The sequence below is a fragment of the Callithrix jacchus genome, chromosome 20 (assembly GCF_049354715.1).
Source record: "Callithrix jacchus isolate 240 chromosome 20, calJac240_pri, whole genome shotgun sequence".
NCBI lineage: Eukaryota > Metazoa > Chordata > Mammalia > Primates > Cebidae > Callithrix > Callithrix jacchus.
In genome coordinates, this window is record NC_133521.1 from 47,706,017 (window position 1) to 47,778,105 (window position 72,089).

The 72,089-nt window shown below is 41.7% G+C and overlaps 1 protein-coding gene across 1 annotated transcript; it reads right to left on the reverse strand.

Annotated features, from left to right (window-relative positions):
- Positions 1–6,799: 6,799 nt before the first annotated feature.
- PRDM7 (PR/SET domain 7) lies at positions 6,800–21,964 on the reverse strand. Its single transcript, XM_003735361.6, has 11 exons — positions 21,847–21,964; positions 20,439–20,590; positions 19,950–20,073; positions 19,516–19,623; positions 18,022–18,071; positions 14,475–14,631; positions 12,968–13,069; positions 12,488–12,759; positions 12,026–12,093; positions 10,620–10,813; positions 6,800–8,555 (listed from the first exon to the last, which is right to left on the reverse strand). The coding sequence occupies exons 2-11, from the start codon at positions 20,538–20,540 to the stop codon at positions 7,099–7,101; spliced, it is 2,634 nt and encodes an 877-aa protein (XP_003735409.6). The 5' UTR covers positions 20,541–20,590; positions 21,847–21,964; the 3' UTR covers positions 6,800–7,098.
- Positions 21,965–72,089: the final 50,125 nt, after the last annotated feature.

The window sequence follows — 72,089 nt, forward strand, 5'->3', positions numbered from 1 at the left end:
GAGACAGTTAAGCCCTGGGATGTCTGCGGGTCTCCCTGACAGCCGTCAGGCCTTACCACAAGAGCTTGGAGAAGCGGAGTTTTCTCCAAACTTCCCCAGGAAGGAGATGTCTCGGCCACTGTGGATGTCTCCTTCCCTGGCTGGCTAAACAGCGGGCGCCTTCCCAGTGCTGGCACTGCCACACAGCCGAGGCGCCCTCCAGCAGCCCTCATGCGGGCGTGACCGACGGCTTAGAGCATCTTGCCTTAGTGTCATTCATTTCAGTGTCACCCCAGGTTCACATGTCCATCTGACCTAACAGGCATTACTAAATGAATTAAGATCACCTGTGAATAACTAAGATCACCTAAGAATAACTACTACAGTTAATTTCTAGTTACTTTCTTCTGTTATTTATATGGAAATAGGCTGAGGCTTCCGGCTCCTGCCTCAGCACTTACGGAGTCTCCGCCCTACACCTTCCAGGGTCCCCCGGGCCTGAGCCCCATGTACAACCTGCCCATTGAGGCTCCCACTTCCGTGACTCCTCACCAGCCTTCCAGAACCCCCTCCCTCAAATTGGTGTCTGAAGGTTGGCTTTTGCGGGGAGCTGAATGAAGACATCCGTGTGCAGCCTAGTTCCCTGAAAACATCCCATGTTAGTAATTTTCTGGAAGATGCTTTTGATTGGGTGGCACTTCCCTGGGGGGTTCAAAACAACAACATGGCCACATCTGGTCTTCTCTGTGGTCGTTTGGAGACAAGGAGCAGCGCTAGGACCAGCGTCTCAGGAGAAAGCCCTAAGCTGAGAAACTGTCAGGGCAGGGAAGGTGAATGCAGGCGCTCCCTTACTGAGATGGACATCCACTAGCCTCAGCCTTCCCCTTATAGCCTCCAAGGCAGGAAGCGGAGCCCCTCAGCCCCAGCCAGTGGGCTCCCCATCTCCTCAGAGATTCCCAAATGGCTTCACCCTTGTATGAGGACAGGACATACGCAGTGCTTGCTCGTGAGGCAGGAAGAGCACAGTTCCACAGGGAGAAAGGAGGCCGTGACGGGGTAGGGAGCGGTGCTGGCGAAATCCCCTCCTTTCCCAGAATTCCTAAGGATTATTCCAACCGCTGGACTAAGCTCAGGTTTTGTTTTAAACCTTGCCCAAATTCCTCTGTAGGAGGTCCGGGGAGTCATGCCCTGTAAATCATAAATTCTCATCAGATGGGTTCATTTAGCACTGTATATCGCGACTTACTCTCCAATCTGACTCTGGCATGACATTATGTGACAAAGAAGGATGCCAAAGTATTTTACCCCATTACTAGTTTATTTGCCATGTTTTGTTGTTTATTTATTTATTTATTTATTTTTGAGATGGAGTCTCTCTCTGTCACCAGGCCAGAGTGCAGTGGTGCGATCTCAGCTTACTACAACCTACACTCTCCGGGTTTAAGCGTTTCTCCTGCCTCAACCTCCCGAGTAGCTGGGATTACAGGCACCTGCGACCTTGCCCAGCTAATTTATTTATTTATTTATTTTTTACCTCCTGGGAACCTTCAGAATGAAAATTTTTTTATTTGGTAGAGAAGGGGTTTCATCATTTTGGCCAGGCTAGTCTCGAACTCCTGACCTCAGGTGATCCACCCACCTCAGCCTCCCAAAGTGCTGGGATTACAGGTGTGAGCCACCATGCTTGGTGCCAGGATGGAATTATCTGGGGGTGCTTACTCTGGTCAGTACCGGTAAACAAAGGCCAGCAATTCTGGCAGTTACAGATAAGAGAAGATATGCAGCTTTACCTCTCTGCATTTGCAAAGTAAACTAGCAGTTTACAGAGGCCAAGGTTAGCAGTCATTGTGAGGAGGACGGAAATAGTTTTGTCATTTTATAAAATGGCAGTGTACAGGTTCTAACTCTAGGCCAGCTATATCACAGTAGGAAAAAACCACTAATGGCATTTCTATGGATTTTCCTTAGGTTTGTCAACTGAATAATGATGAGGTTTCATAGATTTGGAAAGGAGAGCTCTATTTCTCATGAAGAGTTGCAGCCTGGTCATTTGGACAGGCAGGAAAGCATTGCTTCTGGCCAGAAGCCAGAAATAGGGGCAGAAGACTAAGACAGAGATTTACACTGATGTAAATGGCTTGGCCAGACACACATACCCCTATAAGCTATATGAGGAGTCATGAATATTTATGAGAGGAGAAATGTGTGCATTTGTGACTGAGCTTCCTGCCTCTCTCTGGGTCCAGTGTTCAAAAAATGGCACTGTTAGCACAACTTGAAGGTGGAGTTTTTGGGCCTCTGGCCTCCATGGTGAAGTAGAGAATGCGGTGACCCTCACTATGCATTCTCTGTGGATTGGCTGCAACCGCTGCCTTGTCAGTGGTCTTTTATAGGGAGGAATGCAGTTAATTGTATTGGAACTGCAAAAGGGCCATAGCAGTTGTGGTGGTGGAGTCTCTCAAAAGGGCGGGTTTCAGCTGGGCATGATGGCTCAAGCCTGTAATCTTAGCACTTTGGGAGGCCGAGGCAGTTGGATCACGAGGTCAAGAGATCAAGACCATCCTGGTCAACAAGGTGAAACCCCGTCTCTACTAAAAATACAAAAAATTAGCTGGGCACGGTGGCGCGTGCCTGTAATCCCAGCTACTCGGGAGGCTGAGGCAGGAGAATTGCCTGAACCCAGGAGGCGGAGGTTGCGGTGAGCCGAGATCGCGCCATTGCACTCAAGCCTGGGTAACAAGAGCGAAACTCCGTCTCAGAAAAAAAAAAAAAAAAAAAGGGCGGGTTTCTCCCCATCTCTACTAAAAAAATACAAAATTAGTTGAGTGTGGTGGCACATGCCTGTAATCCCAGCTACCCGGGAGGCTGAGGCAGGACAATTGCTTGAACCTGGGAGTCAGAGGTTGCAGTGAACCAAGATCATGCCATTGCACTCCAGACTGGGCACCAAGAGTGAAACTCTGTCTCAAAAAAAAAAAAAAAAAAAAAGCGGCTGGTTTCAGTGTAGCCCTTGGGGAAGAAAGCCTAATGGTGGGTAGTGAGGAAGAGGGCACAACAAGGTGAGCTCCTGTAACATCATGGCTGGGAACGCAGTTCTCAAGCTTTCTCCGGAGTGTCCTTGCCACAAGGGTTTCTGTTCAGTCGGTTGTGGGGTTGTTTAAAAGTGTGTCACCTCCCACCTCACTCTCTTCTTCCTGCTCTGGCTGTATGATGTGTCTGCTTCCCCTTTGTCTTCCACCATCGTTGTGAGTTTTCTGAGGCCTCTCCAGAAGCCAAGCAGATGCTGCAATGCTTCCTGTGCGGCCTGCAGAACCATGAGCTAGTTAAACTTCTTTTCTTTATAAAGTGCCCAGTCTCAGATATTTCTTTGTAATCGTGTGAGAACAGAGTAATACAGAAAATTGGTACCAGGAGCAGGGCATTGCTATAAAGATACCTGAAAATGTGGAAGTGACTTTGGAACTGGGTAACAGGCAGAGTTTGGAAGACTTTGAAGGGCTTGGAAGAAGACAGGAAGATGAAGGAATGTTTGGAACTTCCTAGATACTGGCTAAAGGGTTGTGTCCAAAAAGCTGATAGTGACAAGTATAGTGGCACAAGGCTGACAGGGTCTCAGATGGAAATGAGGAACTTATTGGGACTGGAGTAGAAGTCATTTTTCTTATGCTTTAGCAAAGAACTTGGGGGAATTGTGCTTCTGCCCCAGGGATCTGTGGAAGTTTGAACTTGAGAATGATGATTTAGGGTAAAGGCGGAAGAGAATTCACGATGCAGCCTAATTGCTTTTAACAACCTATGCTCGTATGTGTGAGCAAACAAATGATTTAAAATTGTAACTTATATTTAAAGGGGATGCAGAGGGTAAAAGTTCAGAATATTTTCAGCCTTGCCACGTGGTAGAAAAGAAAAACCCACTTTTAGGGGAGGGACTCAAGAAATCTGCATAAGTAAAAAGGAGCCACGTGTTAATAGCCAGGACTATGGGGAAAAGGCCTTGAAGGCAGCTCTTCCCAGCACACGCCTGAAGGCCCAGATCCCTGCTGTCTTGTGAGCCCCACAATGCAGGCATGCAAGGGGTGGGCTCCCAAGGCCTTTGGGACACTGGTCCCTGCATCCTGGCCACTCCAGCTTCAGCTGTGTCTCAGAGGGGCCCAAGTACAGCTCTGGTGGCTGCTTCGGAGGGTGCAAGCCATAAGCTTTGGCGGCTTCCATGTGGTGTTGAGCCTGCGGTTGCACAGAGTGCAAGAGTTGAATCTTGGGGACCTCCGGCTGTGTGGAACAGCCGGGATGTCCAGGCAGGAGCCTGCTGCAGGGGTGTAACCTCATGGAGAACCTCTGCCAGGGCAGTGGAGAGAGGAAATGTGGGGTTGGTGCCCCAACACAGAGTCCCCACTGAGAAGCTGCCTATCGGAGCTATGCGAGAAGGGCCACATCCTCCAGACCCACCAGTAGCTTGCATCTGTGCCTGGAAAAGCCTCAGGTACTCAATGCCAGCCCATGAACGTGGCTATGGAGGTGCTGAACACTGCCAAATTGCAGGGTCATATCTGCCACAGGCCTTGGGAGCCCACCCCTTACATGCCTGCATGTGGGATATGGACAAGGAGATTAGTTTGAAACTTTAAGATTGAATGACTGCCCTGTTGGGTTTAGACTTGCATGAGGCCTGGAGCTCCTTTCTTTTGGCTGATTTCTCCATTTTGAAATGGGACTATTTACCCAATGCTTGTAGTCCTATGGCATCTTGGAAGTACATAACTTGTTTTTGATTTTACAGGCTCATAGGTGGAAGGGATTTGCCTGTGTCAGATGAGACTTGGAACTTTGAACTTTTGAATTAATGTTGAAATGAGTTAAGACTTTGAGGAACTGTTGGGAAGGCGTGATTGTGGTTTTGCAATGGGACAAGGGTTGGAATAGTACGGCTTGGATCGGTGGCCCATCAACTCTCATGTCGAATTGTAATCCCAAGTGTTGGAGGTGAGGCATGGTGGGAGCTGATTGGATCATGAGGTGGATTTCTTATGAAGAGTTCGGCACCATCCTCACTTGGTACTGCTTTCATGACAGTGAGTGACTTATCATGAGACCTGGTCATTTAGAAGTGTGAGACCTCTCCCTCCTCACTCTCTCTCCCTCCTTTCCACGTCTCACTCCCCTTTGCCTTCTGCTGGAAGCTAAGCTTGCCAAGGCCCTCCTGCAGGCAGAAGCCACTGTGCTTCCTATATAGCCCTACCTTCGGAACACAGTCATGGCTTCGATCACGGCAGTGGAACAGAGAAGGCTAACTATAATGATACTTATATAGAGATCTAAAGCTTCTTTACTTGAAATGTTCCTGAACTGACTGATACGTAGGAAAATCCATTACATGTTCTAGATTGTAAAAGAAGGTGAGAAAAGAAAAATAGCTCAGAGCAGCCTGAGCTGTGTGAGGTGTGCAAGTTTTATCAGGCCCAGAGTGATGTGAGTGTGGGACTTAAGTCGTGCTCCCTACACCTGTGCCTGGGGGCAACTGTTTAAAGGCATTTGTTCCATCCCTGAGCTTAAAGCTAGAAACCCTCTCCACTGACTGACCTGTGGACTCAGAAACTCGGTTTCCAACTATTCGCCTTTGTTTTTATTTTCATAGAAATTTCCCCTCATTAAATGCCTGATGGTTGGTACCGTCTAGCATCTGTCACTTACCACCAAGTCCCAACTGAGGATTGAGCTGGCTTTGAATGAACAAAAGGCAACTGAATGAGAAAAGGAACTCAGATTGTTGGGAGTGGGGAACTGACTCATTCTGAGCACTCCATTTCCCCTCTGACTCTCCATGCCCTGGGGACATTTTGGTTTGAGAGCCCTTCTCTCACCTCAAGAATCAGATTCAGAATCAAAGGCAGAGCTTTTTCAGGCAGCAAAGCCAGTGGCCCACGCATCTGGGGCACTTACTCCCTCTCCACACCACCCCTGCTTAACTTTCTTCTGGTGGAAACTTCAGCACATTTCAGTCATGTGTCCGCTGCAGGGACAGGAGGCTTGATTCCTAAGCCTCTGCCGGAGGACAGGAAGACCTAGGCCTGCAGGGATGGTCTTTCTGCCCTCCTCGAACTTGGCTGGGTCTTGACAGAGAGTGTGGATCTTAATTAAAAAAAAACTTTTCCTTTATTTATTTTTATAATCTTTTAAAAAAAAAGAGTAAGGTGTTTGTTTTTACATTTTTGTGTGTCTGTAGAAGGAGAGTGAGGATCTAGGATTCCCCTGGAGGAAGCAGGGGCGTTCCTTCCCTGATGGGAGAGTCTTCCCTCAAGTGGAGACACAAACACGCAGGTACATGCACATACACCCTTGAAATCCCTTGCACCCATACAGATATATATACCGAGGGCACACAGCCCCACACCCATGCATGCAGGCTTAACACATATAGCACACGTGAACACATAAATACACACATGCATGTTCCATCTGGCTTTCACCTCTGGGGTTACAAAGATTGGAGGAAATCAGGAGAGGAGACGTGGGGAGCCAGGGAGAGAATGGCAGCAGAGAAAGGGGAAGAGGCCATTAGGTCCATTAGGGGAAGAGGCCACATTCCTCAGGAGACCGGGGAACTCCCTTTCCTGACACGACTCTCAAATCCTGTTTCTCTTCCTGGACCTGGGAATTGATTCTCCAATAATTAAACCAGATAGACTCCAAGCTTATCTCTTTCTGGGGGTTGAATTCCTGTGGAGACTTGGGCTGAACAGATGAGTTCTCTGTGGCCCTTCTGGACTGTTCTGCCTTCAGTGACAAGGGAAGAATGAGGTGTACACACTTGGGCTTCAGATTTGTATGGAGACAAAATTTATTAGAACAGGAAGCAAAAAACAAAAATGGAGGGATCAGTGTGGAAAAGAACCACATGTTGACGTTCCTCTGAACACTTACAAACTCTGTTTTTCTTTCTCATCTCTCGTCATGAAAGTGACGGATTTGTTTAATCATCTATTTCTGATCTCTTTACACTCTCGGGGAATATAAGGGGTCAGCAGACTTCCTCTGAAGCCACCTCAGAGTTGGGGTGTGCAAGTGTGTGGTAACCATGTTTGTCTTCTTGTGCCTATTGAGATGAGTTTCATTACTAATGACTTACTCATCCTCTCTGCGGACATAGGGCTTCTCCCCTGTGTGTATCCTCTGGTGACTGAGGAGGTTTGACTTCCGGCTAAAGCCCCGCCCACACTCCCTGCAGACATAGGGCTTCTCCCCTATGTGTGTCCCCTGGTGACTGAGGAGGTGTGACTTCCGGCTAAAGCCCCGCCCACACTCCCTGCAGACATAGGGCTTCTCCCCCGTGTGTGTCCTCTGGTGTCTGAGGAGGGCTGACTTAAAGCTAAAGCCCCGCCCGCACTCCCTGCAGACATAGGGCTTCTCCCCCGTGTGTGTCCTCTGGTGACTGAGGAGGTTTGACTTCTGGCTAAAGCCCCGCCCACACTTCCTGCAGACATAGGGCTTCTCCCCGGTGTGTGTCCTCTGGTGACTGAGGAGGTGTGACTTCTGGCTAAAGCCCCGCCCACACTCCGTGCAGACATAGGGCTTCTCCCCCGTGTGTGTCCCCTGGTGACTGAGGAGGTTTGACTTCTGGCTAAAGCCCCGCCCACACTTCCTGCAGACATAGGGCTTCTCCCCTGTGTGTGTCCTCTGGTGACTGAGGAGGGCTGACTTCCGGCTAAAGCCCCGCCCACACTCCCTGCAGACATAGGGCTTCTCCCCCGTGTGTGTCCTCTGGTGACTGAGGAGGTTTGACTTCCGGCTAAAGCCCCGCCCACACTCCGTGCAGACATAGGGCTTCTCCCCCGTGTGTGTCCTCTGGTGACTGAGGAGGACTGACTTCTGGCTAAAGCCCCGCCCACACTCCGTGCAGACATAGGGCTTCTCCCCCGTGTGTGTCCTTTGGTGACTGAGGAGGTGTGACTTCTGGCTAAAGCCCCGCCCACACTCCCTACAGACATAGGGCTTCTCCCCCGTGTGTGTCCTCTGGTGACTGAGGAGGGCTGACTTCTGGCTAAAGCCCCGCCCACACTCCCTGCAGACATAGGGCTTCTCCCCCGTGTGTGTCCTCTGGTGTCCAGTAACATCTGACATATCACTGAAACCTTGCCCACACTCTCCATACTTGGCTTTTGCAATTCTTGAGATTCCTACCCCCACAAATAATTTGCCTGTGTCCACCGGATTCACTTTCTGGCCTGTTCTGGACTCTTCTTCCATCATTCTTTCTTCCACTCTAGAGCTCCCCATTTGTCCTTTGGGTGGGTTAGAAAAGGCCCTTGCCATCTCCCTCTGCCATGTCCTTATATTCAAGAGTTTGGACCTTTCTTTGGTCTCTTGACCTTTGGTTTTGTCATTAGAGTTGCATGGATCAAAATATTGCTGCTCCTCTTTCTGTTTCCCTGGGCAGGGATTCTCTGGTTGGAGGAGTTTTCTAGTAGATGTTCCTGGGAAGTTCTGAGAGGAATGATTGCGTTCCACATGATGACTGAGAAATTTCTGACTTGAGAAGGCCAGACAGCATGAGGGACATGGATGAATCTCTGGCTTTGATTCTGAAAGAGAAAGTTTTTGGTCAGGGTAGATGTTTTGGTCAGGCCTTACCACATATGAAGTCATGAAGATGAAATGAAGAACCAATCATTCTTCATGTGTTAACAATGCAAGCGGCTGGGCGTGGTGGCTCACGCCTGTAATCCCAGCACTTTGGGAGGCTGAGGCGGGTGGATCACGATGTCAAGAGATCGAGACCATCCTGGTCAACATAGTGAAACCCGGTCTCTACTAAAAATACAAAAAATTAGCTGGGCATGGTGGCGCGTGCCTATAATCCCAGCTACTCGGGAGGCTGAGGCAGGAGAATTGCCTGAACCCAGGAGGCGGAGGTTGCGGTGAGCCGAGATCGCACCATTGTACTCCAGCCTAGGTAACAAGAGCAAAACTCCGTCTCAAAAACAAACAAACAAAAAACAATGCAAGCTCGCTCCTACCACGTGCTGGATGGACCTTCACAGTCCATTTTTCCATTCCATTTTTATTCACTACATCTTACAAAATCCAGATATCCCACATCTTGGGCCTTTCTATATATTGGCCACACTAGGTAACCTCAAGCAGCATCAGAGGCAGTGACATTCCTCACATAGATGGAACCTCAGTGACCTTTCCCCCACACTACAGGTATCTTCCAAGTCCTATAAAACCCTCCCTGATCACCCTCTGCCACATCCTTCCTCCCTGGTCCCTGGGTACTTTCACTGACACTAGGTCTTCAGCTATTTTATTCTATTAAGAAATAACACTCTTGATGACTTAGGTGAGATTGTCCTTAGTGACTTCCTAAGAGGGGAAAGAATGATTAGGAGCACTCAACCTGGAGATCCACAAATGTGGTTAAAGAGAAGATGTGTGAGCTAATCTGAATTTGAGTCTCCTCATTCAAAATGACATATTTAATTGAGGACTGTTATGAGCTTGTTTCTCCATCAGGAAGTGGGACTCAGGTTGGCCAGCACAGAGCTGTCCAGGTCAGGGCCTGCTGCTCCAACTAGATGCATGGGCTGCTTTTATTTCAGATTCTACAGATCATAAAATGAGAATATGCTCTTTCTTAGGCTGCATATCAAGTATTTATGCTTGATTTATTTCATTCAGTCTGAGCCCATTTCAAATACAATAGGAAATCTTGTTTCAAAAAATATCCCTAATCGGGCTAATCTCCGTGCTCCCTACCTTCACCCTCTCACCCAGAAACTGGAGTAGCTCTGAGGGGATGACCAACTGCAGTCTATTTTCCAAAAATGAGCCAAAGCTGAAGTCTTTCTGGCCTCAGGACCTTTGCACTAGCTGCACCCAGTGCCTGGAACCCTTTGCCCACAGGCACTTGCACTTCTCAAATGCTGTCTCCTGAGAGAAACCTTCCCTAACAGTCCCCTGCCATACTCTACCCTCACCTCACACTGATCCCCAGGTACTCTTCCTGGATTCATTTTCTCCAAAGCACTAATCACTGTCTGATATTACACATAGGTCTGTATGTATTCATATGATTCCCTAATTTACATGTCATCTGTTCAAGAGTAGTTTTTCTGATTGTCTTGATCTACTCGTGTTTACACTTCTTGCAACTTTTATTTACTACATCTTAAGAAATCCAGAAACCCCACATCTTGGGCCTTTTCTACATGTCGGCTGGACTAGGCAACCTCAAGCAGCATCAGAGGCAGTGTCTATGTGCAGCGTCATCTGGCATAGAGTAGGTATTTACATGGCAGCTAATTGAGATAATGAATGAGTGAATAACAACACATGCACATCATAAGAAATAAAAAGGAAATGCCAGAAGGAACTACCTTCTTGGGAGAGCTGGAGGTGTTTGAGAACCTGATTTTTGTCTATTTTGTGCATGAAGTACTTAGAATATAAAATCAAAAATTTAAAAATATAAAAGTAATTCCCAATAGGCAAAGGTGTATAACATGAATCTTTAATTTTGGAAGCCACTGATTTGAAATTTTACTGACTTTAGATGTCATTTTACTCTACTTAAGAGTTAAACCATGAAAATTCTCAAGGATAATTCTTTCTTGTCCTTTTAAAAGAGTAATAGTGATGCCTACCTCTCCCTGCCATGAGCTCTTTCTTCCACTTGCTGCCCCACTTGATGCCCAGTTCCTGGCCATACTCATCCCCATACCAGACTAGCAGTTCACAGCCTGGCCTAATGACTCGGCAGGTTCTATAGAAGATCTGCCTGTGGTACTGGAAGGCCACAAGGTTCTGCTCCTCATCATCCCGGGCACAGTTCACATACCTGGGGTTAAGGCAGCAAAGGGAAAGAAAAGAAGCAGTGAGTTCTCAGTATCTGTCAGATCCAGGTCTGGCCCATCACCTGCTGGTCTAGGCCTCCATGGTCTAGTGCTGACCACTCCCCCACCACTCCTCTGGGAGCCTCCTCTTCTTTCCTAAATCTCTTTCACAAGGTCATATGAACTTACACTTCTGACCACAGTGCTCCTGCTGCCTGGGAAGTGTCCCTGCTGTGCCTAATCAACCATTTTTTCAAAGCCCAACTCTGGACTTACCTCCACCTTGATTGACCATAAAACGCATCAATGCCTAGCTTCTCTAAACTCTAAATTAATTCTGTTTTATACCACAGAACTTGGTGCTTGATCATGTACTCTGCTTCTAGATTAGCGTCCATCAGTCTACATTCAGCCCTAGTCCATCTTTCTTTGAGAGGGTCTTTGCATGACCTCTCTCACGCAAAGGTCAACTGTAGGGTGACCTCTCTCCTCAGTCACCCTACAGTTCACCCAGGGGCTGTTCACCTGCCTTCCCCAGGTTTCCAGAGAAACTTAGAAGCCTCTTTCTCTTGACCCGGTAACAGAACAGTAATAGTTTATTCATTTTTCTATTCTCTGGTGCAACGAGAGCCCATTGTGGAAAGGGGCTGGGTCATCCTGCAGCTCACGCCTCCTTAGGCTTCGGTTTTAATTTTACTCAGGCCAGGAAGATTTGCTGCCCTCACAGATTAAAGGTCCTTTGCGTTGGGTTGTCTTGGTAATGTGTGTTTCTAAAAAAATAAAATTGTGGTTAAATGTTCCTATAAGCAAATGTTTCATGTCCGTCTGCAATACATCCTCCACATAGGATATGGGTTGTATGATCCGTTCAAGTATGAACTTCACTTCCTAACCCGGAACATACTAAGTGCTTAATAAATGAGGATTACATAAATTAAAGCATGAATTCAGTGTCCCCGTGCATCTAGGCTTCTCAAGGTTTATCTTGGTGCCTCAGTTTTGTCTAACATACAGATTTATGTTTTGTTACCAATAAATCATAATATCTATATTTTTTCTTTTATTTCTAAATGTTAATGGTATAAAACAGCACTGTGTGGAGAAAATAGAAACACGGAATGTGAAAATCATTGAGGGAGCCATGATGAGAAGAAAGGAGATCCGGGATTGTGAGAGAGGAAGGTTTGTTCTGAAAGTCAGAGAGCTACTGGCCTTACCTCATCCAGTTGGCCCAGGATTTATCCTTTCCATCCACATACTCATAGCAGTTTCTCCCTTTGGTGATCTGAGTTTCAGAAAAATAAGGTAAAGGCTTTTTAGAGAGTAAAAATCAGAAGAATTATTTTACTCCATTGTCCTCAGTGGCCTTTGGGTCTGCGTGGCTTCAGCTGCCAGTTGAGCCCACATGGTTTGCTCATCATCTACACATCTGAGTTGATTTGTCCAGTCAGAGCAGAAGCCTCACAAGGGAGGATGCACTTTTTGTCTTTGTACCACTCTGCTCCCACATACCCTCTGATCTCTAAATAGAAGTTCCACGTTCATGCAAAGACCCTTGAGTCCACAGAGCTAACCATGTTATCTCTGCCTGTACCCTAACATGAATTTGCTGCTGTCCCCGCAAAGGCACAGAAGGGATGTGGGAAGACAGAACAGGGGAAACGGCAGGTAATTCTTACCAGCCAGGAGTATCCGCTGCTGGCTGCCTCTTCGTCTTCTGTAACTCGGCCCTCATACGGTCCAAAGTGCAGACCCAACGGCAGATCAGAGGCCTCATTCCATACTCCAAGCCCAGCCTGAGGGATGCCTGATGGCCCAATTCTCAGCCCAGGGGGAAGGCTGAGGGCTGCATGGTTGGGATGCCCCTTGTCCACTGCACTGTCCTTCACAAATGTCGGTGGCCCATGAGCAGCACAGCTGTCAATGAAGAAGTTCTGACACATCTCACAATCTGGAAGTGAGGGCAGCAGGGATTAGAAAAGTTTTAATCCAAGTTCCTTGATATAAGAGCTTCAGAAAGAGCTCGGCACTCACATTACTTAGCCCCAATCCTGTAATCCAACTCATTAGAGTAAGGGAATGATTTGGGGGCCACATGATGAAATTATCGTCCCAGGACATCACAGCCAACTGTGTGAGTGGCTGAGAGGGTCACTTACAGAGGTAGTCATCGTCCTGAGGCTCGCTGACCTCTTTGTATGCAAGACCCTTTCTTTCTCGCAGGCTATACATCTTTTCTTCAGTGTCCTTCCTCCTGAGTTCTAGGTCAGAGAAAAGGAAATGGGTAAAATTGGGAGTCTGGGGTGTTCGTCCCTGTTTCATAAGAAAACAAAATCTCCTGACATCAAATTAGCATCTACCTTGCTACATATTCTAGTCTTTACTGCTTCAGAGGGACTTAGACCCCACGTCCGCACTGACTGCAGATGTCTATTCAATTTTAGTTCTGGCTGTTCCCATTATCTCATTAACCTCCCAACCTTTCTACTTGTAAAATGTTTAATTCATGCATTTATTCCTTCAGAAAATATTTCTTGAGAGCACATTACATCTTAGGCATTGAACAAAGCCTGGACATACAACACTAAAAAAATATGGTCTCTAGAGGGGATCTTCTATAAACTAATAGACATTTTATGGAAGAGGAAATGTAGAAATGCACAAAGGAATATCTATTATCAGAGAGGTACTTATTGAACACTTTGCATGTATCAATTCATTTATATTTAATTATTTCAAACAATATATGAACTACATGTATTTGATCTCATTTTACAGATTATCATTCAAGAGCTCAGAGATTTTATAAGATTTGCCCGGGCTGGGTGCGGTGGCTCACGCCTGTAATCCCAGCACTTTGGGAGGCCAAGGTGGGTGGATCACGAGGTCAAGAGATCGAGACCATCCTGGTCAACATGGTGAAACCCCGTCTCTACTAAAAATACAAAAAATTAGCTGGGCATGGTGGCGCATGCCTGTAGTCCCAGCTACTCGGGAGGCTGAGGCAGGAGAATTGCCTGAACCCAGGAGGCGGAGGTTGCGGTGAGCTGAGATCGTGCCATTGCACTCCAGCCTGGGTAACAAGAGCGAAACTCCGTCTCAAAAAAAAAAAAAAAAGATTTGCCTAAGGTCCCAATGCTTCTATGTGGATTATAACCCAAGTGAGTGACTTTAAAGTTAATGTTCTTACACCCTATTCAATACTGTATCCAAGGCCGGAATGGTGGCTCAAACCTGTAATCCCAGCATTTTGGGAGGCCGAGGTGAGCAGGTCACTTGACCAGGAGTTCGAAACCAGCTTGGCCAATATGGTGATACCCTGTCTCTACTAAAAATACAAAAATTAGCTGGGCTTGGTGGTGCATACCTATAATTCCAGCTACTTGGGTGACTGAAGCATGAGAGTTGTTATTACCTGGAGGCAGAGGTTGCACTGAACCAAAATCGCGCCACTGCACTCCAGCCTGGGTGACAGAGTGAGACTTGGTCTCAGTGAACAAATAAATAAATACTTTTAACAAAATGCTGCATCTAACTTCTGGTCTCACAATGGAGTCCAGCTTAAGCCCAGGCTAGCCAAGGTCTACCCCACATATGCAGACCATACTCATCAACCTTTCTAGAAGACATAGAGGGATTGAAGTTCCCCTAAATAGTTTTTCTTACCCAGTTTTAGTCTAGAGTGCTGTCCAGAGGTACTCGCTTCTCCAGGAGGGGACACTGGTTTCTGAGCCTGCTCTGGGCCACTTGTATTCAGTACATTTGCCGTTCCTGACAATTTCTTCAAACTAGATTCATTACCGAATGACGCCTTGGGCATTCCCTTCAATGTGAGTCACATATTAAACAACAACATGCATTTCTTTAGTTCTTTAAGGCTTGCAACATGTTTTCATACGCATGACGCTAGTTAATGCTTCAAACCTTGGAAGTACCTAGCGTATCTAAATACTAGAGGGAAAAGAAGTCTAAGTGGGTAGTGAATCTGGGACTGTAACCCATGTCTTAAGGCTCTTGCCTTCAACTTTCTCTCAAAATTCTCTATAGAAGTTAAAGGGAGGGAGGAAGAATACTTGGAAAGACTATCTGGAGAATCAACAGGTCTGTGAAAGAAGAGGGTAAGGGCTAACAGAGAGAAGGAGGGAATCTTCTATAAACTGGTAGACATTTGATGCAAGGGGAAATGTGGAAAAACACAGAGGGACAAGGCACATCTGGAAAAGGAGGTAAAAGAGCAGTAAGGTTGGGAACAGAACAGAGATGATTGGCAAAAATGTATCGAGACAACTGAGAAAGTGATGTCAGAGTTGCACGTTGCCATATCCTGGAAAGAATATTTGGTTTTGGAATTACTTAGTTCTTATAGCAATTCTGCTTGTCTGCTTGAATAAGGGTTAGGGTTAGCTAATTCTCTTTAGTTTCCCAATCCTAAAATTGGCATACATGCTAATTTTTTTTTTGAGAGGGAGTCTCACTGTGTTGCCTAGGCTGGAGTGCACTGGCACGATCTCAACTCACTGCAGCCTCCGCCTCCCGTGTTCAAGAGATTCTCTGGCCTCAGCCTCCCAAGAAGCTGGGATTATAGGCATGTGCCACTACACCTGGCTAATACTTATTTTATTTTTTGGTGAAATGGAGTTTCATTCTGTCACCCAGTCTGGAGTGTTGTGGTGTATCTCGGCTCACTGCAACCTCCACCTCCCGGGTTCAAGCAATTCTCCTGCCTCTGCCTCCCGGGTAGCTGGGACTACATATGTGCACCGCCACGCCCAGCTAATTTTTGTATTTTTATTAGAGACAGGGTTTTGCTAGGTAGGGCAGGCTGGTCTCGAACTCCTCACCACAATTGATCTACTCCTGGATTCAAGCAATTCTTCTCCTTCAGCCTCCTGAGTAGCTGGGATTGCAGGCATCCACCACCATGCCCAGCTAATTTTTGTAGTTTTAGTAGAGATGGGGTTTCACCATATTGGCCAGGCTGGTCTCAAACTCCTGACCTCAGGTGATCTGCCCACCCTCACCTCGCAAAGTGCTGGAATGACAGGCATGAGCCACCATGCCTGGTACTAATTCTTAATATTATAGTGAATATGGAAGATAATAATATTCACCAAATTGTTTTGTGAGCTACTTAATACAGTATGAATGTGAGAGTAATAATTTTTTTTGGCTGGGCATGGTGGTGCATGCCTGTAATCGCAGTGCTTTGGGAGACTGAGGCAGTGGATCACCTAAGGTCAGGAGTTTAAGACCAGCCTGGCCAACCTCACCTTTACAAAAAATACAAAAAACTAGCTGGGCATGGTGGTGGGCACCTGTAATCCTAGCTACTCGGGAGGCTGAGGCAGGAGAACCACTTGAACCCAGGAGGAGGAGGTTGCAGTGAGCCAAGATCACATCACTGCACTGCAGCCTCGGTGACAAAAGTGAAACTCTGTCTCAATAAAATAAAATAAAATAAAATAAAATAAAATAAAATAAAATAAAAAATGATAATTCTCACAGAGTGGGTGTGGTGGCTCACACCTGTAATCTCAGCACTTTGGGAGGCCGAGGTGGAAGGATTGCTTGAGTCCAGGAGTTCAAGACCGCCTGAGCCATATGGCAAAACCCTGTCTCTACAAAAATATACAAACATTAGCCAGGTGTGGTGGTGCATGTTTGTGGTCCCAGCTACTCAGGAGGCTGAGGCAGTAGGATATCACTAATCTAGGAGATGGAGGTTGCAGTGGACTGAGATTGAGCCATTGCACTCCAGTATGGGTGAAAGAGTGAGACCCTGTCTAAAATCCCTGCCCCCCAAAAACAAACAAACAAACAAACAAACAACAAACAAACATTATCTCATAGTCCTGATACCATCTCTACAGTTGGAATCTAACTCAAAGATATTTTCGGCATTCCTTGACCCTGTTACCTATAGTTTAATTCATAAATTTGGAATCACTCATTCAGAAAACACTCAGGAGGCTCTCAGAGGCCCTGAGCCAGGCTTAGGAGTTCTGAGAAGAAGCAGGTATGGACCAGACTCCCGAGGAGCTCACAGCGCAGAGGCAGCAGGCAGGCTAAACAAATGGTTCCAAACAGCATGAGAGTTTCCTAACTGGAGCCCAGAGGAAGGCGCTCTTACTGCCTTCTACAGGAACGAGCATTTGAAATCAGCTCCAGAATATCTATTTTCTTGATAGGGTGTAACCTATATGAAGTCCTAAACAATTTTCATGTTTGTTGTTTCTCAATCTTCAAACCTGAATCTCCTCAGGGCTGGAAGCTGCTTCCTCTGATCAGAATGGGTCCCTTATAAGGGGAGGGACCCTATCTCCTCTGGGGACCATCACAGTATGAACTGTCTATTTACTTGGAAGCTTCCCTTAATCAGAGTGTTTTAGCGCAAATCTCACTGTACCGTAACAGAGAAAAACTAGGTTGAAAAGTCGGTTGAATGAATGATGCAAAGATATATGGGTAAGGCAGCATAAATTTTATAAAACTGAAACTTTTAATGATCTTGTAAGTGCTTTAGAGAAGGAGTTTTGGATTAGACTGCATGTGATACCAGGCATATAATTGAACTTTTTTTTTTTTTGAGACGGAGTTTCGCTCTTGTTTTCCAGGACGGAGTGCAATGGCGCGATCTCGGCTCACTGCAACCTCCGCCTCCTGGGTTCAGGCAATTCTCCTGCCTCAGCCTCCTAAGTAGCTGGCACTACAAGCATGTACCACCACCATATCTGGCTAATTTTTGTATTTTTAGTAGAGATGGGGTTTCACCATGTTGACCTGGATGGTCTCGATCTCTTGACCTCGTGATCCACCCGCCTCGGCCTCCCAAAGTGCTGGGATTACAGGCGTGAGCCACCGCGCCCGGCCTAATTGAACATTGTTATACCTAAGTTTTCTCACTGAGGAAGTGGCTATAGTTATAGCAGCTACTTAGTAGGTGCTATATGTAAAGTTGAAGAGGTATGATATGTGAAGTTCATTCATGTAAAATGCTTAAAACAAAGTCTTAAATACTGAGAAAATAACACTACAGTCGTGATTATTATTACCGTACTTATTAACTCCTAAAATAATGATGGCCTCAGACATCGTGCAAGAGATATCAGGGAAGGAAGGCAGTAGATCCTAGGGCGCTCTGCACACTCTTCTTTTACCTGTGTTTGGATCTAGGAGGAAGATTTTTTCTCAGTAGGATTTGGGAAATACTTACCTTCTGGTGTTTACTCTGTCCCACTCTGAAGGCCATCCCAGGAGGTTTGACTAAAAGGTGACAAGAAATCAGTGGTTTGGTTGGTAAATGTTTCCAAACTCTGGAAGTTTTCTTTTTCTTTCTTTCTTTTTTGAGGTGGAGTCTTCCTCTGTGGCCCAGGCTGTGGTGCAGTGGCACAATCTCAGCTTTCGGCAACCTCTGCCTCTCAGGTTCAAGTGGTTCTCCTACCTCAGCCTCCCAAGTTGTTGGGAACTACAGGTGTGTGCCACCACACCTGGCTAATTTTTGTACTTTTAGTAGAGACAGGGTTTCTCCATGTTGGCCATGCTGGTCTTGAATTCCTGACCTCAGGCGATCCACCCGCCTTGGCCTCTCAAAGTGCTAGGATTACAAGCATGAGCCACCATGCCTGGCTCAACTCTGGAGATTCTCATTAGAGACAGAGCATTCTGAACCAGAGAGTGATGATTCCAAGTATTATCTGAGGGTGATTTGAAAATGTTTTCTGAGGTATCATTAAGGCCTATGCTTCTATTGAGGCATTGCTAATTTTCTTAAGATTTAAAAAACTAGATAAAACTTCATCTTTGTTTCATCCTATGTTCATAAAGTATCTATTACATTCATTTTTAAAATGTAAATTGACCGGCCTTTCATGACAAACACATTGAACAAACTAGGAAGAGAAGGAAATCACCTCAACATAAAAGGTTACATAAGAAAAGCCCATTTTTTAACATCATAGTCGATGATGAGAAACAAAAGCCTTTCTTCTAAGGTCATAAACAAGGTAAAGATTTCCAGTCTTGCTACTTCTATTCAACATAGTGCTGGAAGTCATAGCCAGAGCAATTAGGCAAGGTAATAAAAGGCATCCAAATTGAAAGAAAGAAGTAAAATTATCTCTATTTGCAGATGACATGATCTTACATATATAGAAAACTATAACTATAAAGATTCATTAGCTGGGTGTGGTGGTGGGCACCTGTAGTCCCAGCTACTTGGGAGGCTGAGGCAGGAGAATTGCTTGAACCCAGGACACAGAGGTTGCAGTGAGCCACTCACTTCTCCAGCCTCAGCCTCCTGAGTATCTGGGATTGCAGGCACCCACCACCATGCTCAGGTAATTTTTTTTGGGGTATGTTTAATAGAGACAGAATTTCACCATGTTGGCTAAGCTGGTCTCGAACTCCAGACCTCAAGTGATACGCCCTCCTTGGCCTCCCAAAGTGCTGGGATTTCAGGTGTGAGCCATTGTGCCTGGCCAGAGGTCACTCTAAATCTTACTGGGGGCTATGCATGGTGGCTCATGTGGTGTGAGCCACCATGTCCCAGCTACCCGAGAGGCTGAGGTGGGAGAACTGCTTGAACCCAGGAGGCAGAGGCTGCAGTCGGCTGAGATTGCACCACTGTACTCCAGCCTGGGTGACAGGGCAAGACTCTGTTTCAAAAATAATAAAAATAAAAAAATAAAAAGTCCTACTTTCCTCTTACCTTGCTGCCTAGGTGTCCATTCTTCATCAGAATCTTCAGTGTCATCCACCTGGAGTTTGATGGCCTGCCTTCGGTGACACATGAAAGCTGGTCGAGTGGCTCTGAGACCTGAAATTAAGCAAAAATTTTGTTCTAAAAGGGAAGAGCTGGGCCGAGGAACAAAGGGCAGTGGCAGTGGAAAGGGCCACAAAGCCAGTGTGGCTCAGTCTGATGAGCTGGCAGAATCTTGAACAAGGTCAAGATGTGACTTCTGCATGGTCAGTATCCACACTCAGCCCCACCCTGACACAAAAGAACAAAATTTCCTTCCAGATTTGTCTTCATACAAAAGGGAGCCGTGGGCACATACCACTACCTGAGAACTAAAATAACATAGGAACCAAAGACCCGTTTTATGTTTCCCAGGCTGGCATGTGCCTAGCACTTCTTGTTACCTATAGTAATCAGTGCATTATAGTTCCTTTTCATATTCCTATAGCGAGTTTTCTCCCAGTCTCCCATCTCTGCCCATTCTTCCTTGGAGAAGTACATGGAAATGTCTTTGAAGGCGTCTTTGACCTAGAGGAAGTAACAGATTCCATCAATGATTCCAGTACACATGGAGTGGGTGCTTTTCCTCTACCCTGTGTGTAGGGCATAGCCTGGCGCCTCTGGGAGTCTCTGTGAAACATAAAGACTTTCCCTTCTTCTCCAGATTGCATCCTCTTTAACTGAGAAGACACTGAGCATTTTCCTGGCTCTCTGCTGACACAGAGCAGTCACCGATGCTAGTGTTCTTTTCTCTCCCATGTCCTGGCCAGGACCAGCTGCCCCTATTCCATGCACATGCAGACAGGGTCACCCAGGGGTACAGGCCAGGAGTCTGCAGCACTCCAGAGACCAGCTCCTAGTCTGAGTCCAGCTTCACCTCCCCCACCTCTCACCATAGGCTTCTGCTCTGTTCTCCCTGTGTCTCCTTCTGGGCTCTCCTCTTGGGACCTTTCAGGGCTCATGGTGCCGGGACTGTCTAGAAGGCCCTGCTTCATTTCCAAGTGTGGGAAGGGCCCAATTCTCCCAACTCCTAAGCCAAAGTCTCCTGTGGAAAGAGAAGGTACTAAGAGGGGGCAACAGCCCTGACCACTACCCAGAACCAGGTTCTGTCTTCTTCATTTGGCTGGGGTGTTCAGAGCAGGAAGATGTGTGTTCCTGGTGAGGTCTTGAGCACCTCAGGGAGGTCTGGGGGTACTTATGGGATGGGAAGGTCTCTACTGGCCATGAACTACCACCTAATGTAAGCTGGATTTTGTTATTTCAGTTCCCCTGCAGCTTGGCTCATTCGGAGAGGGGGAGAAGGGTGGCACAGGGGCCTGGAGGGTTGTAGCTATGGGTGTTTGAGGGGATTCCTAAGGTGTGACAGCCAGCGGAGTCCTAAGGCAAATTTGAGGCCCCCCGACTGCTGGGACTTGGGTCACACTGAGGAGCAGGCTTTTGTTTCAGCGAGGCAAAATGAAGATTTCTCATAGGTAGGATTTGGGGATCTCTACCTGGGGATTCAGGAAAACTCCAGGAGTAAGGCGGTATGCATCCCTAAGAGGCAGCTATCTCTCAGGCTGAGATTTGGGGTCCCTCAGGCTGAAGAAACTGGGGGTTCTGAGATTGAGGGAATTTGGGGTCTCCAGCTGAGGAGCTTTGGCATCCCTCAGGCTGATAGTTTTTGTGTTTTTAAAAATGAGATTTGGGATCTTTTAGGCTGAAATTTGGGGTGCTCGAGTTGACAGGATTTGAGGGGATTTGGGGTTCCTCCGGATGAAAGAATTTGGGATCTCTGAGGCCTAGGAGATTCTGGGTCTCAGGTAAAGGAGATGTGGGTCTCTCATTAAGGGGCTTCAGGGTCTTTGACACCGAAGTTACTTAGTCCTTGAAGGGGCTGAGTTTTCAGGCTGAGTGTTTAGGTTATCTGAGGTTGGAGAAATTCGGTCTGTGAGTGAGATATTTAGGGTTCCTCAGGCCGAGGGGTTTGGGGTGCTTTAGGGTGAGGGGAATTGTGGCTCCTCAGGCTCGGGATATTTGGGGATCTAATCTGGGTAAAGGGATTTGGGGTCTCTGAAGCTGAGGCGCTTTGGGAGGTTTACGCTGAGGGGATTTAAAGTCCCTCAAAGGGTCGCAGTGAGCTGGGGTCGTGCCGCTGCACTCCAGCCCGGGCGACAGCGCGAGACTCCATCTCAAAAAAAAAGTCCCTCGAGGTGACGGGATTCGGTGTCTCTTCAGGCTGAGAGGATTTGGAGCTTCTCGGGGTGAGGGGATTGGGGGTCTTCCAGGCTAAAATATGAAGGTCTCGGGTGGCGGGTTTACAAGGGTTTCACGCTGCACGACAGAGGCTCCCCGTGCTCTTCACAGTCTGTCTCCCGTGCTCTCCTGCCGCGGTGTCCGCTGTGGCCGGGCGTCCTCTCGGAGCCCCTCAGGAGGTGAGACGTGGTGGAGGGCGAAGCGCCAGCTCGCAGCCCTCGGTTGGCACAAGCGGCCAATCAGCGCGGAGACCAAGGCGATCCCGCCAATAGGCAGTCAAGAGGTGCTAAAGGGGCGGGGAGTAGGGCGGAGCCTTGCCTGTCAGTCACGGGCACAACCCGGTTCTGGGCTCAGGAGGTCGGGGAGGGGCCTGGCTTTTGGCGCGCGTCTGACTGGAATCATCCAGCACGCAGGCGCAGTTTCGCGGTTTCGGTCACTCGGTTTTCCCCAGCTCTGGTGTTTGCGACTGAGCCGCGGTCGGGGCTGCGCCTCACATCCCTCCGCAGGCCTGGGTCTTCTGAGGGGACACGGTGTCTTTTTGGATTGCCAGAGTTCTCGCGCTGAGTCTCATCCGGGAGGGCTGGTGTTCGGTTAGCTGTGGTGTAAACCGGGTCTAGTCGGCTGCTTCGGTCCTGGATGCGTCAGGGGGGCCAGGGGCTCCGTCCAGGACCCTTCTGTGTGGGGAACTGCGCTTGGCTTCACAGGTGCTTTATTAGCAGGTCAATGCTGGTGTTTAGTTAGGGCTGTGGTCCAATAAATGGCGCGTAAGAGGAGCAGCTGCCAGGCTGATCCCGGCTGCGAGGCTGATCCCGGCTGCAAGGCTGATCCCGGCTGCTAGGCTGATCCCGGCTGCTAGGCTGATCCCGGCTGCAAGGCTGATCCCCGGCTGCAAGGCTGATCCCGGCTGCAAGGATGATCCCGGCTGCTAGGCTGATCCCCGGCTGCTAGGCTGATCCCGGCTGCAAGGCTGATCCCCGGCTGCAAGGCTGATCCCCGGCTGCTAGGCTGATCCCCGGCTGCCAGGCTGATCCCCGGCTGCTAGGCTGATCCCCGGCTGCAAGGCTGATCCCCGGCTGCTAGGCTGATCCCCGGCTGCAAAGGCTGATCCCCGGCTGCAAGGCTGATCCCGGCTGCAAGGCTGATCCCGGCTGCTAGGCTGATCCCCGGCTGCTAGGCTGATCCCCGGCTGCAAGGCTGATCCCCGGCTGCTAGGCTGATCCCCGGCTGCAAGGCTGATCCCCGGCTGCTAGGCTGATCCCTGGCTGCTAGGCTGATCTCCCGCTGCCAGGCTGATCCCCGGCTGCTAGGCTGATCTCCGGCTGCTAGGCTGATCCCTGGCTGCTAGGCTGATCTCCCGCTGCCAGGCTGATCCCCGGCTGCTAGGCTGATCCCCCGCTGCAAGGCTGATCCCCGGCTGCTAGGCTGATCTCCGGCTGCTAGGCTGATCCCTGGCTGCAAGGCTAATCCCGGCTGCTAGGCTGATCCCCGGCTGCAAGACTGATCCCGGCTGCAAGGCTGATCCTTGGCTTGAAGGCTGATCCTCCGCTGCTAGGCTAATCCCGGCTGCCAGGCTAATCCCCCACTGCAAGGCTAATCCTGGCTGCTGGGCTGATCCCTGGTAGCAAGGCTAACCCCCTACTACACGGCTTTTTTGTACTTGGCGTTTGCAGGCTTGCTTTGTGGTGAGACCAGAGAGCGATGGACCCTCACTAGCTCCTGGACCTTGGGGGAGCCTCCTGTGATCACTGGTGCCTGCCTACATTTATTTCCTTAGGTGTTCTGGGCTGCGGGGCTCCCTCGAGCAGAGGCTGCATAGGTCGCTCCCTTTCTGGACTGGTCCTCTGGAGGTAGGCACCATCCCTCTTTGGTAATGTGTAGAGGGAGCCTCACTCCCCCGCTGCCCAGGAGCCCACGTGTCTCACCCCTCTCAGTGTCTCCTCCCCACTTCAAGTGCTGGCTGCAGATCTCCCCCTCGGTATCCCTAGCTTTGTGCCACAGTCCTGGGAACACCGGGAAGTCCTGTGGCTTGGGATCGGGCTCTTGCTGTGCTGGGGAGTCCAATGTGCTCCTAGGTCATGGGGAAGATACTCAGGTGGAGCAGTGCACTCAGGCTGGCCTGCAGAGGCTGCAGGGCGCACCTGCTCTTGCACAGTGACTTGGCGTGGGTCCTGGGAGGGGCCAGTGGGCAGGAGGACTTACAGAACAGAGGCACCCAAGTCCCACAGGGAAGCTGCCTCTGCTCTCTCCTGGCTCACAGGTCAGCTGCGGCCAGAGCCTCCTGCAAGGAGATAAAGGAGCCTTGGGGAATTGGCGTCTGTGTTAGTTCATTCTCGCACTGCTATAAAGAAACACCCGAGACTGGGCAATTTCTAATGAACAGAGTTGTAATTGGCTCATTGTTCCGCAGGCTGTACAGGAAGCATGATGCTGGCACCTGCTTGGCTTCTTGGGAAACTTACACACATGGTGGGAGCAGGGGGACGAGAGAAAAGTGCTGGTGGCAAGTACTGCACACTTTTAACCATATCCCACTACATATTGCCAAAGAGGGATGGTGCTAAACGACTCATAAAAAGTTTGCTCCATGATCCAGTCACCCCCACCAGACCCCACCTCCAACACTGGGGATTACATTTCAACATAAGATTTGGACAGGGACACAGATCCAGACCATATAATTCCATTATACGGAATACTACCGCAAATGCATTATCTATTATCAACTCAATTAGATTAAAGACTGAAATGTAAGACCTAAAAGTACAGAACTCCAACAAAAAAACAACTCTTTATAGCATTGGAATGAGCAGTGACTTCTTGGATATGACAGCAAAGGTACAAGCAATCAAAGCAAAATGAGATGGGAGCACATCAAACTTAAAAACTTCTGTGTAGCAAAGGAGACCATCCGCAGAGTGACAAGGCAACCTACAGAATGGGAGAAAATATCTGCAATGGGAGAAAAGTCATATAACTGAGTTAATATCCAGAAACATATAAAAAAGTCATATAACTCAACAATAAAAAATAACTTGATTAAAAAATCAGGTGGGGTGCAGTGCTTCACGCCTGTAATCCCAACATTTTGCGAGGCCAAGTGGGGAGGACTGCCTGGGGCCAGGAGTTTGACATTAGTCTGGGCAACATATTGAGGCCCGTCTTTATCATTAAAAAAAAAATTAGCTGGGTGTAGTGGTCCATGCTGTAAGCACAAGCTACATGGGAGGCTGAGCTGGGAGGTTCACTTGAGTGTGGGAGTTCAAGACTAGCCTGGGGAATGTAGGGAGATCCTGTCTCTACAAAAAAAAAAAAAAAAAAATTAGCTGGATATGGCAGCACTTGCCTGGAGTTCTAGCTACTTGGGAAGCTGAGGTGGGAGGATTGCTTGAGCCCAGAGTTTGAGCCTGCAATGAGGCATAGTTGCAGTTTTCCAGAATGTCACAGAAATGGGATCATACCTTATGTGATCTTTTCAGACTGGCTGCTTCTTCTCCTTCTCCTTCTCCTTTTTCTTTCTCCTTCTCCTTCCTTCTCCATATCCTTCTCCTTTCTTCATCTTCTTGTTCTGAGATGGAAAAAGAAAAGAAGCAGCAGCAATCTGTCCCTCAGGCTGGAGTGCAATGGCGTGATCTCGGCTCACTGCAAACTCTGCCTTCAGAGTTCGGCGATTCTCCTGCCTCAGCCTCCTGAGTAGCTGGGATTGCAGGCACCCGCCACCATGCCCAGCTAATTTTTGTATTTTTTAGTAGAGATGGGGTTTCACCATGTTGGTCAGGTTAGTCTCCAACTCCTGACCTCAGGTGATTCACCCACCCCGGCCTCAAAGTACTGGGTTAAACGCGTGAGCCACCGCTCCCCGCCCAGACTGGCTTCTTTTACTCATCCATGTCTTTGCACGGCTTTGTAGGTCACCCCTTTTTCTTGATGAATAGCATTCCATTGCATGGATGTACTTTTTCTTTTTTTATTGGATTTTAGGTTATGGGGTACATATGAAGAACATGCAAGATTGTTGCATAGGTACACACATGGCAGTGTGATTTGCTGCCTTCCTCCCCATCACCTATATCTGGCATTTCTCCCCATGCTATATCTCCCCAACTCCCCACCCCCCGCTGTCCCTCCCCTATTTCCCCCCAACAGACCCCAGTGTGTGATGATCCCCTCCCTGTGTCCATGTGTTCTTATTGTTCAACACCCACCTATGAGTGAGAACATGCGGTGTTTGATTTTCTGTTCTTGTGTCAGTTTGCTGAGAATGATGGTTTCTAGGTTCATCCATGTCCCTACAAAGGACATGAACTCATCGTTTTTGATGGCTGCATAATATTCCATGGTGTATATGTGCCACATATTCCCCATTCAGTCTATCATAGATGGGCATTTGGTTTGGTTCCAGATCTTTGCTATTGTAAACCATGATACAATGAACATTCGTGTGCATGTGTCCTTATAGTAGAATGATTTATAATCCTTTGGATATATACCCAGTAATGGGATTGCTGGGTCAAATGGAATTTCTATTTCTAGGTCCTTGAGGAATCGCCACACTGTCTTCCACAGTGGTTGAACTAATTTACACTCCCACCAGCAGTGTAAAAGTGTTCCTATTTCTCCACATCCTCTCTAGCATCTGTTGTCTCCAGATTTTTTAATGGTCATCATTCTAACTGGCATGAGATGGTATCTCAGTGCAGTTTCAATTTGCATTTCACTAATGACCAGTGATGATGAGCATTTTTTCATATGTTTCTTGGCCTCATGTATGTCTTCTTTTGTAAAGTGTCTGTTCATATCCTTTGCCCACTTTTGAATGGGCTTGTTTTTTTCTTGTAAATCTGTTTTAGTTCTTTGTAAATCCTGGATATCAGCCCTTTGTCAGATGGGTAGACTGCAAAAATTTTTTCCCATTCTGTTGGTTGCCAATTCACTCTAATGACTGTTTCTTTTGCCGTGCAGAAGCTGTGGAGTTTGATTAGGTACCATTTGTGTATTTTGGCTTTTGTTGCCAATGCTTTTGGTGTTTTGGTCATGAAGTCCTTGCCTACGCCTATGTCCTGAATGGTTTTGCCTAGATTTTCTTCCAGGGTTTTTATGGTGCCGGGTCTTATGTTTAAGTCTTTAATCCATCTGGAGTTAATTTTAGTGTAAGGTGTCAGGAAGGGATCCAGTTTCTGCTTTCTGCACATGGCTAGCCAGTTTTCCCAACACCATTTATTAAACAGGGAATCCTTTCCCCATTGCTTGTTTTTGTCAGGTTTGTCAAAGAACAGATGGTTGTAGATATGCTGTGTTGCCTCCGAGGCATCTGTTCTGCTCCATTGGTCTATATCTCTGTTTTGGTACCAGTACCATGCTGTTTTGATTATTGTAGCCTTGTAGTATAGTTTGAAGTCCAGTAGTATGATGCCTCCTGCTTTGTTCTTTTAGCTTAGAATTGACTTGGCTATGCAGGCTCTCTTTTGGTTCCATATGAAGTTTAAGGTGGTTTTTCCCAGTTCTGTGAAGAGGGTCATTGGTAGCTTGATGGGGGATAGCATTGAATCTGTAAATTACTTTGGGCAGTATGGCCATTTTCACAATATTGATTCTTCCTAAGCATAAACATGGAATGTTTCTCCATCTGTTTGTGTCCTCTCTTATTTCGTTGAGCAGTGGCTTATAGTTTTCCTTGATATGTCCTTTATGTTCGTTGATAGTTGTATTCCTAGGTATTTTATTCTCTTTTAGCAATTGTGAATGGCAGTTTGTTGTTGATTTGGCTCTCTTTAAGTCTGTTATTGGTGTATAGGAATGCTTGTGATTTTTGCACATTGATTTTGTATCCTGAGACTTTGCTGAAGTTGCTTATCAGTTTCAGGAGATTTTGTGCTGAGATGATGGGGTCTTCTAGATATACAATTATGTCATCTGCAAATAGAGAAAATTTGACTTCCTCTTTTCCTATTAGAATACCCTTTATTTATTGTTCTTGCCTGATTGCTCTGGCTAGAATTTCCAGTACTATACTGAATAGAAGTGGTGAGAGAGGGCACCCTTGTCTAGTGCCAGATTTCAAAGGGAATGCTTCCAGTTTTTGCCCATTCAGTATGATATTGGCTGTTGGTTTGTCATAAATAGCTTTTATTATTTTGAGATACGTTTCATCAATACCTAGTTTATTGAGTGTTTTTAGCATTAAGTGCTGTTGAATTTTGTTAAAGGCCTTCTCTGCATTAATTGAGATAATCATGCATTTTTTGTCTTTTGTTCTGTTTATGTGGTGAATTACGTTTATAGACTTATGTATGTTGAACCAGCCTTGCATCCCCTGGATGAATCTTACTTGATTATGGTGGATAAGCTTTTTGATGTGCTGTTGCAATTGGCTTGCCAGTATTTTATTGAAGATTTTTTGCATCTGTGTTCATCATGGATATTGGCCTGAAGTTTTCTTTTCTTGCTGAATCTCTGCCAGTTTTCGGTATCAGGATGATGTTGATCTCATAAAATGATTTGGGAAGGATTCCCTCTTTTTGGATTATTTAGAATAGTTTCAGAAGGAATGGTACCAGCTCCTCTTTGTATGTCTGGTAGAATTAGGCTGTGAACCCATCTGGACCTGGGCTTTTTTTGGGTGGTAGGCTCTTCATTGCTGCCTCAACTTCAGATCTTGTTATTGGTCTATTCAGGGTTTCAACTTCCCCCTGGTTTAGGCTTGGGAGGATGCAAGTGTCTAGAAATTTATCCATTTCTTCCAGGCTTACTAGTTTATGTGCACACAGTTGTTTGTAATATTCTCTGATGATGGTTTGAATTTCTGTTGAATCTGTGGTGATTTCCCCTTTATCGTTTTTTATTGCATCTATTTGGTTATTCTCTCCTTTCTTTTTTATTAATCTGGCTACTGGTCTATTTTGTTGATCTTTTTGAAAAACCTGCTCCTGGATTTATTAATTTTTTGAAGGGTTTTTTGTGTCTCTATCTCCTTCAGTTCTGCTCTGATCTTAGTTATTTCTTGTCTTCTGTTAGGTTTTGAGTTTTTGCTGGGAACTCTTGACCAGCAAGAGGGTTCCAACCTGAATGGGGAGTGCGCTGGAAATAATAAAGGAGACAAAAAGCAGGGTCAGGAGGGATGAAGAGACATTGCTCTCTCATCAAGTTTATTATCTGAGGGCTAAGAATATATAGTTTTCAGGGTCTGATTGATGTCATGGTAAGGAGAAAAATTAACTAAATCATCAATTCTATACAATAAATTGACAGCTAAGCGAAAGGTGGCTATGGAAGATAATAATATCTTTGGTGCTCATGAGCAAGTTTCTTGTAGCCAAAAAGTTTGTTCCTCATGAATGCGGGGGGCCATCTGGTTTTGCCCATCTGGTTATCTTTTAGCTAGATTCTCCTTTTTTCCTGTCCTCGACTTACCTATCTCTACTTCCCTCTGCCTAGGGGCTCTGCTTCCGGGGTCAACCTCCCATATAGTTAACACCTGCTTTGCAGTCTCACATGGGAGGGTCCCCAACAGGTCCCCCTTCTTTTACTTTTAGTTACAACTCATACAAGCTAAGTTGCAGCTGATGGAGGGAGGGGAACAGGAGTCGAACAACTAAAGGTAAAAGGAGAACCAAAAGAAGGGCCAAAACCCCTAAGCCATTAAGGATGAAAAGCATGGTAAATTTGACCACTGCATCCATGAGGACAATGTATCCACAATATCTTTGGCTATATTAGTATCTACAGGAAGTTGTTCTCTAGAAGCATCAATTGCATGAATTTGTTTTGCAATTTATAAATATCCAAAGACAAATTATTATGAGACCATATACCTTGCAAATGAGCCTTAACTAAAGGCCATTACCATTCAGAGGCATTATATTCTTTATTACTGACACAAGTGAAACCACATTCAGCGTGGCACCGAAGTGCAAGACGATTTTGCATATTATACACTTTGTCTCCAACAAGAGCAACAGTTTTTTCCAGGACATTTAACTTGGCTTCTGATTTCTTATCTATATCCATTTGAGTTCCTAAAGACATAGAAATATTCTTAGCTAAATGATTCACATATGCAGCAGTTTGTATCTTCTGTGCTAAACTAACAGCAGCGGTGGCAGCAGTCACAATAATTGTGACTATAGCAATGATACTAGCAATGAGCAATCCTCAAAATCTTTTTGGATGCATCATTAAGTCCCTAACCTGTTGCAAAACTTGTAATCCTCTATCATCATACCAAGGTTCAGAAATATTAACAGGAAGCATAATATAAGGAGGTTGATGTACAATCATAATAACTGGAGTTGGAAAAACAGTTGAATCAATACAATTAGTAAGAGTACAATCGGGGCAAGTTATAGAATAATGTCCATTGATTTCACTTACAGCTCTATTTCCATAAAGAATAGCATAAAGGGAAGCTACACAAGCTTGTATATAGATTGTTTGTCTTTTAGGAGAATAATTGCTGCTTATGCCAGCTTTTATTCCACTAGGGTAAAAAGCTAAAAATAGTCTCCAAATAGAGGAGTGAGTCTGACCAGAAGGAGGTGTTAAAAAAGGAGTAATCCATCCTCCAGGAACTTCATAATGCTGATACCCCTGAGAGTCCACAAGTTGGTCTGCTTCAGCACAAAGGCGCTTCAGTTGACCCCAAGTGGGAAGATGATGTGTGTTCTGGGCAGGCCGACATCTCCTTCGACGATGACGTGGTGGTGATGGAGGGGACAAATGCAGTCGTCTCAGTCGAGGGATCAGTATCCTGGGCTTTTCCTCTGAGAGGAGATCACCAGTCGCTCTGGGACCCACAGAGGACTTTCAGCAGATCTAGGAAAAACACAAACATGTCCTCCTCCCTATATGAGGACTGGATCAGGTTTATTCCATTTGTTAGTTAGTACATCCTTCCATAGCACTTCAGCTTGTGCTCTGGGACTAAGGTGCCAAAAACGTTCAGCATCAGAATATCCTTCTGCATCAAAAGTTAAAAAATTTAAAACATAGAGAGCATGTCTGAGCCATGTATGAGGAGTCCTATGTAAATCAGCTTCTGACTCCTCTTTCTTTACTTTTTCTAAAGTTATTTTTAAAACTGCATGAGCATGTTCAACAATTCCTTGTCCCTGTGGATTATAAGGTATACCTGTATGATGCTGAATGTCAAACTGAGAGCAAAAAGGATTAGATCCTTTGCTGGTGTGAGCAGGAGCATTATCTGTTTTAAGGATTTTAGGAGGTCCTAAAATAGAAAAAACTAATAAACAATGAGCTATGACATCTTTAGCAGCTTCTCCAGTCTGAGCAGATGCCACTAGAAAATGAGAAAAGGTATCAATGGTTACATGTATCTATTGAAATTTACCAAAGGGTGAAAAATGAATAATATCCATTCGATATATGTGGCCACTCTGTAGCCCTCGAGGATTAACTCCATAATGAACAGGAACTGGCAAGTGAGGAAGACAGGCAGAGCATTGTTTAACAGTTTGTCGAGCCTGTTCTCGAGTAATTTTAAATTGTAAACGAAGACTGCGGGCATTTTGATGATGCAAGGCATGAGATGCTTGTGCCTGTTGTAAAGGAGTTAAAAGAGGGAACAGAGAGTGAGTGAATCAGCTTGTTGATTACCATCACTGGGAGGTCTAACGTTAGGTTAGAGTGAGCTCTAATATGTCCTATGAAAAAGGAATGATGGCGTTGTTGAATGGAGTCCTGCAATCGAATTAAAAGATGAATAATAGTAGAAGAGTCTGAAGAATACAAAGGAGCAGTCTCCAGAGTTTGCACAAGCTGTACAATATACTGACTGTCAGAACAGATGTTAAGAGGAATATCCCATTGGAGCAGAACAAATTGTACTGCAAGGAGCTCAACTCTTTGAGCTGAAATTTCCTGCATCTGAAAAGAAAAGGGTTGCTTGTCAACAGTCCCAGCAGAAATGCCAGATGAGGATCCATCTGTGAATGCCAGTTGTGCCTGTGACAAAGGTGTTTTAACACATTTTTGAGGAAAAATAAGAGAATTTAGAGCATGAAACTGTAAAATTTTATCAGCTGGAAGATGACAGCTAATGTTTCCTGGAAATCCAGCAAAAGCAATTTGCCAAGTTTCTGAGAATTGCCAAAGCCAAGTTTATTGAGGACTAGAATAGGGAATGATGATTTCTGGAGGGTCATATCCAAACAGTGCAAGAGCAGGAGTTCTGCCTTTAGCAACCAGGGCAACAACCAAATCATAATAAGGAGTGATTACTTTTCCACGACTAGCAGGAAGATGTAACCATTCCAATATTCCTTGTTGCCAGAAAACACCTTTAGGTGTATACTGTGTACGCAACACACAAAAGCTCCAGGGTGCCTTGTCTTGTAATCTATTTAATTTTTGCTTTGTTAAGGCCTTTTGAACAACTTGCAGTGTCTGCATAACTTCAGGAGTAAGCTGGCATGGGGAAGTAGTGTTAGAAGGTCCTTTTAAAATGTCGAATAAGGGTTTTAAGTCTCCAGTGGTAAGTTTGAGACAAGGTCTGATCCAATTTAAGTCACCCAAAAAATTTTGAAAATCATTGAGTTTTTAACTGAGAAGTATTTAATTTTGGAATTTCATAAGATATTTTTTTGTGATTCAATTATTTTCCCTAAATAATGATAAGGAGCAGTGGATTGAATTTTTTCTGGAGCAGTTACCAATCCAGCATTAGCCAAACAATTCTGCAATTGCACAAAGGCAGACTGTAAGAGATTATTGGATGAAGCAGCAATTAGTATATTGTCCATGTAATGAATAAGCATAATATTAGGATGTTGTTGTCTTACAGGAAGAATAGCCTCTGCAATGAAAGTTTGGCATAGAGTAGGACTATTGGCCATGCCCTGAGGCAGCACTACCCATTCATATCTGTCCCAAGGTTATTCATAATTAGTAGATGGGATGCTAAAAGCAAATCTTTTACAGTCTTGTGGTGCAAGAGGTATGGTAAAGAAACAGTCTTTTAAATCAATAACAATTAGTTTCCAACTCAGGTATTGCCACAGGAGATGGCAGGCCTGGTTGAAGAGGCCCCATTATTTCCATAATTTCATTAACTTTTCTTAAATCCTGTAAGAGTCTCCATTTGCCAGATTTTTTCTTAATAACAAAAATTGGAGAATTCCAAGGGCTTTGAGTAGGTTGGATATGTCCTGCCTCAAGTTGTTCCCAAACCAACTTTCAAGTGGCAGAAATTTTTTCCTTAGACAAGGGCCACTGTTCTACCCACAGTGGAGAGTCAGATTTCCAGCAAATGGCATCAGCATGGGCATCGGGAGGGTAAGTGGCCCCTACGAAAAATATCGTAAACCTCGTTTGTCATATTTTGGGGAAGGACAAACAGGTTCTGTTATTCCTTGTAAGTTTTTACCCAGACCTTTCCCTTCTTGATAGCCTTGGTCTCTCATAAGTTGCCAAGCAATATTTTCTGTAACAAGTTTAACTCCCCTTGTCTCTAAAACATCTCGACCCCATAAATTAAATGGAAGTCCTGGGAGGACATAAGGATAAAAATGTCCCTCATGTCCTTCATCATCAGTCCATTTTAGTAAAATAGTAGATTGTTCAGGATTATTACTCATCCCAATTCCTTGTAAGGAAGTCATAGAAGGAGAACAAGGCCATTGTAAAGGCCAATGATTAGCAGAGATAATAGAAATATCAGCTCCAGTGTCTAGCAGTCCTTTAAAGGGCTTGCCATTAATCCATAATGTCAGTTCAGGGCGAGAAGTAGTAATAGATTGCACCCAATAGGTCTGATCTGAGGACCCAAAACCTGAATGTCCTTGAGTCTCAGTGGAAAGAGATTTGCCTATGGTAGTGTTTTAGGTATCAAAAGAAGCTGAGCAATAAGCTTCACAGGAGTCAAAGTAAATATTCCTCAAGGTGCCGATGCCATAACCTTAATTTCTCCTGTATAATCTGCATCTGTGACCCCAGGAAGGACTTGTAGTCCTTTCATAGTCCATCCATTCCTGCCTAACAGGAGACCAAAATGACCTTGAGGCAAAGGGCCAAAAATTTCTGTAGGAATAGCTTGTGGACCCATTTCTGGAGTTAATACTTCTCAGGAGGAGAAACAGAGGTCAAGTTCTGTACTACCTTGTGTTGCCCTATAGAGTTGAGAAATGAATTGGCCATTCCTTGAGACAGTGTCTCCTGGAGAACAGGTGCCCCAAATTTTTGTGGGGGTTGGCACAGCCCCCTCTGGCCATTTCCCGACTTAGGCTGCAAATAATTTCCTTGTGCATCTCGCTTAGAGTGACATTCACTAGCCCAATGAGTCCCTCGATGACAACGAGGACATTCTCCAGGTTGTCTTTCATTATTATAAGAATTTGAAGGCATTTTTCTTTCCTCAGTCCCATCAGACTGACATTGCTGGGCAATATGTCCAGAATTACCACATTTAAAACACTTAAGTCCTTGTCCTCCCTTGTTATTAAATTTCTGTTTCACATAAGTGGCAACAGACATTCCTGCTTGGGCAGCAGCCATGGTTAATCCCTGCTGATAAGCAGGTCCAATATTGGCACAAAGGCAGATATAATCAGTTAGTGTGCCTCTTTTTTTCCATGGCCATATAGCTGCTTGACATGCTGTGTTAGCATTTTCATATGCCAATTGTTTAACTAATAGAGCACCGGCTTCTCCATCCTGTACTAGTCTGCCTACAGCTTGTAGTAGATGAGACACAAAATCTTGATATGGCTCATCAGGGCCTTGCTTAATGTTTGCCAATTCCTCAGTTTTAACTGCTGTCATTGGCAGTTGTTTCCAAGCTTGCAAGGCTAAAACATTAATTTGTCCATAAGCTATTTCAGAGAGTTGTATTTGAGCATTAAGACCTTCATACTGTCCCTTTCCCACAAGCATATCTAAAGTAACTGGAATTTGATGAGCATGATTTCTTTGTGCCTGATCATAAGCATGATCAGCATAATCAGCTTTCCAGAGGAGATAATCACCACCAGAAAGTCATGCTTTAGCAAGCCAACCCCAATCATGAGGAGGAAGTGCTTCTCCAGCTAAGTTTTCTAAAAGAGAAACAGTGTATGGGGCTGTAGGGCCATATTGAGCAACAGCCTCTTTTAACCCTTTTAACGTTTTAGGAGGAATGGGCTGATATCCACGAACTACTTGTCCTTGAGCATCATGAACTTCCATAACAGGAAAAAGAGAAGGGAACATGCTCTCTACATCAGAAAACCCTCTTTTATTTGACAAAAAAGCATGCGTTAAAGGAGTCACGGGAGCAGCATCTGTAAATCGCAAAGTTAAAGGCATACCTCCAGGAGAGTAAATTCCCATATTTGTTTCATTTCACTCTGCCACAGGAAAGCACTGTTGATTAGTAATAGCACGGGAACAAAGTGAAAGTAAGTCCTGGAATTGTTTTAAAAAATCAGGGGGTAGGGTAAGCATAATGGGACCAAGTTGCCAGTTAGGTGCATTTTCTGGAGGTTCAGGGGTCTGCACCATGACCTCCTCAAGAGGAACATCATAAGGATCAGAATCATACTCACTATGATGACTACAAGAGCCTCTTTCAGCCATTTCCTCTTGCTCCAGCAGTATTGGAGGAAATGCTGGGTCTTCTGGTGCAGGGCCTTCTTGTGCCTGGCAAGCCATGGGCGCAGAGACAGGCAAAGGCGGCATAGAATTAGGAGGGGCAGGGGGCAGTGGAGAAAGACAAACACAGTCACGAAGCTTACTCCAAACAGTAGTTAATATAGCAGTTTGAGGTAGATTATTACTTTGAGAACAAAATTGATTAATTTTTTCTTCAATACATCCCCAAGCCTTTTTATCCAAACTTGCTTTTTCAGGAACCCAGGGACACAATTCACGAACAATGTGCAAAATCTGCTGTACTTGACTAAACCTTATATCATGACCTTGAGATTTAATCATAGAATACAATAAATGTACAAACAACTTATGTTCCTTAGATTCTAGTTGCCCCATTTTTACTCCTGATTAATTTTACTCGTTAACCTTTGTATTTACAAGAACTCTTTAGGCCTTTGTATTTACAAGAACTCTTTAGGCCTTTGTATTTACAAAAACTTATTTAGACCTTTGTTACTCACCGCTGCAGCCACTCACCTTAAGCCTCACTAAGATCCCCAATTTCAGGTCCCTGTTTTCGGGAGCCTTGTCTGCCGGGAACTCTTGACCAGCAAGAGGGTTCCAACCTGAATGTGGGGTGTGCTGGAAATAATAAAGGATACAAAAAGCGGGGTCAGGAGGGATGAAGAGACATTGCTCTCTCATCAAGTTTATTATCTGAGGGCTAAGAATATATAGTTTTCAGGGTCTGATTGATGTCATGGTAAGGAGAAAAATAAGTAGCTAAATCATCAATTCTATACAATAAATTGACAGCTAAGCGAAAGGTGGCTATGGAAGATAATAATATCTTTGGTGCTCATGAGCAAGTTTCTTGTAGCCAAAAAGTTTGTTCCTCATGAATGCGGGGGGGCCATCTGGTTTTGCCCATCTGGTTATCTTTTAGCTAGATTCTCCTTTTTTCCTGTCCTCGACTTACCTATCTCTACTTCCCTCTGCCTAGGGGCTCTGCTTCTGGGGACAACCTCCCATATAGTGAACACCTGCTTTGCAGTCTCACACGGGAGGGTCCCCAACAAGTTTTTTTGATCCTGCTCCTCTAGCTCTTTCAATTTTGATGATAGGGTTTCGATTTTAGATCTCTCCTTTCTTCTCATGTGGGCATTTATTGCTATATATTTCCCTCTAGAGACTGCTTTAAATGTATGTTTAAATGTTTAAATGATTCTGGTATGTTTTGTCTTTGTTCTTGCTAGTTTCGAAGAGCATCTTTATTTCTGCTTTCATTTCATTGTTTATCTAGTCAACATACAAGAGCCAGTAGTTCATTTTCCATGCAGCGGTGCAGTTCTGAGTTCTAACTTGATTGCACTGTGGTCTGAGAGACTGTTTGTTATGATTTCAGTTCTTTTGCATTAGCTGAGGAATGATTTGCTTCCAATTATGTGGTCAGTTTTAGAGTAGGTGTGATGTGGTGCTGAGAAGAATGTATATTCTGTGGATTTGGGGTGGAGAGTTCTGTAAATGTCTATTAGGTTTGCTTGTTCCAGGTCTGAGTTCAAGTCCTGGATATCCTTGTTAATTTTCTGTCTCATTGATCTGTCTAATATTGACAATGGGGTGTTAAAGTCTCCCACTATTATTGTGTGGGAGTCTAAGTCTCTTTGTAAGTCATTAAGAACTTGCCTTATGTATCTGGGTGCTCCTGTATTGGGTGTGTATATATTTAGAATCATTAGCTCTTCTTGTTGCATCGATCCTTTTACCATTATGTAATGTCTTCCTTTGTCTCTTTTGATCTTTGTTGCTTTAATGTCTATTTTATCAGAGATGAGAATTGCAACTCCTGCTTTTTTTTGCTCTCCATTTGCTTGGTAAATCTTCCTCCATCCCTTTATTTTGAGCCTTTGTGTATCCTTGCATGTGAGATGGGTTTCCTGGATACAGCACCCTGATGGGTTTTGGCTTTTTATCCAATTTGCCAGTCTGTGTCTTTTGATTGGGGCATTTAGTCCATTTATATTCAGGATTAATATTGTTATGTGTGAATTCGATACTGCCATTTTGATGCTAGCTGGCTGTTTTGTCCGTTAGTTGATGCAGATTCTTCATTTCATTAATGCTCCATATCATTTGATATGTTTTTGGAGTGGCTGGTACTGGTTGTTCCTTTTTATGTGTAGTGCCTCTATCAGGAGCTCTTGCAAAGCAGGCCTGGTAGTGATGAAATGTCTGAGTACTTGCTTTTTCACAAAGGATTTTATTTTTCCTTCACTTATGAGGCTTAGTTTGGCTGGATATGAAATTCTGGGTTGAAATTTCTTTTCTTTAAGGATGTTGAATATTGGCCCCACTCTCTTCTGGCTTGCAGGATTTCTGCTGAAAGATCTGCTGTGAGTCTGATGGGCTTCCCTTTGTGGGTAACTCGACCTTTCTGTCTGGCTGCCCTTAGCGTTTTCTCCTTCATTTCAACCCTGGTGAATCTGACGATCATGTGCCTTGGGGTTGCTCTTCTTGCAGAATATCTTCGTGGTGTTCTCTGTATTTCGTGGTCTTGATTATTGGCCTGCCATGTTAAGTTGGGGAAGTTTTCCTGGATAATATCCTGAAGAATATTTTCCAGCTTGGACTGATTCTCTTCGTCACATTCAGGTACACCTATCAAACGTAGATAAGGTCTCTTCACATAGTCCCATATTTCTTGGAGACTTTGTTCATTCCTTTTTACCCTTTTTCCTCTACTCTTGCCTTCTCATTTTATTTCATTGAGTTGATCTTTGACCTCTGATATTCTTTCTTCTGTTTGGTCAATTTGGCTGTTGAAACTTGTGCATGCTTCACAAAGTTCTCGTGTTGTGTTTTTCAGCTTCATCAATTCACTTATATTCCTCTCTAAGTTGTCCATTCTCATTAGCATTTTGTCAAATCTTATTTCAATGTTCTTAGTTTCTTTGCATTGGGTTAGAACATGTTCTTTTAGCTCACAGAAGTTTATTATTACCCACCTTCTGAAGCCTGATTCTGTCATTTTATCACACTCATTCTCCATCCAGCCTTGTTCCTTTGCTGGTGAGGAGTTGTGATCCCTTGTAGGATGAAAGGTGTTCTGGCTTCAGGTGTTTTCCATCTTTTTGCACTGGTTTCTTCCCAGCTTTGTGGGTTTATCCACCTGTCATCTTTGTAGTTGCTGATTTTCAGATTGGGTCTCTGAGTGGACATCCAGTTTATTGATGATGAAGTTATTTCTGTTTTTTAGTTTTCCTTCTACCAGTCAGGTCCCTCTGCTGTAGGACCACTGAGGTCCGCTCCAGGCCCTGCTTGCCTGGGGATCACCTGCAGCAGCTGCAGAACAGTAAGAGTTGCTACCAGTTTCTTATTCTGCTATCTTTGTCCCAGAAGGATGCCCGCCAAATGTCAGTCTGATCTCTCCTTTGTGAGGTGAGTCTTTGGATATACGGGGGTCAGGGAGCTGCTTGAGGAGACAGTGTTGTGGATCTGGAGCTGTGGGGAGGAGCTGGTGCCTCCTCTCAAGTCTGAGAGTTGTTGAGCTGGAGATTTAGGAAGGAGCTGGTGCAGGTGTTGTAGTTTGAGGGTCGTGGAGCTGGAGCCTGGTGAGGAGCAGGTGCTGCAGTTTAAATTTGATGGTTGTGGAGCTGAAGACTGGGGAGGAGCTGGTGATACCACCGCATAAGTCTGAGGGTCAGGGAGCTGCTGGCCCTGGGAAGGAGCCAGTTCTACATTTGAAGTTTGAGGATCATGGAGCTGGAGACCCAGTGAGTAGCTGGTGCTGCTGTTCTAATTTGAGGGTTAGAGAGACCTGGGGAGGGGCTTGTGATGCCTGCCAAATTTGAGAGTCATTGAGCTGGGGATCCAGGGAGTAGCTGGTGCTGCTGTTGCAGTTTGAGGATTGTGAATCTGGAAACCGGGAAGGAGCTGATGCTGCTGTTCTAGTCTGAGGGTTGGGGAGCTGGAGACCCAGGAAGGAGATGGTGCGGCAGTTGAAGTTTGACGGTTGGGGAGCTGGAGATCCCAGGAGAAGGTGGTGCTGCTGATTATGTCTGAGGGTCGTGGAACTAAACGTGTGGATACCTGGGAAGGAGCTGGTGCACCTACTGTAGTTGAGGATTGTGGAGCTAGAGACCAGGAAGGAAGTGGTGCTGCTGTTCTAGTTTTAGGGTTGTGGAACTGAGAGTTTGTATATTTCTTATAACAGAGTACAAATAGAGTTTGTATATTTCTTATGACAGTGTATTTTGAGAGTGTGGCCCCAGTCTTCATGAGCCATGTCTGAAAGAATTAATCACATTTCATATGCAAGCATGCTCTCTGTTTATGCTGTTATTTTTAAGGAGAGCATCATTGACAATGCTTTAACCTGATAGCCCTACCTAATTGTGTACTATGTAATAATGCGTGGGCTTGAGAGGAGAAGGCAGGGTTGGGGGAGAAGGTGGGTGAATGGACGTGTGAATTAGGGAAAGGTGTCTCTTTCTTTGGAGCATGGATGGGTTCAGAGCCCTCCTCACAGTACTAAGTATTCGGCTGGACACTACCAGTTGTGTGTCTAGACTGTGTGTGTGTGTGTGTGTGTCTGTCTGTCTGTCTCTAGGTCTGAGCAGGACCTCCTTTTTCCTGTGGTAGCATGTTACTCAGAACCTTGGATAACCCCCAGCCCTCCTAAAAAGACAATACATGTATGTTCTAAGAAATGTAACTTGATGATTAATGAGAGGGTGGTGATTTACACCAGCTCATTTCCAATTTACCACTGAGGCCAGCTCACCTTTGCTGAAGAGGGTTCTTGACTCTTACTTTGTAGCAGGAACTCCTAAGTTAATCAAGCCTTTTCAAGAGCTTCAGGCTGAAAGTCAAGATCTTTCAGGTTAGACCCAATGTGAAAATTTTAACTGGGCAAATTCTCATTAGAGACAAGGGGCCAAAAGGCTGTGCCGTCTAGTAAAGCCCTTGTTAAGCCATTTAACTGTAAAATTGGGCCTTGGGCAGGCAGTGCACCCTCTCAAATTAGAGGTCAGGAGATTTGGATTTGATTTCCAGCCCTCAGCCAGTCAGTCAGCCACTCACTTTCAAGTGACAAGTCATAGGTGAGTCACTTTCTGTCTCTGTTTCTCGATTTTTGCACAGGGATTTATGTGGGCCTTAAGGCTTCATATATCTGGGTTTTCCATTGTTGGATGCATATATATTTTCAATTGTTATGTCCTCTTGCCAAATTGAACCCTTTATCATTACATGATGACTTTTTTTGTCTCTTCGTACATTAAACGTAATGGCAAAAACCACAATTACTTTTGCACCAACCTAATAAGTTTTTGTCTTAAAATATTTTGTCTGATACAAGTATAGCTACATTTCATTTACATGAAATGTTTATTTTAAACCCTTTAGTTTCAGTCTTTGTGTATCTTTATAAAGTACGTTTTTTGTAGGCAACAGATCATTGGGTCTTGTTTTTTAATACATTTAACCACTCTATGCCCTCTGGTTAGAGAGTTTAGTCCATTTCCATTCATTGTTATTACTGATAAGTAAGAACTTACTCGTGTCATTTTGTTATTTGTTTTCTGCTTATTTTATGGTCTTCCTTCTTTCTTTTCTTCCTGTTTTCCTTTTAGTGAAGATCATTTTCTCTGGTGGTATGTTTTAATTTTTTGCTTTTTATTTTTTGTGTATCTTGTATATTTTTTGATTGGAGGTTACCATGGAACTTGCAAATAACATTTAATAACACCTACTTTCACTTTATTTTTACATTTTTTTTTTAAAGATAAAGAGTCTTACTTTGTCATTCAGGTTGGAGTGCAGTGATATGAACCCATGGCTCACTGCAACCTTGATCTCCAGGGTTCAAGTGATACTCCTGCCTCAGCCTCTCATGTAACTGGGGCCACATGCATGCACCACTATGCCTGGCTAATTTATACAATTTTTGTAGAGGCAGGGTCTCCTTATGTTTCCCAGGCTAGTGTCAAACTTCTGGGCTGAAGTGATGCTCTTGCATTCGTCTCCCAAACTGCTGGTATTACAAGAGGGGGCCACCACACACAGCCCATTATTTTAAACAAATGCCTTCTTAACATTGATTGCAAAAACAAACAAGAAAATAGAAAACTAATAAAAACTCCAAACTGTAAGTTTATACCCTTGCTTTTTAGCTTTCTGTTGTTTCTATTTTTATCTTATTATACTGTTTCTTGAAAAATCATCGTTATTATTTTAGATAGGTTCACCTTTGAGTCTTTCTACTCAAAATATTAGTAGTTTATACACCACAATTACAGTGTTACAATATTTTGTTTTTCTGTGTACCTATTATTACTAGTGAGTTTTGTATCTTCAGATAACTTACTGTTGCTCGTTAACATCCTTTCTTTCAGATTGAAGAATTCTCTTTAGCATTTCTTGTAGGACAGATCTGGTATTGACAAAATCTCTCAGCTTTTGTTTGTCTGGGAAAGTCTTTATTTCTCCTTCATGTTTAAAAATATTTTTGTTGGATACGCTATTCTAGGATAAAAGCTTTTTCCTTCACTACTTTAAATATGTCATGCCACTCTCTCCTGGCCTGTACGGTTTCCACTGAGAGGTCTGCTTCCAGACGTATTGAAGCTCCTTTGTATGTTATTTGCTCCTTTTCTTTTTTCTGCTTTAGGCTCCTCCTTTATCCTTGCCCTTTGGGAGTTTGATTATTAAGTGTCTTCAGGTAGTCCTATGTGGGTTAAATTTGCTGGGTGGTTTGTAACCTCCTCCTGTTTGCATACTGATATCTTTCCCTAGTTTTGGGAAGCTCTCTGTTGTTATCTCTTGGAATAAACTTTTTACCCCATCTCTTTCTCTGTCTCCTCTTTAAAGACAATAAGTCTTAGATTTCCACTTTTGAGGCTATTTTCTAGATCTTATAGATGTGGTTTATTCTTTGAAATTTTTTTCTTTTGTCTCTTCTGACTGTGTATTTTCAAATAGCCTGTTTAAAGCTCACTAATTATTTATTCTGCTAGATTAGTTCTCCTATTAAAATACTCTGATGCAGTCTTCAATAAGTCAATTGCATTTTTTCAGTTCCAGAATTTTGGCTTTATTCTTTTACATGATTTCAACTTTTTTGTTAAATTTATCTGATAGAATTCTGAATTTCTTCTCTAGTTATCTTGGATTTCATTGAGCTTTTCAAAACAGCTATTTTAAATTCTCTCCCTGAAAGCTCACATATCTCTGTCTTTTTGGAACTGGTCACTGGTACCTTATTTACTTTTTTTGAATAAGTCTTTTTTTTGGATTGTCCTGCTGCTTATGGATGGTTTTGAGTGTCTGGGCATTGAAGTGGTTGGTATTTATCATAGCTTTGCAGTCTGGACTTGTTTGTACTCATCCTTCTCAGGAAGACTTTCTAGGTTTTTGAAGGGCCTTGAGTGTTGTGGTCCAAGTATTTGGTTATCACAACTGTATTTGTTTTAGGGGGCACACTAAGCTACCCAGTAATACTGTGGCTTTTGTGGACTCATAGAGGTACTGCCTTGGTGGTCTTGGCTAAGACCCAAGAGAATTCCCTGAATTACCAGACAGTCTCTGGTTCTTTTCCCTTATTTTCCTCGAAACAAATGGAGTCTCTCTCTTTGTGATGAGCTGCTGAAGCTGGAGGAGGAGTGACACATGCACCCCTTTGGCCATCACCAGTGTGCTGGGTCAGACCCAAAGCCAGTACAACACTGGGTTACACCCAAGGCCTGCAGTGACCACTGCATGGCTACTGCCTATGCTCACTCAAGGTCCAAGTGTTCTACAGTCATCATGTGGCAAATCTGGCCAGGATTGCATCCTTCTCTTTGTGGTTACAAGTTCCCCTCAGTTCCAACTGGGTCCAGAGATGCCATCTGAGATCCAGGTCCTGGAGTTGAGAACCTTAGGAATTTACCTGATGCTTTACCCTGTTGTGGCTCAGCTTGGCATTAAAGCCACAAGATTCTTTCCCACTCTTCCTTCCCCTTCCCTCAAGCAGAGGAGTCTGTCTCCATGGCTACCTCTGTCCAGGCCCATGGCAAGCACTGCCTTGGAACCAGCGATGTTGATTTAAGGTCAAGGGCACTTCAGTCAGCTTAAGGTAAATGTTGTCAGTGCTAAGTCTCTCTTTTCAGGGCAGTGGGCTTCCCTCTGGCCCAGGGAAGGTCCAAAAATGCCATCCAGGAACCAAGGCCTGGATGTGGGGACTCCAGGAGTCCAGTTGGTACTCTATCCCACTGTGGTCAAGCTGGTGCCCAAGCTGCAAGACACAGTCCCCTTTACCCTCTCCACTCCTTTCCTCTAGTGGAACAGGTCTCCCCCCATAACTACCACAACTGGGAGTGTTGTGGGTCACATCCGAGGCCAGCACAGCTCTGAGTCTCACCCAAGGCCCACAACTAGTACTCCCTGGGTATCTCTAGTCAGCAGGACAGACTGGTTAAAGTACTCTGGGGTCCTAAATGAATTTGAATTTCCCCCAGCAGTGTTCACATGGCATGGAGAGAGAATCTGTACACTTCAGAAAGGAAAAGCACAGTGATTATGGGACTTTGTATTGGAACTCAGTGCTGTGCTGTTACAGCAGAACTGTCAGCACCCACAGAGGGAGCATTTAGACCAGCCCCAGTCAGAGGTAAATCATCCATCCCAGCAATTGAAACCTGAGTTCTGGCAACACCTCCATCACAGGTTAAAGTACTCTGGGGTCCTAAATGAATTTGAATCTCAGTCTAGTTTATGAAGGCTGTAATTCCTGAGCAAGTCCTGGTGCTGTGCTGGGCTCAGAGCCAGTGAACTTGGAGGGTACTCGACCTAGTGAGACACCACTTGGGAAGCTGAAAGAGTGCTTGTGTTACCCCTCCCCCATCCCAGGCAGCACAGCTCACAGTTCCAGGAAAGACTTCTGCTTGAGGAGATAACAGGGGAAAATAAAGATGACTTCATCTTACAACTTGGATACCAGCTCAGCCACAGTAGGATAGGGCACCAGACAGAGTCCTGAGGCCCCTATTCCAGGTCCTTTCTCCCAGACAGCTTTTTTAGACCAACCTGGGCCAGAATGAAACCTGAGGCCTTGAAGGGAAAAACCTAATAGATTGTTAATCTATTGATTTTTCTTGACTGTGTTGGTAGTAACCATAGAAATGACAACATACATACCTAACTTATAAAAAATAAAACGTAATGTTTTTTTACTCTTTAATACACCGTAGAATATTTCAACATCAGTTATCCCTTCCCATGTTACTGTTATATGGTGTTTTAACTTCCATGTGTGCGTGTTTGTGTGTGTGTGTGTGTTTCACTAGACATTAAGTTTATATTTACCTATATATGTATAACTTACCTTGCTCTCAATTCCTTCTTAAGTCTCAGTTGTCTATCTGGGATCATTTCCTTTTGCTTGAATGGTGTCTTTTAGAATTTCCTTCAGTGAGGGTCTTTTGGTCATGAATTCAATTTTAGTTAGTTTGAAGATTCTTTATTTCACTTTCATTTTTGAAAAATAGTTTTGCTGGGTATGGAATCTTAGGTTTGTACTAATCCAAAATAGTGTTCTACTGTCTTCTGGCTTTCATTGTTATTGTCGAAGTTAGTAATCTATTCACTGCTGTACTTAAAGGTACTCTATCTTTATTCCTTTTAATAAATTTCTTGGATTTGGTTATTTTTTGGTCACATATTTGATATGCATACAGATGTAGATTTATTGTTACTTATTGTATTGGTTTGATTTATCAGTTCTGAGAAAATCAAAGAACCTATATGTTCTGCCTATATGTATTGGTTTGATTTATCAGTTCTGAGGAAAATCTCAGATGCGATTTATTCAAACATTGCCTCCTCCATTTTCTTTTTCTTCTCCTTCTGGGATTCTAATCAGTTTAGGCTTTAAATCTCTCTTATTTGTCTTTGTGTTGTATTTGAAAAATGTTATATTCTTTTCTAATCTGTCTTCAGTTATGTTAAATCTGCTGTCCAATGTAACCACTGAGCTCTAAATACTTTTATTATATATTTCATATCTAAAGTTTCTGCTTGTGCTTTTCAAATCTACCATATCACTCTTTATAGTTTTCTATTACCATTGAATATTTTAAAGCTTGTCTTTTATCTCTGTAGACATAATAATTATGGTTGTTTCATAATTAATGGGTAATTCAGCTCTCTATTTCTTCTGCTTGTTTTCTTTCATGTTGTCTTGCTTCTTTATATGCTTGACAACTTGCTTGTCACTGCCCTTGAAAATGATTTGTTCAGATTCCCTGAGGTCAAGGATAATTGTACCTTCGGGCTTTACTCCAGAGTGCCTCCGAAGCTCGAGACTTCCTGGCCTATTCCAGCCTCTGCATGCCTATAATGTAGGGGCACAGGAGATGGCTTTTGGACTGATTTGTCCCTGTCTTTAAGGTTCAGGTTTAATGAGAAAGGACTCCTGTAATTATCACCACTTTGGGTGGGTTTTGGGCCTGAAACACTGCACTCTTTCCCTGTGAAACCTTAGGCCCAAAGTCCAAAGAGTTGGTATTGGTGAATAGCCTCAGGGAAAATGTGCCAGTCACCACAGCTGTGATTGTGAATTGTATATATATATATATTTTTTTTTTTTAAATTTTTTATTGGATTATAGGTTTTGGGGTACATGAGCAGAGCATGCAAGACAGTTGCGTAGGTACACACATGGCAGTGTGCTTTGCTTTTCTTCTCCCCTTCACCCACATTTGGCATTTCTCCCCAGGCTATCCCTCCCCACCTCCCCCTCCCACTGGCCCTCCCCTTTTCCCCCCAATAGACCCCAGTGTTTAGTACTCCCCTTTCTGTGTCCATGTGTTCTCATTTTTCATCACCCACCTATGAGTGAGAATATGCGGTGTTTCATTTTCTGTTCTGTGTCAGTTTGCTGAGGATGATGTTTTCCAGATTCATCCATGTCCCGTTTGCGGATTCAACGCGGGCTCCAATCCTGGGTTGTTCTCACAGCGCCATCTTGAGTCCCCTCGCGAATTGTATATTTTTTATTCTGATATTTTGTTAATACTATAACATAATTCTTTGCATATATTCTGTATCCTGATATAGTCCTGTTATTATTGTAAGGTTATTGTTTTCTAGTGTTATCAAAAACTATTTTTTATCTTCCCATGGTTTCAACCACTTTAATAACTTGAACTAATTGTTTTCAACACAACTTTCTACTATCAATAAATCCTGATTATCTTTTTAGCTCTTTTATGATTGAGAATTTAAGATAGTAAACATCACAAAATTTCAACTTAGGAATGAATAATAGGATATGAAATACCATAATTATTATAGGCAAGTAACAAAAACAACAAGAAAAAAACTGCAATAATATGTCAATTTCAGGTAAGACTAGTGAAGAAGAGAAATAGAGAGAGTGTTAAGATCTGCCTAGGTCAGTGTCTGGGCCCTGATTTCTGGACTACCCTTTGTAGTCTAGCTAGGAACTTCTGCTTGTTTTCTCTTGCAAGACTAAACCTAGTACTCATCAGGGAATGATTCCTGCTCTAATAAGAAACATACATAGCTCCCCTGACCAGTCCTCCTTCACGTCTAAAAGTAGCATAAATTGCTACAGCTATTTTGAAGATCGACTTGACAATATTTAGTGCAATTAAGTGTGCATATGCCCTGCAAACCAGCAATTTTGCTTTTGAATAGTGTTTCCAGATGAACTCTCATGGCAGCAGAGAAAGATATGTATGTGAGAATGTTTGTAGAGCAAAAACCTGGAGGAAGCCCAACTGTTCATCCCTAGATGATTGGATAAATAAAAGATGACATGAGCATATACCAGAATGCCTTATAGCAGCCAGGAGGCGTGAAACATATCTACAAATAGCAACATCTCAAATACATCATGTTAAATGACAGAAAGTAAGAAGAAGAATGGTATCTATACTTATAGCTTTATCATTGGTTGCTGCTAACAAACCATCCCAAAAATACTGGTTTAGAGAAGTTGTTGATGAGCTCAATAGTTTGGGCTGGACTAAGCAAAGCAGTTATGCTGGTCTCTCCTGGGCTCACTTGTGCCCCTGAAGTTGGTTGGCACTTAAACCAATGGTCTGGGTATCGTAATATGGCTCATGCACCCAACTAGCTGTTGCTCCCGCTTATTCATGTCTGGGAGGGGTTCATATCTGCAGCAACTAACGGGCTAGCTTGGGCTTTCTCACACGGTGGCAGAAAAGTTGTCAGCAGCAAAAAAGAGAAAGCCCCAATGTACAAGACATTATTAAGTGTTTTCTTGGACTAAGTTTGCTCATGTCCCTTTGTCCAGAGCAAGTTCTGTGCCAAAGCTGGAGCCAGTGACAAAAGAAGGTGTTTAAGCATCTAATGTGGTGCATGGTTCATTGGTCACAACAATCTCCTACAATAGCATGATATATTTATGAGTTTCATTTTGTCCCTTCCTGGCAAGCTCATGTTAAAGCTCTAACCCTTAGTGTCTCATGATGTAACCATATTTGGAGATAACGTCTTTAAAAAGTAATTAGGTTAAAAGTCCACTTTAAAGTGGACTAAACACTGAATTTTTATCTAGCACAACTGATGTCCTTAGGAGAAGAAGAAATTTGAATATGCAGAGAAACACCAGGGGTGAGTATGTATAGAAAAACGACCATGTGAGGATGGAATGAGACGGTAGCCATTTCTGAACTCAGTACAGGGGTCCCAGGAGACATCAACCCTGCTAACACCTTGATCTTGGACTCCCAGCCTCCAGAACTGTGGCAAAATAGATTTCTGTTGTTTAAGCCATTCATTCTGTGGTATTTTGTTATTGTAGCTCCAGGAAACTAATATACCATTATATGTAAATTTAAAAAGTTCACTCACAAGCCATGCTATTTTCCATAGATACAAAGGTAATTGAATAAACATGTGTATATTATGGGAAGCATGTAAACATGGGGGGTAAAGATACTTATGAGAGGGAGAGAATGGGATTAGAGTGAGAAATAAAGTAGAAAATAATTTAAAGAGAGGGCCATGGATGGACAGATGATAAGAGCATACCATATACTGAGCAAGGTGACCAGTTCAAATCTGTGTACCTTAGTTCTAAAAATAGAATAAAGTAAAATAAAAATAATTTCTTCTGGTTGAGGCAGAGTTGGTTTCCTTACCAGTGTAAAATCAGTTCTTAAAACCTAATGTTATTGAGTACTACTGTATGATGGAGTCTTATATCCTTTAACCTTTTACATGAAGATACCGTAGCTGCCATTTATAGGAGAGGAAGCTGAGGCAGAGAAAATTTAAATACACTTTCCACAGGTACACAGTGAATATGTGTCTGGGCAGATGGTTGAGCTCCAATCTGTCTGCATCCCAGCCTGGGCCTTGGCAATTCCATTTGATCATGCCTTACTTAGCAACTTGTCTAGAATCAGACTCCCCCTTGCTTGTGGCTGCTGGTTGTGTTTCTCAGTCATTTCCCTGTCTTGCTTTCTGCTTTTTGCCTACTACTCGTTTGCAGCCTACCTCTTCCTTTGTGTGGGCTCCTCCGACTTGCTTCTGCCTCTCATGGTACGCTCTAATAACAGGGCATGAAAAGGTCAAGAAGGCCGAAAGCAGAAGAGCATAGCCAACAGTAGGCAGAAAGAGGCAGAGGGTCCAGCCCTGGCTTTCTCAGCTGTGGGCACCATATTTCAAATATAATACCTAGTGAGAGCTGATATAACCTAGTGTTATATCTCACTGTAATACCTAGTGAGAAAGGTACAGAACGATTTTACAAGTCGGGTTACCATTACTTTGAAATTGGCCCAGGTGGGGGTATTTACAACACAAACACTGGTAAATGTGACAAATCAGGATTTTTTTTTTTTTGGAGAGCTGGTTTATTAGAACACCAATGAATAGAATGTCCACAGGCTATAAAAATTCATATAGGTTAAAGGACATCACACTGATGTATTTAAACTGTCCATGTTGTGGAGCCAGTTGACCTGAGTTCAAATAAAAAACCTCACAATGTTCTAGCCAAGTGATAAAGAGCAAATTACTTTACTGTAAATGACTTTACTAGCTTTGATTGTCTTAGCTCTTAAAGAGGAATAATAATACCTACCTCACTGAAGTGCTGTGGGAATGAAAAAAACACACACAAAAACCAGAACATTGTGCACAAAATAAGCACTTGAAAAATATTAGTTGAATTTGCCCAAGGAGCAAAGCATTGTTCATAAACCCACCCATAATGCTTTCAGGAAATGAAAATAATAATATTTATGGATGTTTACTAAATTCCAGGTGTTATATTTTTCATGCATTTGTTTCCTTCAAATTTTGGGGTAGGTACTATTCTTTGTCACCATTTCAAAGAGTATAAAATGCACAGAAATATTTGTTGATAGGGGTTTGGTCTGTCAGATTTCAAAGCCAATCCTCTTAACCATCCATGCTCCTGGTAAAGGGTGATAAATGCTAAATGACAATAATGCACGCAATAAACACGATTACATGTGGTACGTGTGTCTGCCTTATTCAATTAGGTGTGAGGTCAGCTGGAAAACAGCGCCCTTTGTATCAATTAATATGGAATCACAGCTCTGTCAACCCCTCAGGGGCTGCCGTGTGTTTTGCTGGAAAGTGTGCCATAAATTGTGGGTCTTGTTTTATGCAGGAAAGTCACTTTTTTTTCATCCTGTGGGGATGAGAGTCTTACTGGGAGAGGTGCTAACAGACTTCAGCTAAACCAACTCAAAGCCCAATTCTAATTTGAAGAGTCTATTAACAGACCTTTGATGTGGCAGTGATTCTCTACTATTAGTTGTTTGCCAACTTCTGAGCTTGTGCCAGTTCCTTTAAAGAATATAGAGTGAAGTTTCTGATTTTTATCCCAGTCTCCTTACTTAATCAACTATGCTGTTTCTAGGCCATTAGAAGATCTCAATTTAAAAATAACCTATCCATGCTGCATTTCAAATATAAGCAAATATATTTTTTCTCTTCTGATACTTTCCCTTCTATCTGGTGCCCTGCAGAGCGGAGGAAATGCAAGAAGCTTCCTCTTTTCCTTTAATGGAAAAGAAGCCTGGAACATGAATTTTATTTCATTACCACAAGTTTATTCATTCAGCAGCTAAACTTATTCCTGTTAGAAGCATCTCTTTTTTCCTTCCTTTTTCTCCCTCTCTCCCTCTCTCCCTCTCTTCCTTTCTCCTTCTTTGCTCTTTCCTTCTTACTCCCTCTCTCTTACCTTCCTCTTTTCTTCCTTTCTTTCTCTCTTGCTTTCCTTTTTTTCTTTCCTCTTTCTCTCCCTCTTTCTTTCCTTCATTCATTCTTTCTCTTGCTTTTATAAAACGACTTAAATAATGGATTATGGTAAAGCAGTGTCTGACAAACTTCACTGATTTTGAGGAAATTACTAAAGCGACACTCATCTTACTGAGAACAAAGCAACTTTCAAAATCTGCTTCTACCACAGAGTTTATCAGATGTTTAGAGGAATCTTGACATGAAAGTTGAGCCTTAAAATAACCTGGTTACTGAATAGTGTTTCCAAATCACCTTTTATATGTATGACCCAGGCGATTCTAGGAGATCTCTGTTTGGTGCTTCTTGTGTGTGTTGTGCGCAAATACACTCCTGGGAGGTTCTGAGGACTGATTTAGAATGACTGAAAAGCACTTGAAGAACTCAGAAGTGATTTTAAGGAGAACTGTAATTTATTTTTCTTTTTAAAAAACGTGTGAAGACATTGAGAGAGCGAGGAAGGAGGCTGCAGCACGATTCTTTTTCTTTCTTTCTTTTTTTTTTGATTCACCCTACTCAGCATCAGCCATCTTCTCTGTTCCTTTCCTTTGAATTCAGACAGTCTTTGTTTCCGTTGTTCTAACAAAGTCTTCATTTTTCGTTGATGAAAATGCATTATCCTATTAGGGCTTTGTTTTGAAGTTGCATCCAGAAGCCCTGTGGTGGCTCAGTGAGGTAGACAAGTGAATCTTTAGGTTCCTTTCAGGTCACATGTTATATAGTTGCACTATTCCTTTCTAGTACCATCTCTAGCTTATTCTAAACTGCGAAGCTACTGGTAGTTTACATGGCTGGAGTGGGAAGATGTGGAAGTATTTACCACTCCTCAAGGGCGACACCCTATCCCTTTTTGCTGAGTTTTTCCTTGTTCCTGCTGTTGTTGGTTTCACGTGATAATTCATGGCACATGAAGAAAAAGCCATGACTTGACTCTTTTTTCATTAGAGTCGGAAACTTCATTATAAGAAATGCTGGGATAAGAGTCTGGGCATTGGAGAAACTAGAATTCTGGTTTTACCTCTTGCTGGTTGTGCAAATCCAGGCAAATTCTTAACCTCATAAGCATCTGGGAAATGAGGCTGCTCAGTATCTATGTATGGAAAGTAAATAAAATGATGCTCCAAAATTCCTTTGTACAAATACCAGACACTAAAGAAGGGCTTAATAAATGTGAGTTGTCTATTTTATTTTAATCCTTGTAATCAATTTTTAAAAAATTATTAATTTAATTTTGTTTTACCTTATTTTATTTTATTATTATTTTTTGAGACAGTCTTGGCCTGTCGCCCAGACTGCAGTGCAGGGGCGCAATCTCAGTTCACTGCAACCTCTTCCTCCAGGTTCAAGTGATTCTCTTGACTCAGCTTCTGAGTAGCTGGGACTACAGGCATGGCCACCATGCCCGGCTATTATTATTTTGTATTATTTTTTTATTTTTGAGACGGAGTCTTTGCTCTTGTTACCCAGGCTGGAGTGCAATGGCGTGATCTCGGCTCACTGCAACCTCTGCCTCCTGGGTTCGGGCAATTCTTCTGCCTGAGCCTCCTGAGTAGCTGGGATTACAGGCACATGCCACCGTGCCCAGCTAATTTTTTGTATTTTTAGTAGAGACAGGGTTTCACCATGTTGACCAGGATGGTCTTGATCTCTTGACCTCGTGATCCACCCGCCTCGGCCTCCCAAAGTGCTGGGATTACAGGCTTGAGCCACCGTGCCCGGCCTATTTTGAATTTTTAGTAGAGATGGATTTTGCCATTTTGTCCAGGCTGTTCTCACATTCCTGACCTCAGGTGATACACCTGCCTTGGCCTCCCAAAATGTTGGGATTACAGATGTGAGCCACTGCACCCAGCCATGTTTTTTTAAAAAAATTATGATATACCAGGTTGTTTTTCAAATTTTGCTCAGATTTCTTTCAAAGAACCTTTTCCTGATCATAAAGGCAGAGCTTAGGCAACGCTGATTTCATGCCTTCATTGGAGCTCAAAACATACGGCTTTGCAATTTGTCTACTTTCTTGTCTGTCATTTTTCAGTACACTGAATTCTCTTGACCATAGGGAATGTTGTGAATATTGTTCACCTTGGTATGTGACTAAGAAGAACCTAGCCCAATACCTATACGTACTGCTTCTGTTTGCTCCTGAGATATTTACTGAGTGCTTGCCATGGCCAAATATTGTGCTAGAACCAGGCCTACAGTGGGGACAGATCCTATCTTTAAGAAGCCCACAGTCTAGTGATGGATATGGATAAACAGCCAATAAAAATAGAGTGTCATAAAAGAGCAGTTTACTTAATTCTTTTTTATTTTTGAGACGGAGTTTTGCTCTTGTTACACAGGCAGGAGTGCAATGGTGCAATCTTGGCTCACCGCAACCTCCGCCTCCCGGGTTCAGGCAATTCTCCTGCCTCAGTCTCCTGAGTAGCTGGGATTACAGGCACATGACATTATGCCCAGCTAATTTTTTTTGTATTTTTAGTAGAGACGGGGTTTCAGCATGTTGATCAGGATGGTCTCCATCTCTTGACCTCGTGATCTACCTGCCTCGGCCTCCCAAAGTGCTGGGAATACAGGCTTGAGCCACCGTGCCTGGTGCTACTTAATTCTTTTTTTATACTTAGAAAAGGTCATAGAATACTTCCTGGAGGAAAAAGTAACTTTAAAATAATACATAGGTATCTATGAGATCTCGAGGATATTGCTTTAATTTTTTTCCAAAAACAGAACCTGAGGAAAGGATTTGGGTATAAGAAATTTATTTGGGAGGTGATCCTAGGAGGAAGAATTAAGCGTGAGGAGAGTGAGAGAGGAATGGAAGAAAAGCCAGGAAAAGGTGCATTGTTGAACTGGGTACTTCTGTTGGCAAATGGGAGGTAGAGTACCCTTTACATTTTCCCTTTGAAACCCCAGAGATTGGGGCATTTATCTCTTCACTGACTCCTCTGCTGGAGGAGAGTCACTTTTAGAGGCATTAACCCTCTTATATTCCTGGCTCCATACAAAGGCTGAGCAGGCTGCCTTGGCTTCAGAAACAATTCAAGCAAGAAAGTGGGGGAATATGTTTGGAAGGAGAGGGTGCTGTGGGAACTGTCCAGCAGAGCTTTGGCTGAAATCACTTCAAGCTGACGATGTGCAATCCTGAGGGCCTTGGCCATGTCCCCATTAAGTTAAAAAAATAAACTGCCTTGGGAGGCTGAGTCGGGTGGGTCACGAGGTCAGGAGTTCAAGGCCAGCCTGGCCAACATAGTGAAACCCCGTCTGTACTAAACACAAAAATTAGCAGGGAATGGTGGTGTTTGCCCATAGTCCTAGCTACTCAGGAGGCTGAGGCAGGAGAATTGCTTGAACCCGGGAGGTGGAGGTTGCAGTGGGCCGATATTGCTTCACCGCACTCCAGCCTGGCAACAGAGCTAGACTCTGTCTCAAAAAAAGTACCTTGCCCCTAAAACTCATGGGCAGACTTTCTGGATTCAAGACATCTTAAAAGCTATGAAAACGGTCTTAGAAATTCCTGCAGTCTCCCACAACTGTGAACTGTCAGGGCTAAGTGTGGGTTCCTTCTGTAATTACTTGACAATTATAGTTGGGAAATAAAGCATTAGTAAAATAAATGTATAATATATTCATGGAACGTGTTTCATTTAAACTTTTTCCGAATAAGCTCTAGGACTTTAGAAACTAAAACGTGTTTTTTTTTTTTTTTTTAAATTTTTATTGGATTTTAGGTTTTGGGGTACATGAGCAGAGCATGCAAGACAGTTGCGTAGGTACACACATGGCAGTGTGCTTTGCTTTTCTTCTCCCCTTCACCCACATTTGGCATTTCTCCCCAGGCTATCCCTCCCGACCTCCCCCTCCCACTGGCCCTCCCCTTTTCCCCCTAATAGACCCCAGTGTTTAGTACTCCCCTTTCTGTGTCCATGTGTTCTCATTTTTCATCACCCACCTATGAGTGAGAATATGCGGTGTTTCATTTTCTGTTCTTGTGTCAGTTTGCTGAGGATGATATTCTCCAGATTCATCCATGTCCCTACAAACGACACGAACTCATCATTTCTGATTGCTGCATAATATTCCATGGTGTATATGTGCCACATTTTTCCAATCCAGTCTATTCTCAATGGGCATTTGGGTTGATTCCAGGTCTTTGCTATTGTAAACAGTGCTGCAATGAACATTCGTGTACATGTGTCCTTATAGTAGAACGATTTATAGTCTTTTGGATGTATACCCAGTAATGGGATTGCTGGGTCAAATGGAATTTCTATTTCTAAGGCCTTGAGGAATCGCCACACTGTCTTCCACAATGGTTGAACTAATTTACACTCCCACCAACAGTGTAAAAGTGTTCCTTTTTCTCCACATCCTCTCCAGCATCTGTTGTCTCCAGATTTTTTAATGATCGCCATTCTAACTGGCGTGAGATGGTATCTCAATGTGGTTTTGATTTGCATCTCTCTGATGACCAGTGACGATGAGCATTTTTTCATATGATTGTTGGCCTCATATATGTCTTCTTTCGTAAAGTATCTGTTCATATCCTTTGCCCACTTTTGAATGGGCTTGTTTGTTTTTTTCCTGTAAATCTGCTTGAGTTGTTTGTAAATTCTGGATATCAGCCTTTTGTCAGATGGGTAGACTGCGAAAATTTTTTCCCATTCTGTTGGTTGCCGATCCACTCTAGTGACTGTTTCTTTGGCCGTGCAGAAGCTGTGGAGTTTCATTAGGTCCCATTTGTCTATTTTGGCTTTTGTTGCCAATGCTTTTGGTGTTTTGTTCATGAAGTCCTTGCCTACTCCTATGTCCTGGATAGTTTTGCCTAGATTTCCTTCTAGGGTTTTTATGGTGCCAGGTCTTATGTTTAAGTCTTTAATCCATCTGGAGTTAATTTTAGTGTAAGGTGTCAGGAAGGGGTCCAGTTTCTGCTTTCGGCACATGGCTAGCCAGTTTTCCCAACACCATTTGTTAAACATGGAATCCTTGCCCCATTGCTTGTTTTTGTCAGGTTTATCAAAGATTGTATAGTTGTATGTATGTTGTGTTGCCTCCGGTGCCTCTGTTTTGTTCCATTGGTCTATATCTCTGTTTTGGTACCAGTACCATGCTGTTTTGATTACTGTAGCCTTGTAGTATAGTTTGAAATCCGGTAGTGTGATGCCCCCCGCTGTGTTCTTTTTGCTTAGAATTGACTTGGCTATACGGGCTCTCTTTTGGTTCCATATGAAGTTCATGGTGGTTTTTTCCAGTTCTGTGAAGAAAGTCGATGGTAGCTTGATGGGGATAGCGTTGATTCTGTAAATTACTTTGGGCAGTATAGCCATTTTCACGATATTAATTCTTCCTAACCATGAACATGGAATGTTTCTCCATCTGTTTGTGTCCTCTCTGATTTCGTTGAGCAGTGGTTTGTAGTTCTCCTTGAAGAGGTCCCTTACGTTCCTTGTGAGTTGTATTCCAAGGTATTTTATTCTTTTTGTAGCAATTGCGAATGGCAGTTCGCTCTTGATTTGGCTTTCTTTAAGTCTGTTATTGGTGTAGACGAATGCTTGTGATTTTTGCACATTGATTTTATATCCTGAGACTTTGCTGAAGTTGTTTATCAGTTTCAGGAGTTTTTGGGCTGAGGCAATGGGGTCTTCTAGGTATACCATCATGTCGTCTGCAAATAGAGACAATTTGGCTTCCACCTTTCCTATTTGAATACCCTTTATTTCTTTTTCTTGCCTGATTGCTCTGGCTAGAACTTCCAGTACTATATTGAATAGGAGTGGTGAGAGAGGGCATCCTTGTCTAGTGCCAGATTTCAAAGGGAATGCTTCCAGTTTTTGCCCATTCAGTATGATATTGGCTGTTGGTTTGTCATAAATAGCTTTTATTACTTTGAGATACGTTCCATCGATACCGAGTTTATTGAGGGTTTTTAGCATAAAGGGCTGTTGAATTTTGTCAAATGCCTTCTCTGCGTCAATTGAGATAATCATGTGGTTTTTGTTTTTGGTTCTGTTTATGTGGTGAATTACGTTGATAGACTTGTGTATGTTGAACCAGCCTTGCATCCCCGGGATGAATCCTACTTGATCATGATGAATAAGTTTTTTGATTTGCTGTTGCAATCGGCTTGCCAATATTTTATTGAAGATTTTTGCATCTATGTTCATCATGGATATTGGCCTGAAGTTTTCTTTTCTCGTTGGGTCTCTGCCGGGTTGTGGTATCAGGATGATGTTGGTCTCATAAAATGATTTGGGAACGATTCCCTCTTTTTGGATTGTTTGAAATAGTTTTAGAAGGAATGGTACCAGCTCCTCCTTGTGTGTCTGGTAGAATTCGGCTGTGAACCCGTCTGGACCTGGGCTTTTTTTGTGAGGTAGGCTCTTAATTGCTGCCTCAACTTCAGACCTTGTTATTGGTCTATTCATAGTTTCAGCTTCCTCCTGGTTTAGGCTTGGGAGGACACAGGAGTCCAGGAATTTATCCATTTCTTCCAGGTTTACTAGTTTGTGCGCATATAGTTGTTTGTAATATTCTCTGATGATGGTTTGAATTTCTGTGGAATCTGTGGTGATTTCCCCTTTATCATTTTTTATTGCATCTATTTGGTTGTTCTCTCTTTTATTTTTAATCAATCTGGCTAGTGGTCTGTCTATTTTGTTGATCTTTTCAAAAAACCAGCTCTTGGATTTATTGATTTTTTGAAGGGTTTTTCGTGTCTCAATCTCCTTCAGCTCAGCTCTGATCTTAGTAATTTCTTGTCTTCTGCTGGGTTTTGAGTTTTTTTGATCTTGCTCCTCTAGCTCTTTCAATTTTGACGATAGGGTGTCAATTTTGGATCTCTCCATTCTCCTCATATGGGCACTTATTGCTATATACTTTCCTCTAGAGACTGCTTTAAATGTGTCCCAGAGGTTCTGGCACGTTGTGTCTTCGTTCTCATTGGTTTCGAAGAACTTCTTTATTTCTGCCTTCATTTCGTTGTTTACCCAGTCAACATTCAAGAGCCAGTTGTTCAGTTTCCATGAAGCTGTGCGGTTCTGGGTCTGTTTCTGAATTCTGAGTTCTAACTTGATTGCACTATGGTCTGAGAGGCTGTTTGTTTTGATGTCAGTTGTTTTGAATTTGTTGAGCAGTGCTTTACTTCCAATTATGTGGTCAATTTTAGAGTAGGTGTGATGTGGTGCTGAGAAGAATGTGTATTCTGTGGATTTGGGGTGGAGAGTTCTGTAAATGTCCACCAGGTTTGCTTGCTCCAGGTCTGAGTTCAAGCCCTGGGTATCCTTGTTGATTTTCTGTCTGGTTGATCTGTCTAGTATTGACAGTGGAGTGTTAAAGTCTCCCACTATTATTGTGTGGGAGTCTAAGTCCTTCTGTAAGTCATTAAGAACTTGCCTTATGTATCTGGGTGCTCCTGTGTTGGGTCCATATATGTTTAGGATCGTTAGCTCTTCTTGTTGTATCGATCCTTTTACCATTATGTAATGGCCTTCTTTGTCTCTTTTGATCTTTGTTGCTTTAAAGTCTATTTTATCAGAGATGAGAATTGCAACTCCTGTTTTTTTTTGCTTTCCATTAGCTTGGTAAATCTTCCTCCATCCCTTTATTTTGAGCCTTTGTGTATCCTTGCATGTGAGATGGGTTTCCTGGATACAGCACACTGATGGGTTTTGGATTTTTATCTAATTCGCCAGTCTGTGTCTTTTGATTGGTGCATTTTGTCCATTTACATTTAGGGTTAATATTGTTATGTGTGAATTTGATACTGCCATTTTGATGCTAAGTGGCTGTTTTTCCTGTTAGTTGTTGTAGATTCTTTATTATGTTGAACCTTTTAGCATTCAGTGTGATTTTGGACTGGCTGGTACTGATTGATTCTTTCTATGTGTAGTGCCTCTTTTAGGAGCTCTTGTAAAGCAGGCCTGGTGGTGACAAAATCTCTGAGTACTTGCTTGTTCGCAAAGGATTTTATTCTTCCTTCACTTCTGCAGCTCAGTTTGGCTGGATATGAAATTCTGGGTTGAAAGTTCTTTTCTTTAAGAATGTTGAATATTGGCCCCCACTCTCTTCTGGCTTGTAGTGTTTCTGCCGAGAGATCTGCTGTGAGTCTGATGGGCTTCACTTTGTGGGTGACCCGACCTTTCTCTCTGGCTGCCTTTAGTATTCTCTCCTTTATTTCAACCCTGTTGAATCTGATGATTATGTGCCTTGGGGTTGCTCTTCTTGCAGAATATCTTTGTGGTGTTCTCTGTATTTCCTGCAATTGAGTGTTGGCTTGTCTTGCTAGGTGGGGGAAATTTTCCTGGATGATGTCCTGAAGAGTATTTTCCAGCTTGGATTTATTCTCTTCGTCCCCTCCTGGTACACCTATCAAACGTAGGTTAGGTCTTTTCATATAGTCCCACATTTCTTGGAGACTTTGTTCATTCCTTTTTGCGCTTTTTTCTCTGATCTTGGTTTCTCGTTTTATTTCATTGAGTTGGTCTTCGACTTCAGATATTCTTTCTTCTGCTTGGTCAATTCGGCTATTGAAACTTGTGTTTGCTTCGCGAAGTTCTCGTATTGTGTTTTTCAGCTCCTTTAATTCATTCATATTCCTCTCTAAGGTATCCATTCTTGTTATCATTTCCTCGAATCTTTTTTCAAATCTTTTTTCAAGGTTCTTAGTTTCTTTGCACTGATTTAATACATGATCTTTTAGCTCACAAAAGTTTCTCATTATCCATCTTCTGAAGTTTAATTCCATCATTTCATCACAGTCATTCTCCGTCCAGCTTTGCTCCCTTGCTGGTGAGGAGTTTTGGTCCTTTCTAGGAGGCGAGGTGTTCTGGTTTCGGGTGTTTTCCTCCTTTTTGCGCTGGTTTCTTCCCATCTTTGTGGATTTGTCCGCTGGTCGTCTGCGTAGTTACTGACTTTTCATTTGGGTCTCTGAGCGGACACCCAGAATGTTGATGATGAAGTATTTCTGTTGCTTGGTTTTCCTTCTACCAGTCTAGCCCCTTCGCTGTAGGACTGCTGAGGTCCGCTCCAGACCCTGCTTGTCTGGGGTGCACCTCTAGTAGCCGTGGCACAGCGAGGGATGCTACCAGTTTCTTTTTCTGCTCTCTTTGTCCCAGGATGATGCCTGCCTACTGTCAGTCTTTTGGATATAGAGGGGTCAGGGAGCTGCTTGAGGAGGCACTTTGTACTTTATAGGGGTTTAATTTCTGAGCTGTGCACTCTGTTGTTCATTCAGGGCTGTTAGGCTGCTATGTTTGATTCTGCTGCAACAGAGCTCATTAAAATACGCTTTTTTTTCTTTTCTCAAATGCTCTGTGTTGAGGGGTTTGGGCTTTATTTTTGGATGTCCGATCAGGTGTCCTGCCCAGCTAGAAGGCAGACTAGCCACTGTTTGGCTGCCGAGGCTCCGCCCTGCTGTTATGTGATTCGTGCTGTTCCTGCCGGCTCTGCTGTGGTCTCAGCCATGCCCTGCGGCGGAGTCTCTTCATTGTAGCGTGTTGCCTCAGCAACGGCAGGCTGCGTCAGCAGTGGGCATGTATCTCAGTAGGGACGGGTTGCCTCGGCAATGGCTGGCTGCGTCAGCAATGGGCGTGTATCTCAGTTGGGGCGGGTTGCCTTGGCAACGGCTGGCTGCGTCAGCAGTGGGCGTGTATCTCAGTTGGGGCGGGTTGCCTCAGCAACGGCTGGCTGCGTCAGCAGTGGGCGTGTATCTCAGTTGGGGCGGGTTGCCTCAGTAGTGGTGGACGCCCCTCCCCCACAGAGCGTCTCGGACCGTCTGCTCGGGATAGTTTGAAATCGCGGTTTTGTTCGTCCCACTTGGTATCCCAATCCCTGCAATCCCCTGGGCTGGCCTACTGTCCAAGTCTCGTTCAGTCTCAAGTCCAGCCCTCTCAAGTCTCAGGTTGCCGGTCCAACAGGGCACCCGGACAAGCATGCCCTGTGGGGATTGCTGGGTAGGGCCGGCCGCCGCCGCCCCGGCTGCCGGCTTCGCCAGGCAGACCTACTGCCTGGCATCCCGTGTCTTTTTTATACTTGGGAGTTTCCCCGTTCTGTGGGCAACAAAGATCAGTCTGGAAATGCCGCTCTGACTCACCGTTTGCGGATTCAACGAGAAGAGCTCCAATCCTGGGTTGTTCTCACAGCGCCATCTTGAGTCCTCCCCAGCATTGTATATTTTTTATGAGACATTATATTCAGAGCAATTTTGCTTTTAACATTGGGGTGCCTAGATAATATTTAGATTTTTTTCGATTCATTTAAATATAAAATTTCGGTATTTTAGGTGAGAGAGAAAATGGAGTTGGTGTATATACTCCAAAACAGAGTAGAATAGGGCATTGTATATTTTTTCTGACAGATTATATTTAGAGAAATTTTGTTTTTAACATTGGCGTGCCTAGATAATATTTAGACTTTTTTCTATTCACGTAAAATTAGAATTTCGGTATTTTACATGAGAGAGCATACTGAGTTGGTGTATATACTCTAAAACAGAGTAGAAAAGGGCATTGTGTATTTTTTCTGAGAGATTATATTCAGAGCAATTTTGCTTTTAACATTGGGGTGCCTATATAATATTTAGATATTTTTCGATTCACGCAAATTTAGAATTTTGGTATTTTACATAAGAGAGCAAACTGTGTTGGTGTATATACTCGAAAACAGAGTAGAATAGGGCATTGTATATTTTTTCTGACAGATTATAATCATAGGACTTTTGTTTCTAATATTGGTGTGCCTAGATAATATTTAGATTTTTTTCGATTCACGTAATTATAGAATATCTGTATTTTACATGAGAGAGCATATGGAGTTGGTGTATATCTTCCAAAACAGAGCAGAATAGGGCATTGTATATTTTTTCTGACAGATTATATTCAGAACAATTTTCTTTTTAACATTGGGTGCCTAGATAATATTTAGATTTTTTTCGATTTACGTAAATTTAGAATTTCTGTATTTTACATGAGAGAGCATATGGAGTTGGTGTATATACTCCAATACAGGGTAGAATAGGGCATTGTATATTTCTTCTGACAGATTATATTCAGAGCAATTTGGTTTTTAATATTGGGGTGCCTAGATAATATTTAGATTTTTGAATTCGGGTAAAATTAGAATTTCTGTATTTTACACGAGAGAGCATACTGAGTTGGTGTATATACTACAAAACAGAGTAGAATAAGGCATTGTATATTTTTTCTAAAAGACTATATTCAGAGCCATTGTCCTTTTACTTTGGGGCGCCTAGATATTATTTACGTTTTTTTCGACGCACGTAAAATTAGAATTTCTGTATTTTATATGAGAGAGCATATTGCAGTGGTGTATATACCCCAAAACAGAGGAGAAAAGGGCATTTTATATTTTGTCTGACAGATTATAATCAGAGCAATTTTGTTTTTAACATTTGGTTGCCTACATAATATTTAGATTTTCTTCGATTCACGTAAGATTAGAATTTCGGTATTTTACATGAGAGAGCAAAATAAGTTGATGTATATACTCTAAAACAGAGTAGAATAGGGCATTGTATATTTTTTTCTGACAGATTATATTCAGAGAAATTTTGTTTTTCACATTGGGGTGCCTAGATAATATTTAGATTTTTTCGATTCGGGTAAAATTAAAATTTCTGTATTTTACAAGAGAAAGCATATTGAGTTGGTGTATATATTACAAAACAAAGTAGAAAAAAGCATTGTATATTTTTTCTGACGGATTATATTCTGAGCAATTTTGCTTTTAACATTGGGGTACCTAGATAATATTTAGATTTTTTCGATTCAGGTAATATTTGAATTTCGGTATTTTACATGAGAGAGCATAATTAGTTGGTGTATATATTCCAAAACAAAATAGAATAAGACATTGTATATATTCTCTAACAGACTATTTTCAGAGCCATTTTCTTTTAACTTTGGGGAGCCTAGATAATATTTAGATTTTTTTAGATTCACGTAAAATTAGAATTTCGGTATTTTACATGAGAGAGCATACTGAGTTGGTGTATATACTCCAAAACAGAGTAGAATAGGACTTTGTATATTTGTTCTGAGATATTATATTCAGAGCAATTTTGCTTTTAACATTGAGGTGCCTAGATAATATTTAGATATTTGTCGATTCACATAAATTAAGAATTTCAGTATTTTACATGAGAGACCATACTGAGTTGGTGTATATACTCCAAAAAAGAGTAGAATAGGGCATTGTATATTTTTTATGACAGATTATATTTAGAGCAATTTTGTTTTTAACACTGGCGTGCCTAGATAATATTTAGATTTTTGTCGATTAACGTAAAATTAGAATTTCGGTATTTTACATGAGAGAGCATACTGAGTTGGTTTATATACTCCAAAACAGAGTAAAATAAGGCATTGTATATTTTTTCGTACAGATTATATTTGGAGCAATTTTGTTTGTAACATTGGGGTGCCTAGATAATATTTAGATATTTTCGATTCGGGTAAAATTAGAATTTCTGTATTTTCCATGAGAGAGCATATTGAGGTGTTGTATATATTCCACAACAGAGTAGAAAGGGCATTGTATATTATTTCTGACAGATGTTATTCAGAGCAATTTTGCTTTTAACATTCGGAAGCCTAGATAATATTTAGATTTCTTTCTATTCACGTAAAATTAGAATTTCGGTATTTTACATTAGAGAGCATACTGAGTTGGTGTATATACTCCAAAAAAGAGTAGAATAGGGCATTGTATATTTTTTCTTACAGATTATATTAAGAGCAATTTTGTTTTTATCATTGGGGTGCCTATATAATATTTAGATATTTTCGATTCGGGTAAAATTAGAATTTCTGTATTTTACATGACAGAGCACACTGTGTTCGTGTATATACAACAAAACAGAGTAGAAAAGGGCATTGTATATTTCTTCTGACATATTATACTCAGAGCAATTTTGCTTTTAACATTGGGGTGCCTAGATAATATTTAGATTTTTTTCGATTCACGTAAATTTAGAATTTCTGTATTTTACATGAGAGAGCATATGGAGTTGGTGTATATACTCCAATAGAGGGTAGAATAGGGCATTGTATATTTCTTATGACAGATTATATTCAGAGCAATTTGGTTTTTAATATATGGCTGCCTAGATAATATTTAGATTTTTGAATTCGGGTAAAATTAGATTTTCTGTATTTTACACAAGAGAGCATACTGAGTTGGTGTATATACTACAAAACAGAGTAGAATAAGGCATTGTATATTTTTTCTAACAGACTATATTCAGAGCCATTTTCTTTTTACTTTGGGGCGCCTAGATATTATTTAGGTTTTTTCCGATGCGCGTAAAATTAGAATTTCTGTATTTTATATGAAAGAGCATATTGCGGTGGTGTATATACCCCAAAACAGAGGAGAAAAGGGCATTGTATATTTTGTCTGACAGATTATCATCAGAGCAATTTTGCTTTTTACATTCGGGCGCCTAGATAATATTTAGATTTTTTTCGATTCACGTAAAATTAGAATTTCGGTATTTTACATGAGAGAGCATACTGCCTTGGTGTATATACTCCAAAACAGAGTAGAATAGGGAATTCTATATTTTTTTTGACAGATTATATTCAGAGCAATTTTGTTTTTAACATTTGGTTTCCTACATAATATTTAGATTTTCTTCGATTCCCGTAAAATTAGAATTTCGGTATTTTACATGAGAGAGAAAAATAAGTTGATGTATATACTCTAAAACAGAGTAGAATAGGTCATTGTATATTCTATCTGACAGAGTATATTCAGAGAAATTTTGTTTTTAACATTTGGGTGCCTAGATAATATTTAGATTTTTTCGATTCGGGTAAAATTAGAATTTCTGTATTTTACAAGAGAGAGCGTATTGAGTTGGTGTATATATTACACAACAAAGTAGAAAAGGGCATTGTATATTTTTTCTGACAGATTATATTCTGAGCAATTTTGCTTTTAACATTGGGGTGCCTAGATAATATATAGATTTGTTTCGATTCGCTTAAATATAGAATTTTTGTATTTTACATGAGAGGGAATATGGAGTTGTTGTAAATACTCCAAAACACAGTAGAATAGGGCATTGTATATTTTGTCTGACAGATTATATTCAGAGCAATTTTGCTTTTAACATTGGGGTGCCTAGATAATATTTATATTTTTTTCGATTCACGTAAATTTAGAATTTCTGTATTTTACATGAGAGAGCATATGGATATGGTGTATTTACTCCAATAAAGGGTAGAATAGGGCATTTTATATTTCTTCTGACAGATTATATTTAGAGCAATTTGGTTTTTAACATTGGGGTGCCTAGATAATATTTAGATTTTTGAATTTGGGTAAAATTAGAATTTCTGTATTTTACACGAGAGACCATGCTGAGTTGGTATATATACTACAAAACAGAGTAGAAAAGTGCGTTGTATATATATTCTGACAGATTACATTCAGAGCAATTTTGCTTTTAACATTGGGGTGCCTAGATAATATTTAGATTTATTTCGATTCGCTTAAATATAGAATTTTTGTATATTACATGAGAGAGCATATTGAGTGGTGTATATACTCCAAAAGAAAGTAGAATATGTCATTGTGTATTTTTTTTTCTAACTGCCCATATTCAGAGCCTTTTTTTTAACTGTGGGGCGACTAGATATTATTTATATTTTTTTCGATTCGCTTAAAATTAGAACTTCGGTATTTTACATGAGAGAGCATATGGAGTTGGTGTATATACTCCAAAGCAGAGTAGAATAGAACATTGTATATTTTTTCTGACAGATTATATTCAGAGCAATTTTGTTTTTTACATTCTGGTGCCTAGATAATAATTAGACTTTTTTTGATTCGGGTAAAATTAGAATTTCTGTATTTTACATGAGAGAGCATACTGTGTTGGTGTATACACTCCACAACAGAGTAGAACAAGGCATTGCTTATTTTTTCTAACAGACTATATTCAGAGCCATTTTCTTTAAACTTTGGGGCACCTAGATATTATTGAGATTTTTTTCGATTCACGTAAAATTAGAATTTCGGTATTTTACATGAGAGAGCATATTGAGTTGGTGTATATACCCCAAAACAAAGTAGAATAGGGCATTCTTTTTTTTTTCTGACAGATAATATTCAGAGCAATTTTGTTTTAAACATTGGGGTGCCTAGATAATATTTAGATTTTCTTCGATTCGCTAAAATAAAGAATTTCGGTATTTTACATCAGAGAGCATAGGAGTTGTTCTATATACCCCAAAACAGAGTAGAATAGGGCATTGTATATTTTTTCTGACCGATTATATTCAGAGCAATTTTCCTTTCAACTTTGGGGTGCCTAGATAATATTTATATTTGTTTCGATTCCGTTAAATATAGAATTTCTGTATTTTACATGAGAGAGCATATTGAGTTGGTGTATATACTCCAAAACACAGTAGAATAGGGCATTGTATTTTTTTTCTGACAGATTATATTCAGAGCAATTTTGTTTTTTACATTGGGGTGCCTAGATAATATTTAGATTTTTTCTCTTCGGGTAAAATTAGAATTTCTGTATTTTACATGATAGAGCATATTGAGTTGGTGTATATAAAACAAAACAGAGTAGAAAAGTGCATTGTATATTTTTTCTGACAGGTTATATTCAGAGCAATTTTGCTTTTAACATTTGGGTGCTTTGATAATATTTAGATTTTTTTCGATTTGCTTAAACATAGAATTTCTGAATTTTACATCAGAGAGCATATGGAGTTGGTGTACATACTCCAAAACAGAGTAGGATAGGGCATTGTATATTTTTTATGGCAGATTATATTCAGAGCACTTTTGTCTTTAATATTGGGTTTCCTAGATAACATTTCGATTTTTTTCAATTCAAGTAAAATTAGAATTTCGGTATTTTACATGAGAGAGCATATTGAGTTGGTGTATATACTCCAAAACAGAGTAGAGATAGGCATTATTTATTTTTTGTAACACATTGTATTCAGAGCCATTTTCTTTTAACTTTGGGGCGCCTAGATATTATTTAGATTTTATTCGATTCACGTAAAATTAGAATTTCGTTATTTTACATGAGGGAGCATACTGAGTTGGTGTATATACTCCAAAACAAAGTAGAATAAGGCATTGTACATTTTTTCTAACGGACTATATTCAGAGCCATTTTATTTTACCTTTGGGGCACCTAGATATTATTTAAATTTATTTACGATTCACGTAAAATTAGAATTTCAGTATTTTACATGAGAGAGCATATGGATTTGGTGTATATACTCCAAAACAGAGTAGAATAGAACATTGTATATTCTTTCTGACAGATTGTATTCAGAGCAATTTTGCTTTTAACATTGGGGTGCCTAGATAATATTTAGGTGTTTTTCGATTCTCTTAAAATTAGAATTTCGGTATTTTAAATGAGAGAGCATACTGAGTTGGTGTATATACTCCAAAACAAAGTAGAATAAGGCATTGTATATTTTTTCTAACAGAGTATATTCAGAGCCATTTTCTTTTAACTTTGGCGCACATAGATATTATTTAGATTATTTTTGATTCGCGTAAAATTAGAATTTCGGTATTTTACATGAGAGAGCATATTGATTGGTGTATATACTACAAAACAGAGTCGAAAATGGCATTGTATATTTTTTCTGACAAATTATATTAAGAGCAATTTTGATTTTAACATTGGGGTGCCTAGATAATATTTAGAGTTTTTTCGATTCGCTTAAATATGAAATTTCTGTATTTTATATGAGAGATCATATGGAGTTGGCGTATATACTCCAAAACAAAGTAGAATAGGGCATTGTATATTTTTTTCTGACAGATTATATTCAGAGCAATTTTGTTTTTAACATTGGGGTGCCGAGATAATATTCAGAGTTTTTTCGATTTGCTTAAATATGCAATTACTGTATTTTACATAAGAGAGCATACTGAGTTGGTGTATATACTCCAAAACAGCGTAGATAAAGGCATTGTATATTTTTTCTAACAGACTATATTCACAGATATTTTCATTTAACTTTGGGGCGCCTAGATATTATTTAAATTTTTTTCGATTCACATAAAATTAGAATTTCGGTGTTTTACATGAGAGAGCATATTGAGTCGGTGTATATACTCCAGAACAAAGTAGAAATGGGCATTGTATATTTTTTCTGACAGATTATTTTCAGAGCAATTTTGCTTTTAACATTTGGGCGCCTAGATAATATTTAGATTCATTTTGATTCACGTAATTTAGAATTTCTGTATTTTACATGAGAGAGCATACTGAGTTGGTGTATATACTCCAAAAAAGAGTACAATAAGGCATTGTATATTTTTTGCTAACAGACTATATTCAGAGCCATTTTCTTTTAACTTTGGGGTGCCTAGATATTATTTAGATTTTTTTCAATTCGCGTAATTTAGGATTTCGGTATTTTACATCAGAGACCATATTGAGTTGGTGTATATACTCCAAAACAGAGTAGAAAAAGGCATTGTATTCTTTTTCTGACAGATTATATTCAGAGTAACTTTGCTTTTAACATTCGGGTGCCTAGTTAATATTTAGATTTCTTTCGATTCACATAAAATTAGATTTTCGGTATTTTACATGAGAGAGCATACTGAGTTGGTGTATATATTCCAAAACTGAGTAGAATAAGTCATTATATATTTTTTCTAACAGACTATATTCAGAGCCATTTTCTTTTTACTCTGGGGCAACTAGATAATATTTAGATTTACTTCGATTCGCGTAAAATTATAATTTTGGTATTTTACATGATAGAGCATATTGAGTTGGTTTATATACTACAAAACAAAGTAGAAAAGGGCACTGTATATTTTTTCTGACAGATTATATTCAGAGCAATTTTGCTTTTAACATGGGGTGCCTCGATAATATTTAGATTTTTTTCGATTTGTGTAAATATAGAATTTCTGTATTTTAAATGAGAGAGCATATGGAGTTGGTGTATATACTTCAAAACAGAGTAAAATAAAGCATTGTATATTTTTTCTGACAGATTATATTCAGAGCAATTTTGTTTTTAACATTGGGGTGCCTAGATAATATTTAGATTATTTTCGATTCACGTAAAATTAGAATTTCGGTATTATACATGAGAGAGCGTACTGAGTTGGTGTATGTACTCCAAAAAAGAGTAGAATTAGGCATTGTATATTTATTCTAACAGACTATATTCAGAGCCGTTTTCTTTTATCTTTGGGGCGACTAGATATTATTTAGATTTGTTCGATTAGCACAATTTAATATTTCGGTATTTTACATGAGAAACCATATTGATTTGGTGTATATACTCCAAAACAGAGTAGAAAAGGGCATTGTATACTGTTTCTGACAGATTATATTCAGAGCAATTTTGCTTTTAACATTGGGGTGCCTAGATAATATTTAGATTTGTTTTGATTCACTTAAATATAGAATTTATGTATTTTACATGAGAGAGAATGTGGAGTTGGTGTATATACTCCAAAACAGAGTAGAATAAGGCATTGTATATATTTTAAACAGAATATATTCAGAGCCATTTTTTTTAAACTTTGGGGCACCTAGGTATTATTTAATTTTTTTCGATTTACATAAAATTAGAATTTCGGTATTTTACATGAGAGAGCATATTGAATTGGTGTATATACTCCAATACAGTGTAGAAAAAAGCATTGTATCTTTTTTCTGACAGATTATATTCAGAGCAATTTTGCTTTTAACATTCGGGTGCCTAGAAAATATTTAGATATTTGTCGATCCACGTAAAATTAGAATTTCGGTATTTTACATGAGAGAGCATATTGAGTTGGTTTATGTACTCCAAAAAGAGTAGAAATGGGCATTGTATATTTTTTCTGACATTATATTCAGAGCAATTTTGATTTTAACATTCGGGTGCCTAGATAATATTTAGGTTTTTTTCGATTGACGTAAATTAAAATTTCAGTAATTTACATGAAAGAGCATATTGAGTTGGTGTATATACTCCAAAACAGAGTAAAAAAGGGCATTGTATATTTTTTTGACAGATTATATTCAGAGCAATTTTGCTGTTAACATTGGGGTGCCTAGATAATATTTAGATTTTTTTCGAATCGCTTAAATATAGAATTTCTGTATTTTACACGAGAGAGCATATGGAGTTGATGTATATACTCCAAAATTAGTAGAATAGGGCATTGTATATTTTTTTCGGACAGATTATCTTCAGAGCAATTTTGTTTTTAACATTGGGGTGCCTAGATGATATTTAGATTTTTTTTGATGCACGTAGAATTCGAATTTCTGTATTTTACATAAGAGAGCTTAGTGAGTTAGTATATATACTCCAAAAGAGAGTAGAATAATGCATTGTATATTTTCTCTAACAGACTATATTCAGAGCCATTTCCTTTAGCTTTGGGGAGCCTAGATATTATTTAGATTTTTTTCGATTTGCGTAAAATTAGAATTTCTGTATTTTACATGAGAGAGCATACTGAGTTGGTGTATATACTCCAAAAAAGAGTAGAATAGGGCATTGTATATTTTTTCTGACAGATTATATTCAGAGCAGTTTATCTTTTAACATTGGGGTGCGTAAATAATATTTAGATTTTTTTCGATTCGCTTAATTATAGAATTTCTGTATTTTACATAAGAGAGCATATGGAGTTGGTGTATATACTTTAAAACAGAGTAGAATAAGGCATTGTATATACTCCAAAAAAGAGTAGAAAAGGGCATTTTATATTTTTTCTGACTGGTTATATTCAGAGCAATTTTGCTTTTAACATTGGGGTGCCTAGATAATTAGATTTTCTTCGATTCTCGTAAAATTAGAGTTTCGTTATTTTATATAAGAGCGCATACTGAGTTAATGTATATACCCCAAAAGAGAGTAGAATAAGGCATTGTATATTTTTTCTAACAGACTATATTCAGAGCCATTTTCTTTTAATTTTGGGGCACCTAGATATTATTTAGATTATTTTGATTCACGTAAAATTTGAATTTCGGTATTTTACATGAGAGGGCATATTCAGTTGGTGTATATGCACCAAAACAAAGTAGAAACGGGCATTGTATATTTCTTCTTACAAATTATATTCAGAGTAATTTTGCTTTTAACATTCGGGTGCCCAGATAATATTTAGATTTTATTCGATTCACGTAAAATTAGAATTTCGGTATTTTACTTGAGAGAGCATAGTGAGTTGGTGTATATACATCAAAACAAAGTAGAATAGGGCATTGTATATTTTTTCTGACAGTTTATATTCAGAGCAATTTTGCTTTTATCATTGGGGTGCCTAGGTCATATTTAGATTTTTTTTGATTCACTTAAATATAGAATTTCTGTATTTTACATGAGACAGCATACTGAGTTGGTGTATATACTCCAAAACAGAGTAGAATAGGGCATTGTATATTTTTTCTAACAGATTATATTGAGAGCAATTTTGTTTTTAACATTGGGGTGCCTAGATAATATTTAGATTTTTTTCAATTTACGGAAAATTAGAATTTCGGTATTTTCCATGAGAGAGCATACTGAGTTGGTGTATATACTACAAAACAGAGTAGAAAAGGGCATTGTATATTTTTAATGACAGGTTATATTCAGAGCAATTTTGCTTTTAACATTTGGGTGCCTAGAAAATATTTAGATTATTTTCGATTCGCTTAAATATAGAATTTCTGTATTTTACATGAGAAAGCATATTGAGTTGGTGTATGTACTCAAAAACAGAGTAGAAATGGGCATTATATATTTTTTCTAACAGACTGTATTCAGACCCATTTTCTTTTTACTTTGGGGCGCCTAGATATTATTTAGATTTTATTCGATTCGTGTAAAATTTGAATTTCGGTATTTTACATAAGAGATCATATTGAGTGTGTGTATATACTCCAAAACAAAGTAGAGTAAGGCATTGTATATTTTTTCTAACATACTATATTCAGAGCCATTTCCTTTTAACTTTGGGGCACCTAGATATAATTTAAATTTTTTTAGATTCGTGTAACATTATAATTTCGATATTTTACATGAGAGTCCATACAGAGTTAGTGTATATACTCCAAAACAGAGTAGAATAAGGCATTGTATATTTTCTCTAAGAGACTATATTCAGAGCCATTTTTATTTAACATAGGTGAGCCTGGATATTATTTAGATGTTTTTCGATTCGTGTAAATTTAGAATTTCGGTATTTTGCATGAGAGAGCATATTGAGTGGGTGTATATTCTACAAAACAGAGTAGTATAGGGCATTTTATATTTTTTCTGACAGATTATATTCAGGGCAAATTTGTTTTTAACATTGGGGTGACTAGACAATATGTAGATTTTTTTCGATTCATGTAAAATTAGAATTTCTTTATTTTACATGAGAGAGCATACTGAGTTGGTGTATATACTCCAAAACAGAGTAGA

Coding starts and splice junctions, on each gene's coding strand:
- PRDM7 (XM_003735361.6), bottom strand. CDS start 20,540: ATGAAGCAGGGCCTTCTAGACAGTCCCGGCACCATGAGCCCTGAAAGG. Junction 14,632..18,021: donor GACAGAGTAAACACCAGAAG/GTAAGTATTTCC, acceptor CTCACATTGAAG/GGAATGCCCAAGGCGTCATT. Junction 13,070..14,474: donor GCACTCTAGACTAAAACTGG/GTAAGAAAAACT, acceptor TCTCTGACCTAG/AACTCAGGAGGAAGGACACT.